The sequence below is a fragment of the Typopeltis vanoorti genome, chromosome 21 (assembly GCF_054136105.1).
Source record: "Typopeltis vanoorti isolate ZY-2024b chromosome 21, IOZ_Tvanoo_1.0, whole genome shotgun sequence".
Classification (NCBI taxonomy): domain Eukaryota; kingdom Metazoa; phylum Arthropoda; class Arachnida; order Uropygi; family Thelyphonidae; genus Typopeltis; species Typopeltis vanoorti.
In genome coordinates, this window is record NC_143569.1 from 144,266 (window position 1) to 216,354 (window position 72,089).

Here is a 72,089-nt window from a genome sequence, read left to right on the forward strand (position 1 = left end):
TTGGTATTCTATTTGTTGGCATTCCTGGTTAGAGTATTTTTGCTTGTCTCTTCTGGCTTGTCGTTGAAACTCTGCTTTCAAATGCCGTACTGCAAATTTCCTGTGGCCTTCATTTCCCTCCTTTCCTGAGCAGTTTTGATGGCATCTTCTGACAGCCATTTAAACTTATTTTTCTTACCAACTGTTGGGATATTCGTCTTTGCTTCTGTTTTAATTATATCTTTAATCTCCTCCCATATGGTTCATCTGGTTCTCTTCCACACAAATTTAGTGTGTGGAATCTGTTCTGTATGCTAATATTGTATTCAGCTGGTATGTTTCCAAGAGCATATCTGATTGACATTTGTGCTGTTTTCAGTTTCCGTAATTTCACATGTATCTTAGCCACTAATAACTCATGATCTGTTCCACAATCTGCACATGAAAAAGTCTTGACAGACTGAATTGCACTTCTCCATCTTCTTTGTCCAAGTACATAGCCAAGTTGATTTCTATATAAGGGTATAAAAAGCGTTAGCAGATTTTATTTTATTTTTATATCTATGACAAAAAATTAGAGTTATACATCAGATGATATCCATGTGTACAATCTTGTTTTTTTAAAGAGCAGGTGTTAGCAACAAACAAGCAACGCCTTTGGGGAATAAAATTGTTATCGGATTTATTTCATTGTAATTTTATCTATTTTTACATAGTCCCAAAACTATGCTAAGAAGGATCTTTTTCAAGCCGCTTTAGGCCTCTAGTAAACTAGGAAGGTATGTCAAACTTGAATATGAAATTCATCCCACTCCAAAACACATGTACAAACAACCATTCCTATTGCTAAATTCGAACACGCATTAAAAAAAAAAAGTTAGTAGGGAATGTTATTGTTTCATGAAATAGAAATGATTATATATTTACTTATTTGCTTTTGTTATTATTATTCATCTGAAGGGTAAAAAAAAAAGGCGTTAGCAGATATTTTTTTTCATTTCATTTTTATTTATTTTATAAAGGCCTGTGTAGCTCAGTGGAAGTGGCACTGGCTTCCCTGCGCTTGATCTCTCGAAGTCGGACTTAAGTTTACGTCCAGTCGCCGACTGGAGGAACTTTTCCTAAGCCTTTCTTCGACCGATTCTCGAGTTAATCGATCTCTGTCACGGACAAGCGGGTTTTTCTTCCCGGAAACTCGGGTTTTTTATCCCGTAAACTCAAGAAAATCGACGTAGTACCTGCATTATTTCAGATAGTAACATATCTTATTAGGGTTAGGTACTAAGAGATGGCAGCACATGTTTGCCAGCCTCTTCATCGGCGGCGACATGGGGGGCTATCTCTGATGGGCTACCGGTGGAGATTGAACTGCCCATTCAGTCTCTAAAAGCTAAATACGGTATAAAGGCTTCGCCTACTCCTTATAAGGGTATAAAAGGCGTTAATAGATTTTATTATATTTTTATATCTATGACAAAAAATTAGAGTTACAATTAAGCATGAGCAAGAGTCATTAAAGCACGTTTTCCAGGGTCAAAGAGTAGGGATATAACTGAGAGTGTAAAGTTGTAGAGGGATAGTATGAGTAAGATTATTGTACTTGTGGGAATGAATGATCTAAGTAGCAAAAGATTTCTGAGACAGGATTTGAAAGACTTGATGATAGCAATGAATGTAGAGTGAGAGTGAAGGATCCTTGAGTGCATGCTACCAAGATTCGAGAGTGTGAATTAAACAGATGAGCGATTATAGAAAATAGAATGATGTCAAGATTGTGTAAAAACGTTTGTAAAGAAATGAAACTGAATATGCATTTTATGAATGTCTGGGATGAGTTTAATAAAAGGCAGAAATTTTTTAAGCGTGATGGTTTCTACTTAAATGGTTTTCCGGAACCCCTTTTGTGACTTCTGTTGGAGTCCAGACACTGTACAGCACGTCTACTACGACATCACCTATCCAATGTCATCTGGAGGAGGTTAAGTGACATGCTCTGCATCCCTTCCTATTGCAGGAACACGTCATCTACCTGCAGTTCTCCCCATCATTCAACAGACAGAAGTTACTGGTAATTATTCCCAATGAATTGAAATACCACATTTCGAAGGTAAGGAAAAATTTTTCTACTCATACTAATCATCCCAGTCTGTTGGAATTCTCTCGAATAGTCATCTACGTGTTTTACAGCTCCTTAAGGCGATTTTTTACATTTAGAGAGAGAAGCTTTTGGTGTACACCTAGTGGTGTACACCTCCCATCATATGTACTAACAGAAATAACACCACTAAATTCTGTTTGCTACTGCTTTAGCATCTCCATCTGCAGCAGTCTCTCCGCTTCTGGCCTGATTTCTGGTCTTTGCGTCCTTCATGAGTTCATATTGGTCTATACAGTTCTATGGTCATCCACAGTGGTAACCTGGATGAAGAACCCAGACTGAGCAGGCCTAATCGAGGCGGTCTGCCATGAGGGGAAGATCACCTGGGCACCGGTTACCTTTGTGGTCATTTCCACCAGAGACGAACCCACGCTTGCAGTAAAAAGAGTTTATCATCGATAGCATTGAGCTAGTAAGATGAGTATTATGAGCTGAGGCCTATTTTCTTCTTCTTCTTCCCAACTCCCATCTCCCCACTTGCCCTTCCCATTCCATTCCTTACTTCTCTTATTCCTCTACCTCTCCCTCCCCCGATACCTTACCTCAACCTCACTGTCACATCCCATCCTACCTTTCTTTGATTTGTGGGGCACCGTGTTCCCTTTTTATTTTTTCAATAGGCCGATGATGGGCTTGCATTACTCTTTCACTGCATTGTTTAAATGTTCCAAGTTTCTAGTTCCAACGTGCGAAGCCGTGTAGTGTATCAGGATTTGCCTTGCTCTACCAGTGTTTGCCTTCTTTGTATTTAGTGACTAACATTATTATATTAACTTTGTTGTTGTTGTTTATTTTTTTTATAGTAAACGCACAACTGGATATTCAACTCAGAAGACTCATTAATTCTTTTTCCATTTTTTTTTGAGATGCAGAGAGAAGGAAGTTGAGTAAAATGATTCCCCCCCCCAGGACCAGGACATTAGGTGTGGAGATTCCAGGGCTGGAAAACCTCAGAACACTCACCAAGACAATCAAGGAGATAATAGGAGTTAATAATAATAATTCCTTCATCCCTACAGTGGAGGACAATTTCTAATTGTGGTAAAAAATATGGCATTTCGAGACAAACCTTTAGAGGATTTTCTTGTCCAGTGGAAGCAGGTGATCCCTACCATGGTGGGATCAGAAGTGTGACAACTTAAAATCGAGCGCTTCCCCATGGAATATCTTGAGGCCGGAAACGACGTGCTAATACAAACATTTAGCATGTGGGGAAAAGTGAGTAACATCAAGAGCGTCTCCAAGGAGGACCTCTCTTAGTACTCTAGTGAAGTGACCTTCATGATGGACATGCGATAACTAGTGCCCAACTTCTTCACCATCTGCATGTCGCGTGTCGTGGTCAATTATCCCAGAGTGCAGAGACAGTGTATGTGATGTGGCTCGATCAAATATCTGGGGAGCGACTGCCCCCGAGCCAATTGTGTCGGCATTGGGCACATCTCCAGCCAGTGCCCACACTCCTCCCGAATGTGCTCCAGCACGGAGCGTAAAATAACATCATGTCCTTTGCGCACATTTCTAGAGTAAACAAAGGCGCCAGTAGAGCCTCTTAACCTGCAGCCTGCAAAAGATACCGGTGAATTTCCTGAACTACCCAACACCAGCGGGGAGAAGACGTTTTCCCAAATAATCCTGGGCAAAATTCAAAAATGGCCAACATCAGAAGAAACCGCCTCCCCCAGTAACAACATCCGCTATGGAAGCCGTTTTGTCCCTCAGCCACTTCCAATCTACCATCATAACTACTTATGGAAGAACAGCTTACAGCTGAGGCTGCAGATGAAGTAAAGTCGCCATAATACCTGCAACCAACCTCTCTACAACATCAGAGGAAACTTCATCTGTAGATGTGAGCAAGACCTCCCCCGCAGCAGCCAGCATCCCCTGCACAAGACGAGATGCAAGTTGAGGAGGGCGGAAAAGCAACTGCCACCTCCAAAAGAAACACCAAAGAAAAGGAGGGAGGAGGCTTCACCAAAAAAAAAAGAAAAAAACCATCGAAACCACTCCCGACGAACGGCAGATACAACATCATAATCGGAAACCCCTTCCCAAAGAAGAGAAAGTGTCAACTCCAAAATAAGTAAATACACTGGCTCCCAGTTTGACGGTTATGAATACCAAATAACCGACAACAGATCACCAGCTTCACGATAAAGAATAGAACAGCCGACACGATTTCGAGGTCCTCTCGAGCTCGCTTTCGAAACTGGAAGACAGTTTGCTGGAGGATGGTTATTCTGTCACCCCTCTACGGACGGAATCTAAAATAAAGTATATAAAACAGCTGCAAATTAAGGACTTGGGCCGGATATAACATCCTGAAACATCATAAAGCCGCCAACCCCCCTTCTGTGTTGTTTCACGTAACATCAGAGGGGCTCTTCTCACCATCTAAACAAGAGGAGGTGTGGAAACTAATGCTGGCGTTTAACATTCGGCTTTTGTTCCTGCAGGACACACATTTCTTCCACTACATGCACTACAAGGACATCCAGGAACTGAGCCAAAATTACCCCGTTACATCATTTTGTTGCTTCGGCAATAGAAACAGCGCTGGGTTCAAGGTACTTATGCTAGCCCCCTTCCTCGGAGCTTTCCATAACATCCACAGGGATGCTGAAGGGAGTGTTCTCGAGACTGGAAGTACCGGGGCTTAACCACCAGGTTCATCTACATCTAAGCCCCAGCAGATCAAACAACAACACCAAGGTTCTTCCAGTTGCTTTTTATCTATTTGTATGGCGCGATTCATGTCATCCTGATGGTAGACTTCAACTGCGTGGCCGATCCAGACTATGATAAAGTAAGGGGAAATTGCAACTTAGGCACTACTAGGCAACTACAGGTAACTGGAAGTTCACCTCAGGAATCTCCAGTTCACAGATCTGGAGGGCTCACAACCCCTAGCAGACAGGCCAAGGATTCGGCACACCGTTTGACCGCTTCCATCTGTTACCATTCCTTGTTTACAGAGTCGAGGCAATAAAGCAAATTGAAATCAGTTCTATGTTAAACGACTTCCTTATCTAGGACCACAATTGATTATACTCACATACCATCCTTTAGAAGCAGTAGACGTTGGTCCGGGCCCCTGTAAGTTACCATCAGACTTCCCGTTCCTGTTCTTGGCCAAGCTATACCAACTGTCCTCCACCTGGAGCACTGCAGGCTGGGACTGGGACATGTAGGCACAAATGAAATACAACATCAATGAAAATATGGCCAAATGGGGCCAAGAACGTGCCTTCCTCAGAAGATCTCGGCCCCGTGATCTATACAAGTAAAGAAGCTGGTTTGTGAATAGGCAACGCCAAGGCTCTCGATGTCACAATGCCATCCGTGACATTAATCTCGATATTGGAATGGATAGACAGAAATAGGCCGAAGAAAAGAGCATGAAGATCCGACTCCATCTGCGCACCAAAGACAGGCAATCGGCTGCATGTTATATCAGTTGCTACATCAATTTTCCACAGGAGCGAACTATCAACACCATCACTGAAGGTGGATGTACATACACCACAACACTAGACATCCTGAAGGCTTTCTAGAGGTACTCATCATCTCGATCAGGAAAACACTACTTCCAGGATTACTCCTGTTGGAACATTGACTCCTTTCCTGCAAACATCCATGCGGGGTTAGATGCATCAATTACAGTGGCTGAAGTAACATCAGCCTTCAAACAATGCTGAACAAAGAAAGCACTTGGGTCAGACAGACTAGACACAGAACTCTATCGGCAGGTCTGGGATTTCATACTTCTCATTCTCGTTGCAGTCTACAATGACTTCGTTAACACCAGAACACATGCCATGAGAATTTCTGGAATGCAATACTGCCTTCATCCCAAAACCCAACAAGGATCCAGCCAACATCTTCATCAGAGAATTCCTACATCTGGTCAACATCAAGTAGTACTTAATAGCATTGTTGAGTACTCAGTTGAGGCTGTCGACCTCAACCGAGTATTTGACAGCGTTTGGTACTCCTTTCTGTTCAACATCCTGCAGAAAGTCAGGGTCAGCAGTTGACTACTTTCCATGATTAGAGGAAGCTACAACAACAGCTACACTCTCCTCCTCACAACAGACACTTATCCTACCCCATGAACATCCAGAATCGGATCAAGCAATGTTGGCCCCTCAGTCCTCTGCTTTTCGCACTAGCCGTTGAGCCATCCATTCCTATGGCCAGTTAACAACTCACGTGCTGTCAGAGGAATTTCATTACTTTGGAATCACCACGGATGATTCCAAAGTGATAGCTTACTTGGATGACGTGGTGGGCACTCTCAGGGAAAATGGCTCCATATGGAACTTCTTCAGCATCCTGGAGGAGTTCAAAGTGTGAGAGTTAACATCGAACACCGACAAAACCAAGATCAAAACGTATGGAGTCTGGAACCTGCACAATATCCCTATGAGTCTCCCTACAGAAGACCCCGTCACCATCTTGGGGGGGTCACATTTGCAGCGTAGCCTGCCCTCGATGTCGAACATCTCATAAACACTAGATTCAAGAGAGAGTTTCAAGAACTGCACAAATGGACTGCTGTCTCTCACTCCTGCAGGGAGAGAGAGACAGCAGTCCATTTGTGCAGTCATTTGTCCAGCAGTCCATTTGTGATCAAGACCCTCTTATGCTCTATGCACAAGCATGGATTACAAGAGTAAGGATTAGGAAATGCCCGAAGTTGTTCTTGGGAAGTCTATTCCAGGAAGTTGATATCAAGTTCCTTCAACATCTGGTGAAGCTGGGACCTCGGCCTCCCTGTCCTGAACATCAGATACCTAAGTAATACCACTTTCCATCTTAGCAGGATGCTGCGAACTGACCATCCCTGTAGCTATTCTCTGTGGTATTTCTTAGGTTTCAAGCTTCCCCTGTTTGGGATCACAGTCCACCACGGTTCAAAGGTAGATATTATTCTGGAAGACTACTACAGACTCACACATCCTGTTAACACCCGATGAGCAGACTTTTCCAGCTTGTACAACAACTCTGCTCATCGGGTGTTAACACGACCATGATCCAGAACACACAAGACCTGATATGACCACTTCTTCAACATCATTTGATGTTCCAAATTTAGGGATTCACAACAACATCCTCTTGGGCCACTTCTCCAAACATCGAGACTACCCGTCGAGAAAGGACCTGGCATGGAGGATAGCCTATGATCACCTTCCAGTCAACATCAACATCTGGTGGTTCCACAACATCTGGAATCCCCTTTGTGACTTCTGTCAGAATCCAGACACCATAAAGCACTTATTTTACAGGTGTCTTGTATCGAACATTTGGAGGAGGTTAAGCAACATGCTTCGCATCCCCCTCTTACTGCAGGACAAAGTCATTTACCTGCAGTTTGCTTCACCATCCACCAACAGGCAGAGGTTACTGGCATTTATTATTAACGAACATATGTACCATAGCCTGTTTAGCTCAGTGGATGTGGTGTTTGCACACCACAGCGCTTGACCGCAAGAAGGACGATTTGCTTTCAAGTCTAGTCAGTGACTAGACTAAATTTTTTAAGCCTTTCTTTGACCGGATCCCGAGTTAGTCGATCTCTGGCATGGGCAAGCAGATTTTTTCGTCCCATAAACTCAAGAAAATCGACCGTAGAACTCACATTATTTCAGACATTAAATATATTTTGTTATGGTTAGGGACTACGAGATGGGGCACTTGTTGAGCCGTCTCTCTTCACTGCATGCAGCTTAATTAGTGATAGCCTTGGGGCAGTTATCTCTGATTTAGTGGAAATTGAAATTGAACTGCCCGCTCAGTCTCCAAAAGTTAGATAAGGCTAAAACGGCCTCGCCTACTCCCCATAGGAATAAAAGTATTCCCGTATTGGTGCCGTTTTTAAGTACCACATCTGAAAGGCAAGGAAAAAGTTTTCAAACTATGCTAATCTTCCCAGTCTGTTGGATATCTCCCAGATCGTCCTGTACAAATTCTACAGCTTTTTGAACAGATTCCTACATCTAGAAAGACAGAGAGAGAGAGAGAGAGAGGCTTTGGGTGACACCATATTTAACAAGTGCTGTGCTCCTCCTATGCTGTGCACTAACAGAAATAACACCATCATGTTTTGTTTGCTGCTGCTTTAATATCTCCACCTGCAGCAGCATATCCACTCCAAGCCATGTTCCTGGTATTTACATTCCCTATAAGGTTTACTATCTTCCGTGGTCTCCCACCAAGGTAACTCGGACGAAGAACCTAGGCAGCGCAGGCTTACTCGAGGCGATATGCCCTGATTGGGTGGATCACGTGGGCACCGATTTCCTCCGTAGTCCTTTCGATCTTATTAGACAGACAGTTGGCCTGAGTGAATGGAGTAATCATCTAATAGCAGTGAGCTAGCAGGATGAGAATTATGAGCTGAGGCCTTTTTTCTTCTTCTTTCCTGCTCCCCACCTCCTCACCCGTCCTTCTCATCCCTTTCATTTTCCTCTCCTTTCCACCTCTCCGTGTGTGCCAGAGAGATTGTAACTCAGGCTATTGTTGATATGAGAGGAATCTAGAGAAATTTCCCTGGATTCTTGAAATAATTGAAAGAAAATTGACAAATTTCTTTCCCGCAGGCACTCAACTACTCCTGAAGATCCCTCTTCCCCAAGAGCCTTCATCTCCTTGCCTTATATCAGCTCTCTTTCACCAAAACTGGCCAAGATTCTCAAGAAATTTAACTTCAAAACTTGCTTCACTACGCTTCCAAAACTTCTTTCATTACTTAGCAAACATAAACAGAAACATCTTCCTACTCAGTTTCCAGGAGTGTACAAGATTTTGTGTGATTGTGGAAAGCCATACTATGGGCAGACTGCCAAATCCATCCTTCTACGTTTGGATGAACACCGTAGAGATATCTCCTATAACAGGACTAGAGCTAGCGCTCTCTCTAGCCACGTTCTCTTTTCAGCTAACTCAGACGAAGGCCGCCAACACATTGTAAACTGGACTCAAACGTCTAACATCCATGTGTGCTACGATGAACTCGAAAGAAAGATTGTCGAATCCAGGGAAATTTCTCTAGATTCCTCTCATATCAACAACAGCCTGAGTTACAATCTCTCTGATGCACACGTTGCTTCTGTTCAGTACTGCCGCACTCGCGATAGCGCGTAGTATACGTTCGTTTGGAACTCATACTCGCATTTGTTTTTCAAACACGATACTGTCTTTTTATACTTGTTCTGTTATTACAATTTTAAGTCTCTGTAATTTTTTATATATTTCTTTGATTGTGATACCTGAGGATGTTGATCTATTCAACGAAACTAGTAAACTAGTAGTATCTTTATAAATATATCTTGTCATCTTTTTATCTCTCGGTATTAGTCGTTAAAGATTTTTCATATATATGACAGAATGATCATTGACTCGGTTAACATACAAACTTTTATGAAGAATTAAATGACTAGAACCGAGATTTAAGTAAAAAGGTTTTAATATAAACGCACTACTAGTTTCGGCCTGTAACAGCCTTCTTCAGGTGACATTATAAAAGAAAAAACACTAAACATTGAGGGTTAAAAGACTATGAACAACACACAGTCTTTATACATAATTAGCATAAAAACGTTGCATAAAAAAAAATATATATATAAAAAAAATATATATATATATATATATATTTTTTTATTTTATTTTTTTATTTTATTATTTTTTTATTTATTTATTATTTTTTTTTTTATATATATATATCTATAGACGGTAGAGGACGTCTGTTAGCTAGGTTTAGAATACCTATAAGGAATGATAGCGATGTCGTCCAATATCCGGTTGGTAAAAGTGTAATTCTTATAATTTTATTTTATCATTTAAATTGTAAAAATGTTTTTTTTTCTTCCCATAATTCTCGCTAGGAAAATTATGAGGAATTGGATTTCAGATTCTGCATATCGTACTCATGTTAAATTCCCATGCCACTCTCTGTTGTCTTTTCTCTCATCAATATATGCAAGTTGATGAAGAAAGAAAGTATTATTCAGAATCATTCTTGTTAATAAACCAGAGGGTATATTTATGCAGGAAATTTAGATTTATGGAATGGTAAAGTTTCTTAATACAGAAAATTTGGAGCGTGAAGATGGAAATATTACTAGTTGATTATTATTATTATTTTGTTTGCACGTTAATAGTTATATAAATAACGATAATTCAATGAAAGAATCAATTCCCGTAAAGAAGCTTTTACTTCGAAAGTATTTCGTAAATCTCATTTTGTTTTGTTATTTTTTTTATAAAAATAAAAAAGTTCCGCAGATCTCATCACGTGGCCAGCATTTCAAGATTTGTTTACTCGTTGAATATTAGCATTGATAAAGGAAACATATGCAAGAATTACTGTAACTTTAATGAGCATAACTGACATAAAAAACTCGTAATACCGAAATGCACACGGACCTTATTTTTCTAAACATTGTATTGCGCAGAATTAGGCTTACTTTTTTTCTTTTTTTTTTTTTAATGAATTATATGGTAAACGGTTATTTCACCTTGACAGTGAGTAAATTCAACCTTATTGCCTTAAAAATAACGTATCACAGAAATAATTAAATAGCAATTACTTAAAAAAAAAAATTAAAGCGCAGTTTTGTGTTCTGTATGTGTATGCTTTTCGGTTTCGACAAGATACTTGAAATCATTGCGTTTTGTAATTGATTTCATTAGTTAATCCATAAATAGAAACCGAATGAAATGTATAGTGTTGATTGCCCCCTCTCTCTTCATTAGTTCACAGAGAATATTCTACCATTGTTTTCCTACAAAATTCAGCCCAATTATAAATTTACATGTATATCACAGTAATGAAATTTTAATAATATGTAGATATTTCGTGTTAAGACATCATCAGTACGGTTATTACAAACCAAAAAAAATACATTCTAGTATTATCGAATGTGATTCCTAGTATTGTTTCTAATCACTGTACTGATGATGTCTTAATATACTTAAGACGAAATATCTACATATTATTAAAATTTCTTTACTGTGATATACATGTAACTTTATAATTCTATTGAATTTTGTCAGAAAACAATGGTAGAACATTCTCTGTGAACTATTGAAGAGGGAGGGGGCAATCACACGATACATTTCATTCGGTTTCTTCTTATGGATTAACTAAAGAAATCAATTACAAAATGATGTCTTAAGATACTTAAGATGAAATATCTACATATTATTAAAACTTAATTACTGTCGTGTGTGAATTTATAGTTATGAACATTTATAGTTATGAATACTCCACACTTTTCATTATATAATAGAATAAAATTCAGCCTGTCTTAATTGTTGCTTGCTTTTTAACTACCATGTAATATATTTTTGACTGCTTTTTCATTATTATGAAATTTCCAGAATTTAGTTCTAATTTTGGAATATTATTATTATTATTATTATTACTATTATTACTCAGGCCTCCAAGGAGTCAAACTTGTAGCCCTGAATCATTGCGAGAGTCTTTCCTAGGAAACACAAGTCTATCACGACTCATTGTGGGAGATCCCGCCTAGTAAACACAAAGTCTATCATACCACTCCTTAAACTCATTGACCGCTCTCACTACTATCAGGCAGTGCATTCCACTGTTCAGCCACCCTACATGCAAAGAAATCCTCTGCATGGAAATGCTCACAGTTTCCTTTTGTAACTTCCAGGGATAGTCCCTTGTCATCACTCCTTCCCACTGTTCAACCAAGCGAAAGAACTCCCCAGTGTCAGCCCTGTAACCACCTCTCAACACTTTAAAAGTCTCAATCATATCACCTCTCCATTTTCTATCCACCAAACTGTGCAGTCCACATTCCCTCAGCCGATCCTCATAACTAACATTGTACAGTCCTGAAACCATCTTTGTTATCTGCCTCTGTACCTTTTCCACTGTTAATTTATCCCCTTCAAATTCTGGGAACCAAATCTGAGAACAATAGTCTAAGTGTGGTCTGATCAAGGTCTTATACAACGGAATGATAACTCTTTTATCTCTGCAGGTCAGCGTCCTTATTATTGCAGCAATCCTCCGTGTTATTTCACCACCTTTGCAACATGTCCCTTGAATTTCAGGTTTCTATCAATCATCAACCCCAGATCTCTTGTCTCAAGAGATCTGGGGTTGATCATATTGCTTTGCAGAAATGATTTATTTCCTATTTGGTTGTTCATTCTGAATAATAATGATAGTGTATCAGTATTTATGTACTCTAAACCATCAGACATAATTGTCTTCTCTTCACTGCAAGTTTTCTGAAATTTTGACTAGGTATTAAATGTAGATGGTTTTATTAAAACATTTACTAGTTCGTGCATGTGTGTGTGTGCGCGCATGCGCACGCACACACACACACACACACACACACACGTAATCCTCGCCACCGATCTATAAAAACCAGTAGAACAACAGTTCTGTATTTACGCAATTTGTTAAGAGAAAAAGAAGCAGCCTGTAAATGTTACTTGAGCAGCTGTTGAATTGTAATACCTCGAAGAAAATAGTTTGAGGAAAGATGGTTCAAAAGAATCATAAGTTGGAATAAAATAGTAGGACTCAAGGTTGCTTTACCATATTTGAGCAGTATATGCATATCCACCGACTACTTATGTTTCTATAGATCCAGAGGAATGAAGATAGTCACTTCAGCAGAACAGTACCCACTCACCATAAATCTTGTCTAGGAACCAAATATGGAACTCTTTTATGCCATTTTGGGCAGCAGTAAGTAGAGTCACAGCTAATGCCAAGTGATGAAATTTATTTGTCCCTGAAGACATTCACAAAGATTCATGCCCATGGTGGTGGGATTCGAACCTAGTCTGTTGGTTATAGAGTGGATGTACTATCATACTTGAATCTTAATATAAATAATGAAATTAATATGATCGTGATCCATAAAAAAAAACATGATCTATGAACTGTGCATGCAAAAATAAATACTCAAAATATTTAACGTTCTATATTGATTTATACTATCTTGATATGAAGATTTTTGCATTTAAGGGATCTGAATTATAAAGCATTGATCCCAGAGGAGTATTTTAAAAAATAAGGATGCATTCCTTTCCATGTTCAAATCCTAACTTTATCGCATATCCCATGACAAACTGATTCATTATCCTAGTGGTTATTGTATGTCTTCTACTAAATCAAAGAGGGAGATAGATATTAGATATCTGTTATTGTTTTATATCAATGATATAAAATATCACTATCAATGATATTTTGAAACTTGAATTACTATTGGTTCTCATCAAAGACTTTGTAGTGTCAAAATTCCTTTTTAAGGTATTACAACAGGAAGTTGTATTTTACATAAATAAACCCATGTTAATTCATGGACACTACATCAATGCATCGCCAACAAACTAAAACTGTATAACTCTATATTCCCCCCCCTCCTAATAATAATACATGGAGGCTTCCAAAAATCCATAAACAAAATATGCCATTATGTCCCATTGCAGATGTCACTGATTCACCAACATACAAATCAGCCAAGGTGCACACAATATACTGGCAACACACCTTCAGTCACCAAAAAAAATTCAGTCACTTTAAAGCCAGTATAGAAAACCTTCACTCCAACACACTGACATAATTGTCAGCATTGAAGTCTCCTCTCTTTCACTAATATCCCACTCAAAGACACATTAGACCTCACTAAGCTATATTTGCCCCGTTTCAGTTCACCATGAACTCTGGCTATTTCGTGTGGTAAGGAAAATTCCACAAACAGATGGGGACAGGCACGGGTTCTCCACTCTTGGCCAACTTTTTCATGGAGATCTTTGAAGAAAAGGCCTTAAATTCTTCCCTGCATAAACCCACTGGCTATGTTATGTAAATGATGCGTTCCCCATTTGGCCACATAGCCTGGATATGTTTAACATTTTCTAAACAATCAAAACCTCAGGATTCAGTTTACCTGAGAAAAGGAAAACAATAACTGTCTCCCATTCCTAGACACTGATTACATGCTGTTTGGTGGATCCCTGCATTCTTGGTTTACAGAAAATCCACCAATACTGGTAGATACATTCACTATCAGTCAACCCCCCTACCCCCAAGTAATATGCAATTATAAAAACCCCTTATAATGACAAAATTAATCAGCTCTGATAGTAGTCCCCTAACTACTAAACTTGACCATATTCTCAACCTTTCTTAGCCATTTGCTGCAACCCACACAAAATCCAAAAAATATTAAAACCCTGTAAGTGCAGTTCACACTCCTCTTCCCTTTCAGAGCAGAGATTACACAAAATCTATCACCATTCTATATATCTGGAGCACATCTGAGAAATTAACAAAAATCATAAAGAAATACAACCTTACAACTGCTTACAGACTACTTAAAAAATTGGCATACCTTATCTGCCAAAGATCATCCACATTCCTTAGTGTTTACCATCTACCAAGTGTTTACCAGGCCCCTTATAGTTGCAAACTGTTGTACTATGTCCAAACAGGTAGGACATCCACTCTGGACTTGCTGGCCATGCTTTGGACAATCACCACAGGATAGGCTGGAAGAAGGCCGCTTTGTTGTATCATAGCAAATACAAATATGAGATTCTATTCTTTGAATTTGCCTTAATTCTGAGAAACTTTCCAAACTTCAACAAATTTGGGTGCATGAAACTGCCCCAAATTTAGGAATCATTCATTCTCAGATCTTCAGACAAATTTAGCCTGATGTTGGCTCCATATAGGACTCAGTTAGTGCCTACATGCACATTATAATTCTTTTGTAATCCCTGATAATGGCAGTATAATATTGCTGAAATGTAGGAAAGTATTAACCTCCCTACTGGCCAAGGTGGATGAAATAGCAAGACCAAAGCACTTCTTAACGGGTGTTACAGAATCGTATACAGATTTAGCTTGACATCTATACATGTCATGGCCAGTTGGGGGGTTAATCAGAGTTATTATAATTAATATTTAGTATGTGTTGTTATTTCCTGAAAAATAATAGTTACAATGTTAAGGCATTATGGAATCACCCAATACTCAGGATGTTTGCCTACCAAAAGATTTCTCAAATGTAAAAGAGGAATAATTGAGTGCACTTTCCTTAGCAAAACTATCGATGTGATTATTATTATTATTATCATTTTTTTTTTTATGATAATCCCATATAAAGAGGTTGAGTAACCTATAGCACTTTAGCACCATGGGAGGTATGAAGGAATGTGTTCATATTTAGTTTGGAGAGCTGTGGATTGTGTTTCTTGTGATAAACATAAGATTGGAGACTTCCAGAGGGCAGCAGTTGAGATAAATTAGGAGGAGAAATTTGTTCTGCAAGTTTGGAGTTGCATTGTGAAGGAGGTGTTGAGTGATAACTACACATCTCAACTGATTTAAGAGGATAGAAGAATTATTGATGCCAGTTCAAATGAACAGTGGCTGTGATAGTATTTATAGAAGATTCAACTAGTAGAAACTGCATGCATGTATGAAAGTGGATGGAGTGAATTGGTGAGAGGTGAGTTGTTAATCAGTCTATGTCACACTTCTAAAATTTTTTTTTTTTCACTTTCCTTCTCATCTTTAAATTTTGTTTCATCTGTTAATAAATTTATTTCTTCATTTAAAGCAGCAAAACTATTTCATATATCTAAAATAAAACTAACTAAATACTGTAACAAATTATTCATCATCATGAATGATGAGTGGATGAATAATGAACCATGCACTCACTGCCTGTTGGTGTTTGTTGCTTCCTTCACTATCTTCTTCCACCTTTCTTTGTTGTACGATCAACAAATTATTTGCTAACAACAAATCCATATCAGGATCTTGTAGAGAGTTACTAGTAGCATTTATTTGTTGTAAAATTTTGTCCTATACAACTGTTAAAATTGCTGTTTTAGAATTGTCAAATATTCAGCCAATGATGAGCTCTCTAATTTAGAAATATGTTTTTCATGAGGAGAAATGGATAGTTCAAGTAATGCCTCTTTAATTTGTTTATATCCACATTTGAAAGATATATAGCATCAGCTCTTGCAGACCACCTTGCTTCACTTAGTCTTTTAACCCCCCAACCGGCCAGGATGTCTATAGAAGTCCAGCTAAATCTAGGTACGATGCATGCTATCTGTTGAAGGAACATGGATAAGAAGTGCAATTTGCCCATGTCCATTAGAAGGTGTGATAATCCCTCACGCTGAAGAGAACACTTAATCAGATTATCTCACGCTCATAACTGCGTCTCAGTTGCCAATAACAAGAAATGCAGTTCCTTGTTCTATGCTGGGTAACTGAATCATAGTTATATTGGATAAACTAAAATATAGAAATTATTTTTATTTTCTCTTTTTATTGTACAAAGCAATTTTTAATGCCTGGACAAAATAAAGATCCTTGCATAGTTTCTTCACTTAAATATTGCCTTACCTTGGAGAACCAATTTCATTTTTTTTTTTTTTTTTTTGCTAATTTTTTCTAATCGCTTACTCCACAAAACATTTTCTTTGTTCTCAAAGAAATTAATTCACGATAATTATTTGAAATATTATTTAAAAAAAAAACTGCTGCCAACATTCGAGATCATGTTATATTTTTGTTCAAAATCATGTTTCGATGAATACTTCACAGATTTCTTGAATATATTGTAATCTACTGTTCTTTGCACTTTTACCTTCTTGGTTTCCCATATAATTGGTCATTACAAAATGAAATTAACGGTTATGATTTAAATTGATATGTATATATTTTCTGCTAGTTCAGATATTCTCCAATTTTATAATTAATATATGTTATTATTATTATTATTATTCAGGCCTCCAAGGAGTCAAAAGACTCATCGAGGGAGGTCCTTCCTAAGACATAAAGTCTGTCAAGACTCATCGAGGGGAGGTCCCCCCCTGAGAAACACAAAGTCTATCATACCACTCTTTAAACTCACTGACCGTTCTCGCTCCCACCAATCCATCAGGCAATGCATTCCACGGCTCAACCACCCTCCACACAAAGAAACCACTCCTTACCCTCTTGCTCACAGTTTTCTTTCGTAACTTCCAGGGATGGCCTCTTGTCATCACTCCTTCCCGCTGTTCAACCAAGCGAAAGAACTCCCCAGTGTCAACCCTGTAACCACCTCTCAACAGTTTAAAAGTCTCAATCATATCATCTCTCCTTCTTCTATCCACCAAACTCTGCAGTCCACATTCTCTCAGCCGATCCTCATAACTATCCTTGTACAGTCCTGAAACCATCTTTGTCATCCGTCTTTGTATCCTTTCCACAGTTAATTTATCCCCTTCAAATCCTGGGGACCAAATCTGAGAACAATAGTCCAAGTGTGGTCTGATCAGAGACTTATACAATGGAATGATAACCCTCTTATCTCTGCAGGTCAGTGTCCTTCTCATAATAGCAGCAATCCTCTGTGTTACCTTCACCACCTTTGCAATATGTCCCCTAAACTTCAGGTTTCTATCAATCATCAGCCCCAGATCTCTTGTCTCCCCTACTTCCTCCAGTATAACTCCTCCCATAGAGTATGCAGCATCCCATCGATGTTTCCCAAACCTCAAGACCTTACATTTTGCTGCATTAAACTGATACCCCCATTCATTTGCCCATCTATCTAGCTTATTTAAATCCTCTTGCAGGGCTACCACATCTGCACTATTACTAATAATCCTTCCCAGCTTCGCATCTTCGCATCGAATAATTAATTAATATATATATTAATTTAAACATATATTAATTAATATATATATATGTGTGTGTGTGTGTGTGTGTTTAAATTATGAAGTTTTGTATTAAAAATTTCCGCTACAGAAGTTCGATGAATCAAAAATAATATTGTCATATTTCTTTTTCTTGTGTGGGAGAAAAACGGTAAAATGTCATGCTTATAATTGTATCAGATGTTATAATGGCAAAAATAGTAAGAAAAAAAATTATTTTTACTTTCTTTTCAAAACACAAAGAAAGAACATTGTAAATTCACCCAATGAAAAAGAAAATACTTCATATTTTTCTTGTGTTATCTGTACTTTGTACTACAAGAAAAAAGAAGAAATCACTGCCCATAAGATGTAGAATACAAGAGGGCAAAAATCTGTAGATTGATTACATTATAACTAATAGAGAAATCATGTCAGAAAAAATTATTTATGTAAGAGTTCTAATCCTTTCTTTTAGAGTTACACGGTGATCAGCATTCATTTTAAAAATTTATGGAATTTACAACTGTGTTAGAAAAACTTTTTAATATCCTGACATTTTGATCTTCACATCAAGATCAGCATCTGGAGCATACATCAATATACAAGAGAAGCTGAATTACATTATTAACTATAAGCTAAAGAAACAATGATTTGATCACATGTTATTCTACTGACATGACCTCTGTTGGGAAAAAAAGATACATCAAGCTAAATTCTGTTTACATTGACAGGAATAAACATTCTTTCAGATGGTTTTCTTTCAGAAACAATGATGTCCTATTTTTAGTAATATAATTCTTATTTTTGCTTTTAAGATACTGGATTTTCTACAGTCCTATTTATAGTTGTTCTTAGTGAGGAACGTTCTGTCAGTCGAATATATACCTTCCATATGGTTGGGATTTTTAGACCATCATTATTCTTCAGATTGGGTTGTTGATAATAATCTCACTTGCTTCCTTAAATTTCCGTTCATGCCATGTTTTAGTGCGATGTAGACAGCTAGTGCTTTTCCAGTCAACTCTGTAAGGAATTCAGGGCATGATCAGAAAGGCCTGCTTCACCATAATTATTATATTTAATATGTCGTTTATGTTCTTTTTGTATGATAGGAATTGTGCATCCTGTTTCTCCTATATATGGTGTGTTGCAAGGTAAATGTGGCTATGTGTTTGTATCAGCTACTTCTCTGTCTGCATAAGGTTTTTATTCGTTAATTCTTGTGAATGGGACTCTATTAAATCAATGACATCATTTTCATTGATGTCCAATTGCAGTGCATTGCCACTATCCACCACAGCTTTTCTGGCTTCTGCAGTATCTTCTTCTACTGTGAAGCCATGAAAATCATCACAGAATTGAGGGCACAGTTTGTTCCACACCCCTTTCATTGTTGATTGCTTTACTTCCTCCCAAGAATCACCAATGTTTTTGATGCTATCATAGATGTTATAATTCTTCCAGAACTCTCTCAAGGTCATCACATCATCTTCCGTAGCTCTGACTGCTTGCGGGAATGTATTCCTTAAGTAATAAGTATTAAATTCAGAAATGACTCCTTGATCTATTGGCTGTAGTAATGATGTAGTGTTGGATGGTAAAAATATGACCTTTACATTAGGGTGAAGGTCATCTAAAGATGTTGAATGTCCTGGAGGTCCAGCACAAGCAGAATTTTAAAAAGGATTTTCTTTTCCAAACAACTTGCAGTGGACTTACACTTTGGAGGCATGGTCATAAGGGTAATCACAGACTCACAAAATTGAATAAAAAAGTTACACTGAAAGTGATGCTGTGCGTAAGCGACCATATAAACAATGACACTAGCCACTAGTGTAAAGATGCTGTGCCAATGAACTGTTTACTCCATGTGGGTTTGTTTGCATGTGCTGATGAAACATCATCATCATCAAATTCCTGCCATGTACTCTCAAGGGGTGTACATGATATGATAGTACTACATGAAAAAATTACATCATTACTAACTTCCTATCTACAATTTTCCTCCAAATCAGTCTGTTAATTGTCAAGACTCCAACATTATCAGATCTTATATTTCTGTCGTCTAAAGCACTTTGTACCATATCAATCCACCTATATCTTGGTCTTCCTCTGGGTTGTTTTCCTGCCAACCTGGCAGAGAACACTTGTTTTGCATTCATATTCAATTTCTGCTTCATCTGATCCATTTTTAGAAAACCCACTCACACGGACAGATACCTTCATGCTTCTTCCCATCACTACCCTCCATAAAAGTTTGGTATTATTTCAACCCTGGCACATCGTGCCAGATCTTTATTAACAGATGAAGCAGAAATTGAACATGAACTCAATTTTCTTAAAAAGTCTTTCATTAACAATGGATTCTCTCTTAAAAAGATTAATAAATTTCTCTCTGTCCATCACTCAACTGCTCTTGAAGATTCTTCTCCACAAAGAGGTTTTATTTCGTTACTATACATCAGCTCTCTCTCCCCGAAACTGGCAAAAATGTTTCAGAAATTCAGCATTAGAACTTGCTTCACTACATTCCCTAAACTTCGCTCCATACTAAATAGACCTAAAATGAAACATCTTCCTACTCAGTATCCAGGAGTCTATAAAATTTTGTGTGATTGTCGCAAGCCATATTACAGCCAAACAGCTAAATCCATCCTTTTACGCATGGAGGAACATCAAAGAGACATTTCTTACAACAGAACCAGAGCCATCTCTCTCTCTCTCTCTCTCTCTCTCTCTCTCTCGCCACGTTCTCTTCTCCATCAATGCAGATGATGGCCACCAACACTTCGTTGATTGGCAAAAAATCTCTAATATCCATGTGTGCTATGATGAACTGGAAAGAAGAATAATTGAATCTAAAGAAATATCACTTGATTCATCTCATATTAATAATAACAGCCTTAGCTATAATATTTCTGATGTGCACATTGCCACTGTCCAATACTGGCGCATTAATGCCAGCTCACGCACGTAGTCAACTTCATTTGGAACTCTAGCATGCATTCCTTTTAAATGTACTTGTTTCATACTAAATCTGTTAATGTATTTTTTCATGTGTCTGTTATTCTTTATTTTATTCTTTGCCAATGATACCTGAAGAAGTTGTATTTCAACGAAACTAGTTGTATCTTAACAATAAATTTGTCATTCTCGGTATAAAGTGTCATTTAATTTCCTTTTTTATATGCAGTTCTGCCGAGTAAATAATGAACATTAATATATATATATATATATGTGAAAATTGATAAAAATAGAAAGGAAAAAATATCACCTTAGCCGACTCATCGTGCATCATGAAAAACATAGGTTTGAAAATAACTTTTTGTGGGTGGGAGCAGCATAAATCCTGCATGTATCCTTTCCTCACAAAGTCTTCATGTGGTTGGCTGCTACCCAGATGATCACTTCATATCATACTTATAAACTGGAGGAAAATGCAACACCTCATTCACAGTTACATCTTCTGATATGATCTAAGACTAAGATCCATTTCTCGTATGCCTTCTGTTCAGTGGTGAGCTATAAGGGGCTTGCACGAGCCGTTTGTTAAATTTTTCTCAAATTTGCAAGCCCCTTGTTCATCTTGTTTAATAATCTTGTAGAACTACAAAATACCACCGTGGAATGTATATATGCTACTATAATTGCTACTTTAAATTCATATGGATTTTCTGATAACTATATAAAAAAATTATTTCATTGCATTTTGTTCTGATGGAGCTAGTGTAATGTTAGGAAACAAATCAGGTGTTGCAATCAAACTTCTACAAAAATTTCTCAACTTTGTGATTTGGCATTGTGCTCATCGTTTACACTTAGCATTAGACGATTCGATAAAAAACATTAAAGAAATAAATCATTTTGAAATATTTATGGATAAATTATATGCTGTTTATCATTAATCACCAAAAAATCAACGAGAATTACCATATTTCCTGGTGTATAAGACGGACTTTTTTACCTTAAAAATTCATCTTAAAAATGGGGTGCATCTTATATAATGAAGGTAAAGATTGTTTCCTCTTTTCAAAGTCATACGCACACCCTTTTATGTTCCAAGATCTTTGTAGGCAGTTAATGATGCAATCAAATTGATGCGTGACCTTCACGTGACTTCTAGCGCATCATTGGGTAAGAACGGAGAGTCCCTATTCAAGTTTCATAATATTTTATCTGAGTAATCAGTTACCGTTTTTTTAAAAATTATACTTTAAAGTTTAGGTTTTTTCCAGAAAATTGTATTAAATTTCTTGGGTGCGTCTTATACACCGGAAAATACGCTAAATACAATTGCAAAAGACCTTGGTTTCGAAATTTTAAAGATCGGCATGTGTTTGGACCACGATGGGTAGCTTGCAGTTTACGAACGGCTCTTGCTTTGTGGAGAAATTACCCTGTTTTATACAAGCATTTTGCATTGAATGATAAATCTAAGGGTTTTTTAAACTGACTTCTCAATTTGGAATTTTTAAACAATCTAGCATTAATGATTGATATCCTATGGGAATTATCATATCTGCCAGAAGCTCTACAAAGTTGCAATATAAGTAATATAAAGGCTAAGTTAGGTTTTTTTTTTTTTTTTTTTTTTTTTTTTTTGCACGATGCAAGCCCTTTGTTAAAATTTCAATAGCTCACCACTGTTTCTGTTACATACTGCCTAAGGCAGTTATTCATCATGACTAAAGAAATTTATATTCTTTATTCCTACATGCTAACCCTTCATTCCAGTCTATATTACCATACGATCACCCTTCCATTGTTCATTAACTCAGTTGCCTATACATTTCATCACCAACTTCCACATTCTTTGGCCTATAGCAACATCCAGCTAAATATCGTCTTGTCACCTACCACCTCATACTATACTACCGTAAAACCACTACTACTGTTTCTCCCTCTCTTTCGTCTTCACCTTGTGCAGATGTGATTCCCATGCTATTACAACCACTCCGCCTCCCTTCTTGTCCTGTGTTTTCGTGAAAAACATTGTTGCTCACCACTGTTTCTGTTACATACTGCCTAAGGCAGTTATTCATCATGACTAAAGAAATTTATATTCTTTATTCCTACATGCTAACCCTTCATTCCAGTCTATATTACCATACGATCACCCTTCCATTGTTCATTAACTCAGTTGCCTATACATTTCATCACCAACTTCCACATTCTTTGGCCTATAGCAACATCCAGCTAAATATCGTCTTGTCACCTACCACCTCATACTATACTACCGTAAAACCACTACTACTGTTTCTCCCTCTCTTTCGTCTTCACCTTGTGCAGATGTGATTCCCATGCTATTACAACCACTCCGCCTCCCTTCTTGTCCTGTGTTTTCGTGAAAAACATTGTGCCCATCCATTTCAATTCCTGTCATCCAACTTAGTCAATGAAATATTGTCTCCCTCATTTCTGGATGCTCTTGGAATTTATTAACATATATTCATTTTTTGGTATATAATCAGTCATGATCATGCCACCTCTCAGATGTGAGTTCTCTACATCTGTCCACCTCCATTCACCCTTATCAATACTTATCCCATATCTTCTCACAGTTGACCAGCTGACTTACCAAATCCATTTTAATGCACCAATGAACAACTTGATCCTTTCCTCGAATTTATTTCACACATTTACAGTTAAACTGTACCCCTTTCTTCTCACAGCTCTGCCTACATACCATTCAATGATGCTTGCCTGCCATCTCATCTGTCATACCTTAGCAACATACTGACAACTTTTCCTACCATTTATCCTTCACTCTCCTTAATAACTTCCAAATATCTCTTTTCACATTCTTCTGTCCAACCAAATCATTTGTGCTCTTGTTTTTCACATCCAAAGTATCAGTCTCCTTTCTCATCCTCCCTCCTTTAAATAGGTCTTATTAACTCTCAACTCACCATACATTTAATAATGGAGAAATGGTGGCTGTGTTTGTTGCAAAATAAATTTCATTTAGCTCTCAGAGAGAAAAAAAAAAGATAACGTTCTAGATCACTGATTCGCCTCCTACTCTCGAGTCATTCATGACCTTTTTTTTTACTTATTTTTTTCATTCAGTTCTTTAACACTCTCATTCTGCAAAACATGCAGTCCCAGTGTGCATATATATTCTCATTTCCCATCATGATCAACACATTATTCAAATCCTGCAGTCTTGGTTGCATTTGTTCTATCATTCAGTCTCTTTCATTGTCTTGCAAGAATGAGAGGTACCAAAGAAACAGTGGTACTAAACAAACAGCAAATAGTACAGGAATCATTAGTCCAGTGTTGATTTGGTGGAACCTATTAAAAGCTATGAGCAGTGTTTGGAAGTGATTTTCAAGCACCTGGATGCAGTTGATGATAAAGATCTTGTCACAGAAACTCCTGTGATGGAAGCAAATCATGTTAACCTGTTTAAAAGAAAAGAAAAAGAGGCCTTAATTCAGTTTTCCCGATTTCTGAAAAAGCCTCTGTTTCATCTAAACCATCATCCAGTTGTAACTTCCAGTTGAATTTTCTTTTTTATTATGAGATTTTATTATTATTACAACCACTGTCGGTGCCAGGTTATTTTGCGCCCTAGGCAAAGTTTACAAGTGCCCCTTATTTCATAAACTAAAATCCCATATTGTTTCTTAGCCGAATAAGAAACTCGAGAGTTTCAGTAGAAACTATATAAAGTTTGGCGATTCCAAGCATAAGCAAATACCTGGATAGTGTAGCAACTGACCCGGTAGTGCAAACTGAGGCAACTCATAGCAAAGGTGGAGCAAGTTCCGATCACTATTCTTGATATTTACCCATAATGTGAACTTAACTCCTAGGAGCTGTATTACTGTATTACAGCTCCTAGGAGCTAAGTTCACATTATGGGCAGACACTACTCAGCTGCACACATCTGACCATCTCTCCTACTACTTAATTCTCTGACTACATACAACACTATAAATGTCATCTACCATCCACCACCAATAGTATTTTTGTCTGTAAATTGCATGTGTTCTCATGAATCATTTGCCTGTGCACAGGATGAAAAAACTATGTTTCCAAGAGAAAAAATCCTGCTACCTTCATTTAAGATTGGCTAATACATCTTCAGTTAAAAAAGATTTCTCTTATTATGAAGAGAATCGAATAGAAAAGACTGCCAGTCTTTTCTATTTGAAGGGTGCAGTGTTCTTCTGTTCTTCCAGTTGTGCTGATTAGAGGTGATTATTTTATTTTATAATGAACTACATTATATTTTAAAAAATTTTACATGTTGCAGGCACACGAACAGTATAAAGCGCAGGCCAGAAGGGTAACAAGTGTGGTAAGAAAAGCAAAAATGGATTATGAAAGGAAACTAGCTATGCAAGCTAAAGGGAATCCCAAACAGTTCTTTCAATATGCTGCAAGTAAAAGAAAAACTGTACACAGCAGAATGATTTTAAGGAATGCCGATGGCAAGGAGGTTACTGAATCAGTCGATATAGTGGAATTACTGAGTGAGCACTTTGCAAGAGTATATCATCCAGGTGGTGACATTGAAAGAATGAAGGAACCATTAGTTTATACGGGAATTGTGGTGAATGAAGTGGACTTGAATAGTCTATTACAGAACCTTAATGTGAATACATCTGTGGGATTGGATGGTATATCGGCACGGGTCTTACGTGAAGCAGCTAAAGAATTATCAGTGCCCTTGACCATGTTGTTTAATCTGAGTCTCGGGTCTGGTTTAGTCCCGAAGGTGTGGAAAGAGGGGAAAATAGTTCCACTGCATAAAGGAGGATCCGAGACTACTGTTGCAAATTGCCGACCGATCAGCATATCAAGAGTTGTTGTCAAGGTCTTGGAGAAAGTAGTCAAGGGAAAAATACAGGAATGGATTGATGAAAATGAGATACTGTATGGGGGACAGCATGGCTTTGTGAAGGGTAGATCATGCTTCAGTAACTTGCTCAAGTTTTATAACACAGTGACGGCTGAACTGAATAAGGGTAATGGGTTTACAGTGATACTGCTGGACCTGGCTAAGGCCTTTGACAGGATACCACATGGAATTCTAATCCGTGAACTGCAACATATGGGAATGGATAAAGGGTTGGTGAGATAGATGGGTGGGTGGTTGATGGAGAGATATCAGAGAGTAGAGTCCAAAAGACGGCCTGTGACTTGTGGTGTGCCACAGGGTTCTGTTCTTGGGCCACTGCTGTTTAATTTGTTCATTAACAATATAGGGAAGGATCTAAGAGGAATGGTTCATTTGTTCGCTGATGATGCGAAGTTGGGTAGGGCAATAGTGAATGCAGAAGATGTCAAATTCTTGCAGGATGATTTGGATAGATTGGAGGTCTGGGCTAAGGAGAATGGATGTCAATTTAATGTAACGAAATGTAAGGCTATGCATTTTGTGGTGAAAAGATTAGCAGCAGTATACCACATTGGTGGAACTGTACTCCACAAGATTAATGAGGCCAGGGACTTGGGAGTGTTGGTGGATAGGGAGATGAAGTTTAGGGAGCACATTGCAAAAGTGGCTAAATCAGCTCATCAAATCACTTGGTTGCTGAAGAATACTTTGACGAGCAGAGACAAGCAAGTTATTCCTCTGTACTGAGGCTTGATAAGACCTCATCTTGACTACTGTGCCCAGATTTGGTCACCTAGGTTTCTTCCTGATGGGGAGGAGGTTGAGAGGATCCAGAGGCAAGTGACCAATATGATAGCAAGTCTATGGAATGAACCTTATGAGAACAGGTTGAAGATTTGTGGGTTGCAGAAATTGGTTGATAGGCAGAAAAGAGGAGATATGATTGAGACATTCAAATTGCTGAATGGTTTCTATAGGATTAATTTAGAGGATATTTTTGAGATCAGGACTGGTGGTGGGAGAACTAGGTGACATCAATGGAAGCTGGGCAAGAGTGTGGTTAGTAAGGGTGTTAGAGTTGGGTTCTTTACTTTTAGAGTGGTAAATGAGTGGAATAAGCTGCCAGAGTCTGTTGTGGGTGCTATGACAGTGAATGAGTTCAATTCAAGGTATGATAGATACTGTGAGAATGTTGAATAGTTGTGTGGACATGATGTTTAGGGCCTCTGTCGATGAGTCTAAGGACTCCTTGGAGTCACCCTTAGTAATAATAATAATAATGTTACTTGCAAAAATTAGTTATATATTTTCTCATGAACTTAAAGCATAGAAAAGTGCATTAAGATTTGATTCACTCATGGAAAGTGCTACAGTATACGTTTCTGTTATGACATATTTGAAGTGAAAAAAAAAAACTACTGAGACCAGTGATTGTTCTATGCTCTGGATATAAAATCTGAACCTCTGAATTTGACAGTGGAAAACATTGTTAAGCAGTTGTCCATGTCCTGCACTAATGTACTGTGTAGTGTTGTTATGTTAGATACAAGTACTGTGTTTTAATAAGCTTTTGGCATATTAATATACTGATATATTAGTATATTAAGCATGCAGTTTTTCTTAAAATTCTAATGAAACCATACTGGTGCTCACATGAATTAGAATATATGATCTAACAGATAAGCTTAGGCGTTGATGGTTATTCATGACTTATTTTTCATGGTATTAACAACACCACAAACACTTTTATCAACAAGGATGTTTTATATAAAACGTAATAAAACATCCTTGTTGATAAAAGTGTTTGTGGTGTTGTTAATACAGTGAAAAATAAGTCATGAATAGAATATATGAAATGGAAGACTGCTATAAGTGTACTGATTGTCTTGTACAAGAAAATATTGAAAAGTTACAGTAAAGAAAATACCTGAGGTATTTTTTGTTGCCTCTTCTGGCAACATTAAACTAAAGTAGGCTGTCAGCAGTAAGTTTAAAATTTGTGGTTATCTTATACATAGTATTGCACAAAATGAACATTCTGAAAAGAGATTTCATTGATGTTGTCTTATACACCAAGTTGCCTTGTACACTGGTATATATGGTAATTTATTTTGATTATCTCTGATGCATATCAAGGAAAATTATATTTGGAGTACTGTAGGGCTTGGTACTTGATCATTACTATTTGTCCTTTGTCAGTATTATTGTCGGCTTGTGGGTGAGTAGTAATGTAATGGCTATTCAGAATTTAAATAGGCTGGTAAGGTGAATAGTTAAACAGGGGAGAAGTTTAACATACGTAATAAGTTTAAGATTTTGAACTGAGGTTACAGATGAGGGTTGCATATTGTTTTTGGTGGGACTGTATACTGTGGGTATACAGTCTGGGATTGTGGGGTAATAGTAGATAGAGAAATGAAGTTCAGAGGATACATTGTAAAGCTGGTGAAGACAACCCACTTAATTGCAACAGTAGTGAGATAAACAGTGACCAACAGAGATAAGGACATGAGGATTTTATTCAGGGTCAAAACTAGATAACTGAGAGGAGACCTACACATAGCCTGTAATAGGATGACGATTTATAAAACAAAAGAAAGAAACAGTACATTCATGGCAAGTTGACACGAATCAACTGTCATATTAATTAAGATGATCCCCTGTATTTGTTTCATTCCAGCTAGCTATAATCATTTATCTTGATTAAAATCAACATAGATTACTTGCATATTTATTGCCATCTTGTCAAATTACACAAATCTTTGTTGAGCAAATGGTCCAGGACATACACTACTAATATCTTTGTCATCTTTTTTAGATAATGGAATTTCTTCCAATTGCTTTGGCTGTTCCTTTATGAAATTGTAAAGTTCCATGCAACAATTGTCTTTAAAACGTTTTGAAGTCAGGACAGCAGATGTATAAAAAAAAGTTATTTTCTGTGTAATATTTGTTTTGTCAGAGCAGGAGGCTTCACTGCCTCTATTATTCCATGTATTTCTGTCCTTTGGAACAGTCTTCTCCACTCTTCCTTCTCCAAAGATTACAACCCTCAGCTGTTCAAGTAAAATGTGAACAGGCTCCTTTCTTCTATTCCTCTTGCCCATGGACAGCACTAGTTTGCTATATGTCTTATGGCCTTTTGTGTGTGAACCAGATATAAAAAAAAAAGTTCTTGTGCCATTTAACTGCTGCTAATCTCCTTTAATTCACTCTTTTTTTATAGTATTATTACACATTTTAAGTTGGCTGTGAATGAACTTGAATCGGAGAAAGAACTGTGGATTATTTTAATCTCTCAAGAGTTTGGAGTTTTATCTTGTGATAGAAAAGATGATTGAGGTCATCTATTATTCCTCCACTCTTCTGCAAAATCATTAAAACAAGAGCCACTGCTACCCAACACCCATTTACATTCCATCTTAAAACTCACCAAACCATCTTCACTGCCTCCTCTATTATTCCATGTATTTTTGTCCTTTGGAACAGTCTTCTCCCACTCTGCCTTCTTCAATGATTACAACCCTCAGCTGGTCAAGTAAAATGTGAACAGGCTCCTTTCTTCTATTCCTCTTGCTCATGGACAACACTAGTGTGCTATATGTCTTATGGCCTTTTGTGTGTGAATCAGATATAAAAAAAAAAAAAAGAAAATCTAACATTTTGATCATTCTTACCACAGTAACATGAGAAGCCATCTTGTCTTCACAATTCCTAAAACTTGATTCTGAATAAAATTGCAGAAGAATTTGAGTGCCTCAGCCTTAATAATGAAAACATAAAAATATTGAAATACTTTGTTAATAATTGATCCTACATCAATTGGCAACATTTCTGCACTTGTTTGAAAAGCAATATGTATGGCATAGCCTACTCACAAGATTTTCATGTTGTTGTTTAACTTACGGAAGACATTATTGTTGCCTTTTATTGCAGTGCCACCAAAGTTGTGTTATAGTTGCCACTGCAAAATGCTATTATTCTATCTGTGTTAAATTATATTTCTCCAATATGGGCACAATGTGATCTGCATATGAGATATTAATCTGACATTTCTCATATGGGATTTTGGAATACCAGAAATTTCACTTGTGTTCCTTTTGCAGGTATAAAATTCCTCACCAAAATGAACCAGCTTCAGACTTGAGTGATTTGATGAATCTGCCATAAGAGATATCTGTTTTGCCTCACATAAGTTGCTTAACAAAACAAAATGCAAAAGGAGCCAGTACATTGAAAACTGTACTTTCACATTTTTATCTTCTACATGAATCGTTTAGAGAATAAGTTTCATATGATGATAAATGTGTAATCCAAACGTCTAAATGAATGGTTATGTGTGATACAATAGAAAGGTAGCAATCCTTATCCTTCTAGTATCTTGATGTAGTGGTGAAAAATCCACCTTTTCACCATTACATCAAGATGTAATGGTGAAAAATTTTTTATCTATTTTAAAATCATTACATCAAGATGTAATTATATATAAAACCTATGTGCATAGGTTTTATGTATACAGTGAACGAAAGTGTACCTTTAGAAAGGAATGTAACCAAGGTTTCTAGGAAGGGTAAACAATTGTTCTTTTCCTTTTCCATCATAAACTTTGGATTTAGGTTGTTGAGGTGATTGAGGAAGGAGTCTAATGTGTCTGGACTCTGATGTCTCTGCCTGTAGATTTTGTTCACCGGAATTGATGACAAAGGAAAAGAGATCTAAGATGTCAGAAGCAGAAACGTTTTCGAAGAGTGTTAAGGTATCAATTAAGAAAATATTGGTAAACAGTGAGGAGATGTCAAAGCTTACCAATATGTCTGTGTTATTTAAGGTTACATTTTCTATTAAGGTTTTAAAATGGGTAGAGTTTTTTTATATAGGATGTGGAAAGTCCAGTTGGTGGGGGAGGCAGAGAGTTGGTCAGCCCAACTGCATTAAGCTAAAGATAGACTTTCATTTCAAAAAATCCCTCAGCATCTATAACTACTACTGCGGGCACAAATCTCTGCTGCTCGTGCCACCCACACTGAGACGCTGCTGTTGGCTCCTTACAATCAGAGCTCTCTGCTGTACTTAACCCTGAGCTTTGGTCCATTATCTCTGGCATCTCAGAAGCTTCCACACAAAAAGAATTTCAAAAAATAAAAAATAAACATATCAAAAAGTATAACAATCAGTGTAAATCCAAGCAACCGCAAATTCAACCACTCCAGACAGTAGTTAATCTATCTTCAAAGGCTCAATGACGATGCCGTCAGTGCCCGAATCCTCGGCCACAATTTTGCGGTCGCACCGAAAGAAGTACCAGTGCTAGATGTAATGTATAATATCGAACACGGGATCTGTCGCTTAGCACTGGAGATTGCAAATAACATCAGACTTGACATCGCCAACATCCTTGCCCACTCTTTGCCTCCAAAAAGTAATTTATTGTCCAGCCAACACACTTCTCTCAGGAAATTACGGAAAGAAAAAGTATCATCATCACCATACTTGATGATGCAACGGTGAAAAATAGAGATTATCCTCTGAGATTGCTCTATCTACATCCCACTGGAACACAACTCCACAAAAACACAAGTTAAAAAATTAAAATACTTACTTCAAAAAGTATCTTCCTTGCCTCCGGACATTATGAAAAAACTCAGACCGTTTTGTTCCCAAAAATCCACAAACTGAATTCCCCACTGTGACCTATAATAGATGCCCCTAACGCACCTTGCTACAAACCGTTAAAACAGCTAGCCAACTCTCTGACTCCCTTCACTGGACTTTCCACATCCTATATAAAAAACTACCCATTTTAAAACCCTAATAGAAAATCTAACCTTAAATAACGCAGACATATTGGTAAGCTTTGACATCTCCTCACTGTTTACTAATATTCCCTTAATTGATACCTTAACACTCTTAGAAAACGTTTTTCCTTCTGACATCTTAGATCTCTTTTCCTTTGCAATTAATTCTGGTTATGTTTCTTGGAAGAACAAAATCTACAAGCAGATAGAGGTAACTGCCATGTGTTTCCCCCCCCCCCCCCTCGCCGATTTTTATATGGAAAATTCTGAAAAATGAGCCATAGACTCAAATCTTTTATCTGGCTAAGATATGTAGATGATGTGTTCTCTATTTTTTCTCATGACCCAAACACATTAGACTCCTTCCTTGGTCACCTCAACAGCCTACATCCAAGAATCCAGTTTACAATGGAAAAGAACAATTGTTTACTCTTCCTAGACACCTTAGTTACACTCCTTCCTAACGGTACACTTTCCTTCACTGTATATATAAAACCTATGCACACAGATACATTCACGAACTCTCCCACCACCACCACCCAGCTCAACAATATGGCATTATTAAAACTCTAACCAAGAGAGCCCACAATCTTTGTTCCAGGTGGAACCGCTGTTACAACTGAGCTCAACCACATACACAACACTTGCCTCCCCATTCCCCGGTCTTCTCTTCAGAAAGAGTTTAGAAATGCCATCACCATACCCTACATCCATGGCACATCTGAAAAAATAACCAAGATTTTAAACAAGTACAACCTACACACAGCATTTAAGCTCCACCACAAACTTGCTACCCTTATCTGTTCTACAACAGATCAGCTCCCTCCTCTCTCTCTCTCAGTGGCTGGAGTTTATAAAATACCCTGTTCCTTTAAGCTGGCATACTTTGTACAGATAGGCAGATCAGCAACCATCTGCCTAGAGGAACACAAGTCATACATCTGCAAATACGACTATGGTTAGTCAGGCCTAGCTGACCATGTCTTGGATAGACCTCACAGGATCTCATGGAAAAAAACCACCATGCTCCACCACAGCAAATTCAAAAAAGAGAGACTATTTTTAGAATCAGCAGCAGCTCTCAGAAATCAACCAAATCTTAATAAATACGGTTGCATTAAGGTTCCTAAGATTTGGAAAACACTTATCATTAGAGATATCACCTTACATTCCAGACCACCTACAACTGCCCTTAGAGGATGCTCCACCTAGATAGGACTAGAGTCACCCATGTGATTGGGCTTAGTATTGTGTGGTATTTGTGTATATGTTACCTTAGGTTTTTTGTAATCCCTGAAGATGTCTCAGTGACTGAGGTAAAATATAGGAAGTGTTAAATTCTGTTTTAATCCTTTCTGAGTGCTGTATACAATCCACTAAGCCACCTACATGAAGACTTTAGTCAGTAATACAATAAAACTACTTATTTTTCTTCCATCTGCAGTATAGTGTCTGTTGGAGAGGGCGTGTTGTTTACTGAGGGGAGCAAGTTACTATTGCCCTGACGTGAATGTGCTTAAGCTTCTTTTTCATGTGTGAGGTATATGGAAAACTTTTTAATTTCTTTTTTCGTAAAGTAAAATCAGGGGTGCGTGTTATAAATGACGGTGAGTAATATTCGAATAAATACAGTACTTCATCTCCTTTAAATCCCTTTGACCAGATATGAGCACAGAAATTCAGATGTAGTCTGATGAAAGTTTTATTTGGACCACCACACTTTCTCTTGTGGTCAATGTCCATATTCAATGAAAAATTAAGCTCTAGATGTAGTGCATAAAATTTTAACATTATGAATACTTTTAAAAAACACCAAAGATCTAGTAGAACATTTGCACATGTCTATTGTGTGGGCTACACTAGACACACAAAAGTTGACTCGTGTGCATTATTATGCCACCTGTAGAAACTATGTAAAAATCATCTGAATCGATCATAGTGTCATTCATCTATTGGAAATAGGTTAAACCTCTCTAAACTGATTTGCAATAGCAAGTTAGGTTGGAGTTTGCAAAGAGGGGAAGCCAGGATAAATTTAAAAAAAATGGCATATATTTGCATTTTCTTGGGATGTTGGATCAATAGCTGAAAAAGTAGACAATCCGGTTAAAAATGAGATGTCTGGTTTACCCAGCCTATAAGAAATATGAAATGCTGAACAGAGCTTCTGATCCCCATTTCTTAGTGTTCATCTTTTCATTGTAAGTCCAGTTGTTAGGTAACTGTCTGGGATGATTGGCTGGCAGTTTGAAACTTAGCTGACCAAACTGTGTTGGCCTAAGCCACAAACAAAATTGATGATGAAGAATTAAAGAGCTTCATGCTAGCTGGGATGTTGTTCACTTAAACACAGTAGAATTGATGATAGATACTTCTGATGACATTACATCATCATCATAATGCTGATTACGGGTATAGACCATATTGGTCTGCTCCAGTCTCATTATCCATCCAGTATCCATTTTGGAGGTCGTCTATCTGGCCTTCTCTTTCCAATTGGTTTATATTTTGCTATTTGTTTAGGATGTCAGGTGTTAGCCATTCAGTTCACATGCTCTATCCATTTTTGTTTATAATTGTTTAGTTTTTATTTTATTGATTTTGTTTTTAGTTCTTTTAAAATATCTTTGTTCCTTTTTTTGGTCTAATAATGTGTATTTTGCAATTTTTCTCATAAATCTGATTTCTCTTGTTTATTTTGTTTATTGCCCAAATTTCACTGTCATATAATAACATGGGTACTGCTGAAGTATTGTATATTTTCAAATGTGTTTCTTTTTGTACTGTATTTGGATTGAGTGTTCTATTTATCAGGCCTATAGTCTAAAAATTTTGAAGATTTTAATTTTATGTCGTTTTCTCCTTCATGTGACATTTCACATCTAAGATAACTGCTATTTCATGGTCAGGAATGTCTCCAACTCTCAGTAAGTCTTTGGGAGATAAAGTGAATTGTGATCTGGCAATGAAAGTATCTTCAGGACTGGGGTAATGTGGTACTATACCGAGCAACTTGTTGCAAAGGTGGAGCAAGCTAACATCACTCCTATCTCAGTATCTCCCGTAATGCAAAACCCATCTCCTTGCGGATATGTATTATGGTATGCATTAAGGGAAGGACCACTACCCAGACAAGTTTCGACCTTTACTGAGGTCTCTTCATTGAGAGCCCAAGTGCTGAATACTTTCAGGCGCAAACTTTGTTTGCTCACACTTGGATAAAGGATTAAACTAAATTTATTATAGTCTAACGAAGTGAAAAATAAACTTTCAACATCTTTCTCTAAATCCAAAGTAATTTAATAAAAAGGTGGCACACCGTTTGGCAACTCCTATAGGTAGGGATGCCCTTGCTAATGCTTCTGCCTGGTATCTCCACTTGGGCCTGGCTCCCACTGAAGAGACCTCAATAAAGGTCTAAACTAGTCTTGGTAGTGGCCCTTCCCATAACATTATACATATCCGCAAGGAGATGTGTTTTGCATTATGGGAAATACTGAGATAGGAGTGATGTTAGCTTGCTCTACCTTTGCAACAAGTTTGGATAGACTGGAAATCGTCTTGATTTCCAGTCTATCCAAAGCCTTGGTGGAACCCAGAGTGTCAGGCAGCCAAAAAAGATCAACACAGCGCATGAAGCATATTTCGTAGATACCCCACCACGTCAAATTTAATAACTTTCAAGTGTGCTCAAGCCAAAGCATCTTTTGTAAGACGTCAGAGTCAAAAACAATCATGGATCCAATTTACTACATCAATTAATCAAATGACCAGTCCAAAAATTGTATGGGATAAAATCTGGAAAATGAAAGGCAGATATAGTACACATTGTTTGTCCACCTTAGACTATAATGGAAGCGTTCTTGCTGTTCCCAAAGCTATTGCAGATACTTTGGGAGAAACTTTTACTAAAATCTCAGCAACATCTTCATATTCTCTGGAATTTTTAATACTGAAAAAGCAGCAAGAGAAACGAAGGCTTAATTTTTCTACCAACATTCTTCAGCCATTTGTCAACAGGAACTATAAAGAGCTCCTACAATCTCACCCCAGTGGAGTAGGACCTGATGACATCCATTATGAAATGATAAAATCTACCATCATCTTCTATGGATCTTCTTCTCTTATTATACAGTAGAATACTTGCAGAGGAAGAGTTTCCAAATTCTTGGCATAAGTCAATTGTCATTGCTATCCCAAAACCAGGAAAAGATCCAACATAAGCAAATAATTATTGACCCATTGCTCTGACCAGCTGTCTTTGTAAGATGCTAGAGAAAATGGTTAATGCCAAACTTCTCTGGTATTTAGAAAGCAACAGTCTTCTTTCCATATGCAATGTGGTTTCCATAGACATCGATTAACTTTAGACCATTTAGTTCGGTTAGAAACTTGTATAAGAGATGCATTTCTGAAACGAAAACATCTTGTCTCTGTTTTTTTTGACATGGAAAAAGCTTATGACACAATCCTGGAGATATGGCATATTAAAAGACCTCTGTAACCTAGGTCTCAAAGGACACCACCCTATATTTATTAAAAACTTTCTGGCCAGGCAAACTTTCCATTTCAGATTGGGAAGTATGGTCAAGATTGGGAATATGGTCAAGATTGGGAATCTTGACCATATCTTCAAGAACACAGTGTTTCCCAAGGCTCTGTCTTAAGTGTAACCCTTTTTGCTATTAAAATCAACTCAATCATTGAACAGCTTCCTTCCACTGTAGACAATGCTCTATATGTTAATGACTTCACAATTTACTGTCACTCACATAACATGAGGGTAATTGAAAGACAACTTCAGCAAGCAATTGATCATGTCTCTCTGTGGGCTCTTAATAATGGGTTTAGGTTTTCAACAGAAAAAAGTGTCTGTGTACACTTCTGTCGAAAACGCACTCATCACGCAGATCCTGAACTAAGAATGGGATCTACTGTTATTCCAATAACTACAGAAACCAAGTACTTGGGACTCATTTTTGAACTCGCATTTTTAGCACACATTCGTCAACTAAGAAAAAAGTGCAAAAGAACTTTGAGCCTCCTTCGCACTCTACTGGGTGGGGTGCTGATCAAACTTCATTGCTTCATCTTTATCGTGCACTTAATTCCTTCAAAGCTGGATTATGGGTCCCAAGTTTATGGTTCGGCAAGACAGAGTAACCTATGATGGTTGGATTCCATCCATCATCAGGGTATAAGGGTAGTCACTGGTGCCTTTCGAACCTCACCCATTACAAGTCTCTATGTAGAAGCAAATGAACTGGCTCTATCACTTTGACAGAAACAGTTGTCTCTTAATTATGCCTAAAAATAAAATCTCTCCCAGATCACCCTACATGGAATAGTATCTTCTCTCTGCATTGGGAAGTTCAATATCACACTCATCAAACTGCTATACATCCTTTTGGTATGTGTATTAAAGAAACTGTTCAAGCTGTTAGTATAAATGTTGACAACATTAGCTACACTAAACATAACAGCATTCCTCCATGGCAGGTTTGCACACCATCCTGCAGCCTCTCACACTGTCAGCTACAGAAATCTTATACCCCATCATCCATTACCTGCAATTGTTTAATGCACACATAGCAGCACATTTCTTATTGCTGATTTCTTACCCATCTATACTAATGGTTCAAGAGCTAACACCTCTGTTGGCTGTGCTGCTGTTTCCTGACATTATTATCTGAAATCAGATCCCACCTGACTGCAGTAATTATACAGCAGAGTTACATGCCATTCAGCTTGCACTTGTGCATATAAAAGAAAACTGCTACCAAAAGTGTATAATTTATACAGACTCATTGAGTTCTTTACAGGCTATCTCCTTTCCTATGTATAATCCTCATCCAGTACTTTATGAAGTGCTACACCTGCTTTACAAAATGAAAATCCTTAATTTCGATGTTCATTTCCCAGCCATATCGGAATCAGAGGAAATGAGGCTGCAGATGCAGCTGCTAAATTAGCCCATGCCTTCTCCACATACTATTTGACAGTTCCATATACAGACTACAGACAATTTATAAGATCAAAGCTAATTGCTCAGTGGGCAAGAAACATCAACAAACAAATTATATGACATTAAACCTGAAATTAAACACTGGGATTCTAGTCAATGTACAAAGAGAAGGGAGGAGGTTTTCCTTGCTAGGCTGTGCATAGGTCACAGTCACCTTAACTATTCTCATTTACTGAGAGCTGATGACCTTCCCATATGTGAAAAATGCAACACACATCTCACTATTCATCATATTCTGGTAGATTGTCAAAAATTTACACGAGAGAGAAATGAAATTTAAAGCTATCTAACCAAGCCATATATACTCAGGGAAATGCTAGCAGACTCAGGCAAATTGCATGATGTTTTTAATTTTTTAGAAAGAATTAATTTGTACAAACACATTTGACCATAAATTTGTTTATATGTAAATACTTTTTTTTGCTTAACTTAACTTTTATACATATATATTATTAATTAGGTTAAATCTGACCAATTATGTATTGTATATTTGTATTATAATTTTACATATATGTAGATACTGCATTTCTTGGTTTAGTGTTTCATATATTATGTATTAACTTATATTGTTAACTATTTTTTCACTACTGTAATAACCTCTGACCTTGTGTGTTGCTGTGCCCTCTACAGCAGTTCTGTTTACCTAGAGATGCTGCTTTATGAAACTAGATTCTTGTACAGACATATTGTTTACGATTTTTTGTAAATGCGAATGTTGTAACCTTTAGTATGGCAGAGTATGACCTTTGTAGTTTTTGTGCCAAATAAACTATAAACCAACCAACCAACTCATAACAACTGCCAGCAGATTGCATGAGTCACCCCGTCCCTTGTCGACGTCAGGGATAGGAACTCGTACAGTGGCCCCAAAGGTGCAGGAGGAAATTTATTGTTGGAATCCATTTTCATTTTTTCAGCCTGTATTTCCAGATTCAATTTAGATCGAATTTTACCTTCGACAGCATTCTCAATATTGAAGCAAAGAGTACACAAAATATTAACATCCTAACCTTCTATTTTCTCATTTCCATCGTCTTTACTCTCATGTCCACAGGTGGCATGAACTTAACCTAACCTAACCTAAACATAACCTAACGATTTCTGGTTAGGTTTAGGTTAGGTTAGGAAGTGCTCTGGCTCTCTATTTGAGGCGAGCGTCAAAAGTCACGTCACTTGCCTTGTGACATTAAAAGTCACTGCTGGGAGTATTTTGTACTTTGCCAATTTGCCTTTTGGCATTCTATAGAATGCCTAGGAAATGTGTGACAATCTAAATGTTTCATACTTTGACGTCCCACTTTCGGCATTCTATAGAATGCCGGTAACATATATACTGATATGTTATTGTATTAGCATATTTTAAGTTATTTATTAGCATTAATTGTATTAACATATATATATATATAAGTTACTGTCAAAGTAGTTTTCTTAAAAAGAAAAAGAAAAAAAAAACATTAGGAATATCCTATTACCATTTGGCTTATACCATGAAATGCACTGTCATGTACTAATATTTGAAATTTTCATGCCACTGATGGATGTTTCTTGCCATTTTTAGATCAAAAGAAGATGTATATTTTGATAATTATCATTATGCTTTATTTGGTTACATGTATTGATTATTGGATGGTTGTAAGAATATAGGAGAACGGGACAATGGCAAAATGAAGGAGACTATCAAAAAACTTAGGAATTGCGATCATCACTGGAGATAAGTGACGTAATGCTGAAAATAGAGGTTTTGAAAGTCTGGATCAGTTGTTACTTTGAAGATGATTACATGAAACAAACCATAGTAAAACAGTTGAAGAATGGGGGTGTCAGTTTAATGCAGCAAAATGTAAGGTCTTGAGGTTTGGGAAACATCGATGGGATGCTGCATACTCTATGGGAGGAGTGAGAGTGATACTGGAGGAAATTGGGGAGACAAGAGATCTGGGGCTGATGATTGATAGAAACCTGGAGTTTAGAGGACATATTGCAAAGGTGGTGAAGGTAACACAGAGGATTGCTGCAATTATGAGAAGGACACTGACCTGCAGAGATTATCATTGCAGAAGGTTATCATTCTGTTGTATAAGTCTCTGATCAGACCACACTTGGATTATTGTTCTCAGATTTGGTCCCCAGGATTTGAAGGGGATAAATTAACTCTGGAAAGGATACAAAGACGGATGACAAAGATGGTTTCAGGACTGTACAAGGATAGTTATGAGAATCGGCTGAGGGAATGTGGACTGCAGAGTTTGGCGGATAGAAGAAGGAGAGGTGATATGATTGAGACTTTTAAACTGCTGAGAGGTGGTTACAGGGTTGACACTGTGGTGTTCTTTCACTTGGTTGAACAGCGGGAAGGAGTGATGACAAGAGGCCATCCCTGGAAGTTACGAAAGGAAACTGTGAGCAAGAGGGTGAGGAGTGGTTTCTTTGTATGGAGGGTGGTTGAGTTGTGGAATGCATTGCCTGACAGAGTGGTGAGGGTGAGAACGGTCAATGAGTTTAAGGAGTTGTATGATAGACTTTGTGTTTCTTAGGGGGGACCTCCCCTCGATGAGTCTTAACAGACTTTATGTTCTTAGGCAGGACCTCCCACACTGAGTCTTTTGACTCCATGGAGGCCTGAATAATAATAATAATAAAATGCACTCAGAAATACCTATACTTCGGGTAGAACAAGCATTCAAATATAGAAAGGCAGCTACTCACGGTAGATGATAAAAAATGAAATGCCTTGAATATAGATGTGTAAAGCTTTATAGTAGCTCTATCTCATAATTCAGAAGACTTGGTCAGAAATTTGAATTTCGGATGATTGGACTACTACTATCACAAAAGACATGGAACAATATGAGAATATTTTACAGAGGAATTGGGAACAGAGGATATGCCGCCCATTGTTGCAATCAGCTTGCAGGCAGTTTTTATGATCGGCCATAAACAGCGGTATTCCCTTTTTCAAATGTTGAAAGGTTTCGATGTGTGAAAATTAACAATAATTCATGAATACTTCCATGTTTAAAAATATGCCGCTTGGTCACTGACATTTGCTACACAAATGTCATTTCTTTCAGTTTTGAGAACAGAGTATATGCTGCCCATTGTTATAATCTGCTTGCAAGCAATTTTTATGACTGGTCATAAACAGCGGTATTCCCTTTCCCAAATGTGGAAAGGTTTCGATGTGGAAAATTAATGATAATTCATGAATACTTCCATGTTTAAAAATACACGGCTTGGTCACTAACATTTGCTACACAGATGTTATTAGACGTTCTGGGTCTGAGCTTTTCGACATATTCACGAATATTATTCTCCTCAGGATATTTCCGCTACAAAATATTTATTCATGAAAAATGCTTAGAAAAGTAAAATGACAAATTCCAGGAGAACTTCTCGTGGAACACTTATTCACCTTCCACGAGACACCAGTGTTTCGCAGAACACAGTTTGGGAAACCCTGGTATAGACAACCATTGCTTACAATATGTTAATGACAAGGTAAGCAAAAGTTAATGCTGTAATTCATGTTATGTTAATAATCAAATGAAATTACCTCAGTGCATAAAAGATTGAAATGAAGAACTGTTATAAATTCTAGCTGTGTTCATTGTGAAATTATAATTAAACTTTTCTTCACTGCGAAGAAATGTCGTTTCAAGCCAACACTGGAAAACAGTAACAGCGGTGTAATGGTGGAATTGAGCGGAAGTTTCCCAGTTGCATTTTCAAGCATGTGCAAAAGAAAAAAATATTACTGAATTCTACTAAGTATTCAGCTGTTCGGGAAGTAGAAAAGGAACACAGCAGGACAAAAACTGGAGTTTCTGTCTTCTGAAGATTGGACAGAAATGGAAATCTGAGAGAGGATAACTTTGTATAAAGAGTTGTTTGAAGTTTTGTAGTCATTAATCCATATAGAATTTATTTCAGTTGAAGCTGAATGGAGCATTATTGAATTTCAGTTCATATAGAAATGTGCCCCAATAATGTTTGTTTTATTTAGGATTCTCAGTCTGATAAATGATTTCTAACAGTCATAAGTTTTTAATTATTTCTTCAGAAGCTTTCATATAGAAGGCAAGGTTGTTCTGAAGTTACAAAACTGTTGTAAGGTTTTAGAAAGAATGTTGAGATTTTCATATAGAAAGTTAATTCATTCTAAAGTGATAAAGTTTTAATAGGTTATTCAATGGCTCTTGCTACTACTTTCGTGTAGAAATTGAAGTTATATGGTATGGTGGAAAAAAGAAAACTACTGAACTTCGATACCCTTTTTAGTACACATACCATGAGATATGCCATTCAACTGCATGCACATTAATAGAAGAGCATGCGTAGAGTCTACGACATTACATTTAGCTCTAGCAATGGTGTTGATGTTGGAAGAAAAGACGTTTATTGTTGAGCATTATTTTCATTCATACAGAGTTGTAGAGCAAAATGGTCTAAGCCTACAACATGTTTGTGAGCAATTTGTCATTTCCGTAATTGTGCCCCAAGCAATAGTGTCATCGTTGCCTTAGTTTACAGGTTCCGACATACTGGGAGTGTTCTGCTACAATACAAACGGCATTCGTGGAGACCATGAACTGTTAACACAAATCAGAATTATGGACGTGTGCTGGAGCAAGTGTTATAGTCTCCAAAACACAGTCATCGTGGAAAACAGCAGTAAAACTTGGGATACCAAGGTGATCACTACAGAGAATCCTTAAGGAGCTGGTGCCTTTTTGTATGTCATTCAGGTGGGTCAGTGTTTAACAGCAACAGATTATGCTGCATTGCAGGAATACTGTGCATGCTTGCTTGCCAGTCTATGAAAATCTGTCCTTCCTCCATAATGACTGGTTCTCAAATGAAATACATGACTGCTTAGATGGAAATGTAAACGGATGAAACTACAGGTTTCTTGCTTTCTCGAGACCTCAATTTGTCCAAGAGAATCCTCTTCACGGCGAGAAGATCACCGCATGGTGTGTGTGTGTATGTATGTGCAATTTCCAGCAATAGCATAATTAGGCCCTACTTCATTGAAGAGGATCGTGTAATCTTGACCTTGAATAGCGAAGACTACATCGAAAATGTGTTGGTTCTATTCACGCAGGATTTGCACATAGGATGTGTTGTGCAAAAAAAAAAAAAAAAACATTCCATTCCATGCACAGCTGCTCAGGAACAGCTCTAACTGGACAGACCAACCTGTCACACATCACATAGTTCTAGAGTCTATTTATCAGAACACTTCCCTTGGAGGCTCATTTTGAGCTTCCCAGAATTCCTGTACCCTTTATGTTCTCTTGATCTTGCATCACTTGATGTATTCCACCATGATCCACCTTCAAATCTTTATGAAGTAAGGAATAAAATTACAAGATATGTCCAGCAGATGTTCCCCTTGTTCTCCAAGATGACAGAGAACTTTCACATGTGCTACGAAACCTGTCTTGAAAGACCTCTTTTGATCACGTAATCTCTCGTCAATAATTTTTATCCGACCAAGATTCCGGCAGTAGCTGTGGATGTACATATCATGTGTAAACATGTATTTCTTTGTTAATAAACCTATTTACTCCATAACATATATTGTTGTAGTTCTTCAGTACTGTTTTCTTTTTTGTGCCACACTATAGAAGTGTCTTGGATGAAGATGATTTTTGGATGCAAGAAGAATTTGACTTATTTTGCTGTCATATAGAGATTGTTAGTCTTATTCTTGTATGAATTCAAGAAGGAATATAAGTTTTTCTGTAAGAAGCAAGAGGTTGAAATTCCAGAAGTTTTGTTCATATAGGGCAGGGGTCGGCAGCCAGCAGCTCTTTTCGCTGTTAAACAATCTATTTTTGAATAATGCAAAACGAATGTTATTTATTAAATTAGAAACTAAAAACCCTAAATTTAGCATTTACAATAAATTAAGGACATTTTACATTTAATCAAGGATATTTTACAATTGAAAATAGTACATGCGATGCTGAAAAATTTAATACTTTCATGTTTGAACTCTTTGAAATCATACGCAATAATCCTTCTTTACATTTTATTTACATTTTACAAAAATTCTACTTTATGGCGGATATGACTTTCCATTTAAATGCACTAAATAAGAAACTACAGGGAAAGGGAAATGCAGCAGTTTTGCTTTTAGAAGTGATTTCGTTTGAACAAAAATTATATTTGTTTGCAACAGACTTAGAGAAAGGCACATTATTACATTTTCCTATGTTGAAGAAATATCAACAATAACAAGCTGATAATAATTCCATAAATTTAACCTTTTTCAAAGAAATTGTGGTAAATATGCGATCTACATTTAATTGGAGATTTGAGGAATTTAGACAGAACGAGGCAACTATGTCATTTTTATTGCAACCACTTGAAATTAATCCTGCCAAATTAAATTTTTTGCCCTTTGCTGGAATTGATGAGGCTGCATTTCAACTTCAGTTAGAGGACCTGAAAACCCAGGATTTGTGGAATTCAAAATTTAGAAATCTTAAAGCTGACCTGGAGGAGTTGGAAAGAAAAAAATCTATCCATGCAATACAAAAAATGGTCTGAAATAGAAGATCTTAAAAAGCAAGATCAGATTGTATTTGACACTTGGAATTGTTTACTGGACACTTACATTCAGTGATTTCAAACATACGCATTTGGACTTCTATCGATTTTCGGATCGGCATATTGCTGTGAGCAGATATTTTCTAATATGAATTTTATTAAAAGTAAGTTGAGAACCTACTAAACAACATGAGTCTTTCGTCATGTTTGAAAATGAAAATTACGGCGTATTCACTGCATATTGAGAAACTATCCCAAGAAGTTCAACAGAAAAAGTCGCAATAAGAAGATATTTTAAATAAAATAAAAAAAATTAAAGAAATAGGTTTGTTATTGGATTTTATATGTTTTTGTAAGGAGGAGCAAATCTTTGTTTTATTATTTAATATTTAAAAATATCATATAATTTCGTGTGACATGCCACCCCTGTGTTTTACAAGTATGATAACATGTTACTGTAAAAAAAAAAAAAAAAAAAAAAAAAACTGAATAAATAATTTAATTATAATATTTTTCAATGTAGTTTCTAAATTTAAAGCAGTGATGAGCAATTAAATAGTAAATGAAATACTCAGTTCAATCAGCATAGAGAACATTTTCCTTTTCTTTGATAAGAAAGTATTAGCAGGCGTAGATTTCTGTGGCTAATTGGTTCAAAAGATATATTTCGGTGATTACACCACATTTTTTTTTTTTTTTTTTCCATTATTCAGTATATAAAACACTGAAATAATAGTTCCCAACAAGTTTCATAAATCATAGGATTTACATCTTCAGGGGATAAATAGTATAACTTAAAGTTTAAACAAGAGAATTAATAGAATTAATAAATACAAATTATAACTGCCTGGCTATTCATAAAACTCAAATAACAGAATGCAGATATATAATGTTATTGACGTTGAACAATACTGGATGATGTCACATGTTCTTGTTCTTGTTCATACAGTCCGAGCTCAGATTGAGGTAGATTTTTTATTAGAGCTGACCACACTTGATGGAGAATTAAACCTTGATTTTTATTGCATTGGGTTGGGTTTTTTAGCATATTAGCAGCCGCTTTACATTTTCTTATATAACTGTTGTTTTCTATGTATGACATCGTCGTTTTTTGCCAGAGTACATAGTGTCCAGTGGTATGGATAGCAAGACCCGGTTTTTGTTCTCCTTTGTATTGTATGTCTTTTTGGTGTTCAGCCATGCGTATTTCTCCAGATCTTCCTGTCTGTCCTACGTATTTGAGTTTTATGAATAGCCAGACGGTTATGATTTGTATTTATTAATTCTCTTGTTTAAACTTTAAGTTATACTATTTACCCCCTGAAGATGTAAATCCTACGATTTATGAAACTTGTCGGGAACTATTATTTCAGTGTTTTATATAACTGAATAATAAAAAAATTTTAAAAAATTAAAAACATAAAAAAAAAATGTGGTGTAATCACCGAAATATATCTTTTGAAGAAAGTATTAATTTATTTTCCATTATTTAGCTATATTTTAATTTTTTGACCTGCACAAATAAATCCACATGTAAAAGTCAATATTCATAAAATAGATTTTTAATGAATATATACTAATTCTGCCGTACAAAACAAACACCGTGGACCACACGAAAACCTAAGAGGGCCGCATGCAACCGCGGCCCATTGGTTGCTCATCTCTGCATCCAGCTCCCTAAATTTTTTTTTAACAGATATAATTTTAAAAATGGCTCTTCACTCCAAAAAGGTTGCCGACCCCTGATATAGGGTGATAACTGATTGAAAGGAAGTTGTGCATTAAAGTGTTGTCGTAATCTGAAGAATGCACTGGCACTTGCATATATGAGTTTTGTTGATTTCATGTTGTATATATTTGTGTTATTTGTAGGTTGTGTTAAAAATTGTTATTTTGATTAAAAAGAATAAAGACTCAATTTCTTAATGGGTTTGTAGTTGAATGGTTAATTTAAAAGGTTAGAGGTTACATATGAGATATCCAGATAAACATTTGTGCAAGTTAATTGGTAGTTCATTTTCATGTGTTTTCTTTTTATTTTGAATTTTAAGAGTTTTATCCACTTGGAGTATGTAAGCGGAATAAGTAAAAATACACACGCGCATGCACGCTCTCTCTCATATCAAGAGAGAGCGTGCATGCATTATAACAAGATGATCAATGCACTGATCATCTTGTTATAATAAGCAAGTAAATGGCTATATCACAATCATCCTTTAGCAAACTCATGCTGTCCATCAAAGAAAATGTTTTTGTTTTCAACCCACTTCTAAATCCCAGGTTCTCACTAACCTGTTTAACACTGATTAAGCAGACTGGCCTATAATCGAAGCCTTAGTCTTATCACTCCCCTTATAAAGCAGAACAATTTTGCTCTCTTTTCACTCCATTGGAAATTGGCCTATTCTAAGACTTGTGTTAAAAAGGATATAGAAGCTGTTGTTAAATCCTAGGAACATTTCCTTCAAGAATGATATACCATCAGTTACTTCAGACTCAATGACATCAACTTTGCTCAGTTCCTCATATCTCCTGCTAACTCATCATCAGTAGCACCCCCCCTCCACACACACACACACTCTCAACTTCTGCATGTTATATACGTAAAGATGAAATACCTGTATAAATCGTTCATTTAATTTCTCACCTATATTGTCCTCAGTGTTTATCATTTTACCATTTTCATTAATCAGTATCATCCTTCAAATCATTTTTCTGCTGGCCACATATTTAAAAAAGCTCCCTTATATATATTTTGCCTGATTAGCTAATTGTGGCACAACACAACACTTTTAATACCTTTACAAAGCAAGTAAAGTACAAACACCCATGTTTGTTCATTTTCATTAGTTTGTCATTGGATTTGTTGTATCGGATCATCTGTCATTCCCACAGATTTCTGTGTCTGCGCGTTTAGCCTAGTGGCTTTGCACTTCGCAACCATATGCCTGGGGAGGAGTGTCCTCAGATCGATTCCCGTTGCCGATATGAGGAGTTTGAGGATCTTCCTCAGCCATAGCCAAGTTAGCCAGTTTTTATGTTATAAGTAGACAGCAAGAGCTAGATTTCGCATTTTCATGCTGAGATCGCTATGGCCAGGTACGTGGAGTTAACACCTCACAGAAAAAGTGTGACTCAAGCTTTGAAAAGAGATGGCTGTTCCTCTCTTGAAATTGCTGAAAGGGTGTCCTATAGTATGGTTACTTTTGAAAGTGAAGGAAACCAGATCTGCTAAAAGAAGAAAGGGACAAGAACGAAGCCACTGTCTACACCATACCATGATTGACTTCTAAAGCAGTTCTGCCTCAAAAATCACCATGCATTGTCCTGAGAACTGAAACAGCACTGGAAAGAACAAATGGGAGTTGTAGCAACTCTGTAACTGTCAGGAGAAAACTCATTTGACAGGGACTGATAGCCAGGCATCTTAAAAAGAAGCCCTTCTTAACCAAAAAAAAAATGAGATTGACTTGGTTAAATTAGTGCAAAGAGCATGCCAAATAGACCCCCTGATCAGTGGAAAGAGTAATTTTTTTCTGGCAAGAAAAATTAATTACTAAAGAAAGAGCCATATGGCTTCATTTTGGCAATGTAAAATTACATGGGCAAAGTGGATATTAGATCCAACATAATTTAAAAGCTGAACATTTGTAGAAACTATGAAAGTTTTGTAAAATTGACCTGAGTCCTTATGAGAATACAGTCTTCAGCATTGGTTGCTGAGGATTGTATTCTAAAAAGCTAGTTGCCTTAACTTGCACTACTTAAAAGACATGAGTGCTGCCCAAGCATCCATATATTCACTTTTTATTAGTGCATTTTTTTTAAGGTTTCTGTGGCCTAACACCTGTTTCGAATTTGTGTTCTCTTTAGAGACCAGACAGAAACCTTAAGAGAGCAAAATCTTGCATACAGTACTAAGGAAATCAAATGTCAGAGAAATATATTTTTCTTAAGTGAACTCTCACTTTGTATTCAAGATACCAAGTAATTTTATATAAACTTGGTTTTTAATCCTATTTCCCAAGTAGGCAAACAGACAATAATTCAAGTTTGTGCCTGCAGTGCAAGTCTGAGGCAACCCATGGTAGCTAATATAGCTACCATGAAATAAAAAACTTTTTAACTTTTGAGATGAGAGGTTGGGTTAGTTTGGATATCCAGTTTTTTTTTTTTTTTTTTTTTTTTTTTTTAATTAACAAAATTCATTATATAGTATAATACCAGAAAATTTATAATATTAAATACTAAATTTTTGCAGAAACAGTTTAACACGACCATCCTTGATCATACTGAAGTATTTTAAAGTGATTTTACTTGCATTGTTACAGGTTACCATGTTTTGCTTTCATTTGTCATATTTATTTATTTAATATATTTAATTAAATAGAATAACAATAGTATTCACTTTTTTGCAGGGCGCATGGGCTTGGAAATTTTTGATTTTATTTGTAATTGTGTTTTGATGATCGAAGTTACCTGGAGCTATATGCACCTTTTTCTGCTGATATGGTGTTATTTCTAAATTTTCTTTTGAGCTTCCAGTTATTTAAAAATGAATCAAAGCAACCATGAATCTATCAGCAGAATTGCAAAGCCTTGCAGAATTGCTCACCCAGCTACATTATCAGCAGCATCATCCACCACAAGCTTATCCAGTAAACCTGGAGTATCAGATGCTGCACTGGAAGAGTTGGAAAATTTTGCTATTGGTGATAGAGTTTGGATCAATGGTGTAAACCCAGGTTATATTCAGTATGTTGGTGAGACACAGTTTGCACCAGGAAAATGGGCTGGCATCAAACTAGATAATCCTGTTGGAAAGAATGATGGAAGTGTTGCAGGTGTTAGATATTTTCATTGTGATTCAAAGTATGGCCTCTTCACACGTCCTCACAAACTTACAAGACAGCCTCAAAATCAGGCTACATGCAGTGGTGCTGCAAGTGATGGCATGAAAATTACCCAACCAAAAGGTGTTTCTTCTCCTTCAGGAAGCATCAAGTCTATACCTTGTGCAGGGACTACATCTAATTCAAAGCTAAATGTAGGTGATCATGTAATTGTAAATTCAACTGCTGGAGTGAAAACAGGTACAGTGAGATATCTAGGAACAACAGAATTTGCTTCAGGTGAATGGGCAGGTGTAGAACTAGATGAACCTGTGGGCAAAAATGATGGTTCTGTTGCCGGAAAAAGATATTTTGAATGCAAGATGAAGTATGGGCTTTTTGCTCCTTCCTATAAAGTGGCAAAAGGACAAAAATCTGAAATTCCATCACCAGGAATGTTATCCTCTTCCAGACGTAAAACTGGTAGCCATGAATCTCTTCTAAGTTCAGTTAGTTCAACATCTAGCATGGCACGCTCTAGAGTTAAACTAGGTGTTACAGCCTTAACTGCCAGTCAGAAGTCAAGATCAGCAGCTACAACAGTTACAGCTACAAATGTTGCTCTGCATGAAGCCTTAAAAGAAAAAGAGGAACATATTGAACAGCTTTTGAAAGAACGAGATACTGAAAGAGCTGAAATGGCTCGAGCTGCAGCTCATGGAGAAGAAAGGGAACAGCAGTTAAGAGAGTTACAAGCAGTCTATTATAAACTGGTAGAAGAGAATGAACAAACTGTAATGCGTTTCAGGCAGCTTTTGGAAGTTTCCCACAAAGAAAGGCAAGACATGACATTGCAGCTAAAAGAAATGCAAAGCACAGTTGAAGATTTACAGTTTAGAGTAGAAGAAGAACATGTATATAGAACTGATCTTGAAGCTCAACTTGAACAACAGAAGCATCATGCACAAGAATTGGAGAACCGTGTTAAAATAAGTACTGCTGGAACTAATGATCGTGTATCTATGGAAAATAAAATATTGAATCTTAAGGAAGAGGTGATGGAAACCGATGATAATTTAGATTCCAGTAATTCTCTAGAAAAATGTCATGAGAAGTGTGATAGCCTTAATTTAAAACATGCTTCAGGAATAAAAAATGAAGAATATTTAAACTTAGAAAGAAATTTCAAAGGAAAACATTGTGACTTTGATGTTTTAGAAAAACAGGCTTCTACTTTAGAGAATGATTTAAAGCATAACCTTGAGCAAAACAAACTTCTTTTTGATGAAAACATGGAACTTGAGAAGAAGCTGAAAGATGCCCAAAAAATTTGTAAGAGCCTTTCTGATGAAAAAGCTTCACTGGAAAAGCAGTTGTCAGAAATCACAGTTATTTCAGAAGATAGTTCTCAGCAAATGACATTGCTTTCTCATAAACTGGAAGAATATGAGACACAGCTTCATTGCATTCAGATTAAAAATGCAGAAGTTATTGAACAAAATCAACAGTTGAAAGAGAGTTTAGAAAAACTACAACTTAATCACAGAGAAACAATGGAAAAGCTAACTGAATCATGTTCACACGTACAATTGCAGCTGCAAGATAAAGATAGTGAACTAGCTGATGCTCGGCTGACTATATCTAGTCTTGACCAGAAGTTTAAACAGAGTGATGAAAATGCAAAACATCTAAATGACAAAAATGAGCATATTTCAAAAAAATTACAAGATATTCAAATATCTCTGGAAAATCTTTCTCAGCAGAAGGTGAACCTTGAACAGGAACTAATTCAAGCAGCACAGTCATCAAGTAATACATCCCAGCATGTTTCAGGTTTATTAGAGCAGTTGGAAGAAAGAGACAAGAAATTATCCACCATGAAGTCAGAACTTGATATAGCAAATGAATTGTCTTACAAGCTTAAAGAAGAGGTTGAAAAACAAAAAGTTCATTATGATATTCAGCTCTTGGAGAAAAGTGAACATTGCCAAACTTTGGAGAAAACAGTCAATGAAAAGGTAAGTGAAATTTGCAGTCTTCAGCAAAAGATGTGCAATCTTGAAAAAGAAGTTAATCAAGATAAAGAAGATATAAGTAAAATCAGTGAAAAAAATGAGCAACTAACTAGTGAATTAAAACAGTTGGAGATATCTTACAATAGTGCTTCTCGGCAAAAGTCTTTGCTGGAGGCACAGTTAGCAGAGGTGGTAGAATCATCTGGAGACACATCAAAGCATATTACTTATCTCTCAGAACAACTGGAAGACAGAGATAAACAGCTGAATTCCATGCAGTTTCAGATGAGAGCTCTTACTGGAACTTCAGAAAAACTTAAAGCACAATTAGAAAAAGAATTAGTTGAATGTGCACATAAATTAACTCAGAAAGATAAAGAAATTGACAATTTAAAAAAGGGTTTTGAGGAAAAGTGCAGCGAAACTGTAAATTTTCAAGAAAAATGTTCTCATCTTGAGCAGAGTCTTCATCAGAATCAAGAAGACATAAGGATACTTACTGAAGAAAAAATTATTCTTGCAGAAACACTGAAAGATAATGAAAAATGCTTAGAAAATATTTCTACAGAAAAAAATTTCTTCAGTGATCAATTAAAACAGTCCTCAGAAAATAGCTCTAAACATTTAGCAATTTTATCTCAACAACTAGAAGAAAAACAGACCAAGTTAACTCAAATGCAATATCAAATTAAGTCTTTAAATAAAGAATTAGAAGTAGTAAAAGATGAATTTGATAAGAAAGAAAATGAGCACAATGCAATTTTGTTCAAGAAGAATGAGGACCATGAAATTTTGAGAAAAACATTAAATGATAAAAATAATGATTTTGAAATTTTACAAAACCAAGCATTGTGTCTTGAACATAGCTTACATGAAAGCAAAAGCCATGTGATAAAACTGACTGAAGAATATGATATTCTTAAAAAGGAATTGGAAGGCAAAAGTAAAGATTGTGTTGATCTGATGAACAGAAACACTAATTTAGAAGAGACACTGGCTCAACTGCAAGAGTCATCAGAAGATGTTAACCAGCAGTTGGTCCATGTATCTGAGCAGTTAAAAATAAAAGAGAAAGAACTTTCAAATGTTCATTCTGAGATGAAAGCAGTTTATCAAGCTGCAGAAGAACTAAAAGAAAAATTGAAAAAATTACAAGTCCAGTACAAAGAAGAGATTGAAACTTCATTTGCCCAGCACTCAGATGAATTGAAATCCTGGCAAGTTAAGGTTGGTGAACTGACAACAGCATACCAGAATGAACTGGAAATCTCAGCTCATCTGAAATTAGAAAGAGATCAGTTAGCTGAAAAGAAACAAGAGTTGCAAAATATAATCTCTGATAGAGATGCTAAATTAGCAGCATTAAGAGAAGAAGTGATTACTTTTAAATCTGAACTCTCAACTCACAAAGAGGAGTTAATGAAAAAACTTGAGAAAACTAAACTTGAAAATCAAGCATTAAGTGAACTGCAGAAAGAATTTATTATTCAGGAAGAAAAATTTGAAGTGTTCAAACAACAACTTCAGGCTACAGAATTAGAAAAAAACAATTTAAAACATCATGTCACTCTTTTGCAAACAGCTAATGATGAAAAATCTCAAAAAATAACATTGTTCTCCAATCTTGAAAAAGAAAACAAAGAACTTAAAGAAAAGGAGACAGAGTTGACATTGAATTTGAAGAATAGTGAAGATATGTTAAGAGATTATAAATCAATTAAGGAATTATTGAAATCAAAACAAGCTGAGATTGCTGATTTGAATCAAAAACTTCTTGAACTGAAAAAAGACAAGGAACAGATACAAAAGCTCGAAATCACAATCCAGCATTTAAAAAAAGAAAAACAGAACCTGGAAGAAAGAATAACAAAAATGTCTGAAAGTGATAATGTGGGAGATTTGGGATATAAAAAAATAAAAGATGAATATGAATCACTTAAGAATCAGATTGAATTTCTGAACTCAATAATTATAGATCTGAAAAAGAAGAATGATGAACTAGTTGCCAGGATAGAGATCTTAGAAACAGGTGTAGATGATTATGATGAAAACATTAATATTAATGGCATAAAGAAAGCACCAAGGTTATTTTGTGATATATGTGATAGATTTGATTTACATGACACTGAAGATTGTCCAAAGCAGGTTTCTGAAGAAGATGTACCATCTAATTCGGTTCACCATGGGAGTAAGAATGAGGAAAGACCATATTGTGACACATGCGAATGCTTTGGGCACTGGACAACTGATCATATGAAGGATGATTTCTGGTAAATCACATATATAGAAAATTTATTATGTATTATAGATATGCTCACTGTTTTATTGAGGCCGCTATCAGAGGAATCATAAATTATTCAACAAATAAATGAAACATAATATATCAACAGAACATGCTTTATTTTATTTTATTCTTCCATTGACTGGAATGCATCAGCAAAGTCATAGACTTAAATATACTTGTAATTTACTGTAAATTATTGATCTTTAAAATCATGTCTTAAGACAAAAGACATTGTATAATGCACTTTATTCTTGCTTTAGTAAACACTGATAATTATTCAGCCATCTAACCAGCTACTAGAACTTCTTTGATCTCTCTCAGTTACTGTATTTGAGGATTGCCTGTGTTTGGCAATCACAAATTTAATTACTTAAAAACCACACCTTATGTATAGTGTATGCAATGAATTGAGCACTCTGAAAGAAATTCATAGTGTTTCAAAAAATAATTTTCTATGATACTCTGAATTTATTCTATTTGTATTTATTTTTGTTATTAACTGATTTAGTTAAGATTCAGTGGTTGTTTTTAGATGTATATGCAGTCAGAAAATATTTTTTTGTTTTGGTTATTTATAATGTTGATATGCTCTAGCAAAAATTTTTTTTAGTAATTTTAACTTGTATCCAGTTCAACTAGCTAATAATCTGAGACGAAACTCTGTGTTGAAATAAAAATTGCAATTTCACTGTATTTCAGAGTGATTAAATTGCACACACACCTGTATGTTATGTAGGTCATCTTGGCCTGATCACTTCTACATAACGTAGAAGTGATCGTGATGACCACTAGTCTATATACTGTTTTTTGATACTTGTTTTTGCCTGCACAAGATGTTTCAGTTTTGTCCCAGAGATGCCAGATGGAAACCTGAATCCTGTGCAGTTTGAATGTTTTTGCATGATTTTCTCAAACTGCAATAATTCCTGCAGTATTACATGGTGCAGTGGTCATATTGAGGGGACTTAAGTCTGTTCTATAAGACTGCAGCAATATTAGCATACACTGCATTATCCAGAAGCATTATATAGCCATCGATATTCATCTATCCAGGCCCTAGCTACACTGTTTCTTTATGATTTAACCTCTTCCCATCACTTTCATAGGTTTTACATAGTTCCTTACTCTTGGAGGCTAACCTGTTATGAACAGGCTGGAAGAACAGTCAGCATTCACTTAAAAACACACAAATAATACAGCATGTTTACTACTAGAGCTATAGATAATCAAACCAGGAAGACCATACTCTGAACACTATCCTTAAAATCAAATGAAAAACTATGTTTTTTGTTTACTACTCTTAAAATTCTAATCCATGTTTGCCTTAACAAAATTAAAAAGAATTAGTGAATCATCCCTACCTCCTCTTAAAAACTTAAACAGCTATCTGAGTATATATAACAAGGATCTGTATTTTAGTTTTGTAGATCTGAAAATGGCATGTGGTGAGAGAGATGCTGTTCAAAACACTACAATTGTATGATGTAAATAAGGGATGTAAACATCTTTTTATATTGAGCAGTACAGAATCTGTATTTGAGTTGTAAGTCAGCAGTTAGGAGGTACAGGAAGATGGTCTGATGTAAAATCATGTGTGATACAAAGGTTCATGTTATCTCTGTGGTTATTCAATATGAATCATGTGAAGGAAAGTAGCATTGTCTGATATCAACCTGGGAAACAGTCAACTGAGCTCTTTACTTTTAAATAAGTCCAGCACAAGTCAATAGGATTCCTTAACTAAACTGAATAATAGTTGTAACAAATATGGTATGATTATCAGCAATAAAAGGATGGTTAAAACAAGCAGGAAGACTGAAAATGTCAGCTGCATTGTGGATGAGAAATTTATGGAACATGGTTTGAGCTATTTATGCAAAAATATGGAAATATTCTTTATTATATGGGTATCACCATAGATCAAAAGATTATGAGGTGAGAGTTGGGGGGGGGGCTGAAAAGTTCTGATAAACACCTAGAACAAAAAATAAAGGAAAAGTACAAATTATTACAATTTAATGAAACATGGGGGGGGGGGGTTAAAGGGTTTTAAGATATGTTCTTTCTTGTGATTATATCAGTTGCTTCAGTATCATTTTTGTTCTAGGCGTTTATCAGACCTTTTCATCCCCCCCCCCCCCCCATAATTACAAGATAGATGAGCTGAAAGAGGAGGATGTGGAATGTTTAGGGAATGAGATGAGAAGGGTGAAAGAAGAGATTAGGCGAATGGAAGAGACGAATGCAAGGCGAATTGGAGTAGGAGGGAGAGAGTCATGGGAATGATAGAAGAGGAGAGAATAGGAACAGTAGAAGAGAGGGAATGAGAGAGAGTTATGGGAATGATAGAAGAGAGGGAATGAGAGAGAGTTATGGGAATGATAGAAGAGAGGGAATGAGAGAGAGTTATGAGAATGGTAGAAGAGGAGAGAATAGGAACAGTAGAAGAGAGGGAATGAGAGAGAGTTATGAGAATGGTAGAAGAGGAGAGAATAGGGACAGTAGAAGAGAGGGAATGAGAGAGAGTTATGAGAATGGTAGAAGAGGAGAGAATAGGAACAGTAGGAGAGAGGGAATGAGAGGAATGCAAGAGAGCACTGGAACCAGGGATACAGTGATGTCAGGAAGGCAGGTAAGTAGGGGAACACAGTGAGAAAGTGTTAGTGGAGAGAGGAAGAGAGAGTGTGCGGGATGCATGTGAGCAATCGAGGAACAGGATGGTGAGAGGTGTAATGTATGGAGACTTAATGATCCGTGGTGTTCAAGATAGGATGCGTGAGGAGTGTTTGCCTGGAGGAACGATAGAAAGTGTGGCTATGGCAATTAAGATGGGTGAAAGGGTGGATGAGATGATTGTGATGGTAGGAACAAATGACATTGACAGGTAATGTAAATTGGGCAGGTAGAGATACACTGTGTGTTACCTAGGTATGATAGTGAAGAGCTGAACAGAAGAGCAGTAATATTAAATAACATAATAGCTAGAATGTGTCAGAAGAGACAATTGGAATATGTGGATGCTTGGAGGATGTTTGAGGATAGAGAGGAATTGTATGTAAGAAAGCGCTTACATTTGAATGAGGATGGACGTAGGCATCTGGAAAGATTGCTGTTCTGAACGAGTCAGTGCGTCCCAGGGTGGATGGTAGCAGGGGGTGGCCTCTTGTGGGAAGGGGGACGACATCAGGTAACGCTAAGCCCAGTAGAGTCTAGAGGGGATAATGCTGGTTGTAGAAACAATGGCATTTTTATGCTTTACACCAATGCCAGGAGTATCCGGAATAAAGGAGAGGAATTGATGGCGCTGATAGCATCAGCCTGGCCAAAGATTATTGGGATCACTAAGACGTGATTGACAGAAGAGGATATAATAACAGGAATAGAAGTAGCAGGGTACAGCATTTTTCAGCAGGATAGGAAGAGAAAGCGTGACGGTGGAAGGCTTTGGAAAGCAGTGACACTTAAGGATTTTGAAAGTATATGGTGTGAGGTAGAGGTGGGCATATTTAGTGGGGTGTTGCTACAGACCAAGGAGCACAGAGGGTGGGGACCAGGAGATGTTTAGGCAGTTGAGCTTGGCAAGTGCAAGAAGAATGATTGTTATGGGAGATTTTAACTACAGCAGTATAAATTGGGGAGAGGAAGATGCATGTAGCAATAAGGGAATGGAATTTCATAAATTCTTGAGGGACAAATTTCTTATGCAGCATGGAATAGAGGGAACAAGAGGTTCAAGAGTTTTGGATTTGGTCATAGCATCAGAACAGTTGATAATAACTGAGATGACATCTCTCCCACCAGTTGGAGAGAGTGACCATGTGGTTTTGACTTGGAAGATGAATAGACATGCAGCAGTATCAAAGAGACAGGAACTTATGTGGAATTATAAGGCAGGTAATTATAATAGTCTTAGATGTCAACTTGGGGAAGTTTCATGGAGGGAGGAATTGGAAGGCTGGGATATCATTAGTGCTTGGGAAATTGTGAAGGAATATTTGTTAACAGCACAAGTGAAGAAGAGGACATAATTTGGAGTAAAGTGGAAAATAATATTAAACAGGAACTGCATGTGAAAAAGAGGCTATGGAAGAGATATAAGGAGACAGGTGAAGAGCAGATGCAAAGAATATAAGACATAGACCAGGAGAGTGACTAGTATGGTAAGGAAGGCAAAACTGGAATATGAGAAAAGATTGGCCCTAAGATTCAAAGAAAATCCTAGGGAATTTTTTAGCTATGTGGCCAGTAGGAGGAGAAATGACTGTGAAAGATTGACGTTGGGGAGGGATAAAAGCAGGAGTAGAGTGATTGATGCAGAGGACATAGCAGAATTGTTCAATGAACACTTTATTGGAGTATTTCATCCTGGAGGAGTAAATTTTAATACTAGAGGGATAGGGCAGGTTCGAGGCTTAGAAGTGCAGGAGGAGAGTGTGTTCCAGAAGCTGAGTACTCTGGATGTCAGTAAAGCTGTGGGACTGGATAGTATTTCACCACGAGTTTTGAGAGAATGTGCTAAAGAACTGACAGCTCCTTTGACCTGGCTTTTCAATGAAAGTCTGGCTATAGGAAAGGTGCCCAGGGAATGGAAGGAAGGTAAGATAGTGCCATTGCATAAGGGTGGTAGCAGACTGGAAGTATCTAATTATAGGCTAGTTTGTGTGTCATCAATAGTTGCTAAGGTCTTGGAGAAATTAGTTAAGGACCGTATACAGCATTGGGCAAATGAGGGTAATGTTATCTGTGCGAGACAACATGGATTTGTGAAGGGGTGCTCTTGTTTTAGTAATATGCTAGCCTTTTATAATAAAGTTACAAGTGCAGTAGATAAGGGAAAGGCTATACTGCCATTTTCTTGGATTTAGCAAAGGTATTTGACAGGGTGCCACATGATAAGCTGATATTTAAGTTGCTGCACATGGGTCTGGATGTCAGGTAGGTAAACTGGATTTAGGATTGGCTGTCCGATAGGTATCAGAGAGTTGTGTATGGTGGAGCAGTTTCAAGGAGGCAGAGGGTTGCAAGTGGTCCCACAGGGCTCAGTACTGGGACTTATACTGTTTAACCTTCATATCAATGACATTGTCAGTGGATTTCAAGGGGATAGTCAGTTGTTTGCAGATGATGTGAAGCTGGGAAGGGTTATTAATAATAGAGCAGATGTGGTAGCCCTGTAAGAGGATTTGAATAAACTACACAGATGGGCAGATGAATGGGGGTTGTCGGTTTAATGGAGCAAAATGTATGATCTTGAGGTTTGGGACACATCGATAGGACTTTGCATACTCTATTGGAGGAGCTATACTGGAGGAAGTAGGGGAGACGAGATCTGGGGTTGATGATTGATAGAAACCTGAAGTTTAGGGGACATATTGCAAAGGTGGTGAAGGTAACACAGAGGATTGCTGCAATAATGAGAAGGACTCTGACCAGCAGAAATAAAAGAGTTATTATTCCTTTGTATAAAACTCTGATCAGACCACACTTAGACTATTGTTCACAGATTTGGTCCCCAGGATTTGAAGGGGATAAATTAACTTTGGAAAGGGTACAAAGGCAGATAACAAAGATGGTTTCAGGACTGTACAATGTTAGTTATGAGGATTGGCTGAGGGAATGTTGACTGCAAAGTTTGGTGGATAGAAGAAGGAGAGGTGATATGATTGAGACTTTTAAGCTGTTGAGAGGTGGTTACAGGGTTGACACTGGGGAGTTCTTTCACTTGGTTGAACAGCGTGGAGTGATGACAAGGGGCCATCCTTCCCTGTAAGTTAAGAAAGGAAACTGTGAGCTAGAGAATGAGGAGTGGTTTCTTTGCTTGGAGGGTGGTTGAACCATGGAATGCATTGCCTGATAGAGTGGTGAGAGTGAGAACGGGCAATGAGTTTAAGAAATGGTATGATAGACATTGTGTTTCCTAAGAGGGACCTTCCACGATGAGTCTTGATAGACTTTTTGTTTCCTAGGAAGGACCTCCCGCGATGAGTCTTTTGACTCCATGGAGGGCTGGATAATAAAAATAATAATAACTTTTAAAACCCTTTTAATAGTTTGTATGCTTTTATCATGTGCCCTCTTTTTTGCCTGTCAGTTTTTAATGTATACAAACCTCGATCTCTTAGTTTAGGGAGCTTTACATAGATAGACCTGCCACAATCTTAATTACTGACATGCGTCCTCTATATTCATCTTGTGGAATCCATGCAATCAAATCTCTGTGCACTAGTCCAGATATGGTTGTATTAATGCCTTATAAAGGGGAAAAATAATATCTGCCTGTTTGTCAGTGTTCATCCACACTATAATTGATGTGTTGTCTTGGCCATGTTTGTGATAATGCCTCTAAGCTTCAGCTCCCTGCCCACAATTACCCCAGTAGCTTTAGTCTCATCAGTTTCCTGAAGTACAGTTTCATTAATATAGTGCACAGCTTGTGATCTCTTCCCAAATTGTATCACCTTACATCCATATTAAATATACAAAAATAAACATACAAAAAAAACCATACCAGTCCATATTAAACTGGTAGCCATTTACCTTTGCCCATACTGCTAGTCTGTTTGTCATTCTGCAGGTTCTCTACATCATCTTCATTGACTATTGCTCTCCTCAGCTGAGTCATCGTCGGTCAACTGAATATTTCCTCAAATGATTTCCTCTATCAATGATGTACAAATTAAACAGTAGAGGACCAATCACTAGTCAGCTGCCTTCTCCTGGACTCAATATCTCTTCATAAACCACTTCAGTATCTATCCATTAGCCACCCTCTAACCCAAATCATCATCTTCATATCCATCCCCCATTTGCTCAAATTTATGCAACAGTTCAATGTGCCATAATGAGCTTTTAAGTTATTTACACTGCCTGCACTCAGGCAATGCTTTCCACTCACTAACAGTTTTGCACATAAAAAAATCTACTCACACCCTTCTTCAGCGCATCTTTATGCAACTTCCAAGGATGACTTGTAAGGTTATGCATTTCGGAGTGAAAAGATTAGCAGCAGTATACCACATTGGTGGAACTGTACTCCAAGAGATTGATGAGGCCAGGGACTGGGGAGTGTTGGTGGATAGGGAGATGAAGTTTAGGGGGCACATTGCGAAAGTAGCTAAATCAGCTCATCAACTCACTTGGTTGTTGAAAAATACCTTGACGAGCAGAGAAAAACAAGTTATTGTACCTCTGTACCGAGCCCTGATAAGACCTCATCTCGACTACTGTGCCCAGATTTGGTCACCTCGGTTCCTTCTTGATGGGGAGGAGGTTGAGATGATCCAGAGGTGAGTGACTAAGATGATAGCAGGTCTATGGAATGAACCATATGAGAACAGGTTGAAGATTTGTGGGTTGCAGAAACTAGTTGATAGGCGGAAAAGGGGAGACATGATTGAGACATTCAAATTGCTAAAAGGATTCTATAGGATTAATTCAGATGATATTTTTGAGATCAGGACTGGTGGTGGGAGAACTAGGGGACACCCATGGAAGCTGGGCAAGAGCGTGGTTAGCAGGGGTGTTAGAGCTGGGTTCTTTACTTTTAGAGTGGTAAATGAGTGGAATAAGCTGCCAGAGTCTGTTGTGGGTGCTATGACAGTGAGCGAGTTCAAGGCAAGGTATGATAGATACTGTGAGAATGTTGAACAGCTGCGTGAACATGATGTTTAGGGCCTCCCTCGATGAGTCTAAGGACTCCTGGAGTAGCCCGTGGTAATAATAATAATAATAATAATAATAATAATGACCTCTCAATCTTCCTATCTTAACATCCACTCCTTTTACAATTTCTTTTGTATTAATCTGATAGAATCCCTTAACTAACTTGAAGATCTCTATCATATCTCCTCTTTTCCTCCTATCCACTAACCTCTGTAATCTGCATTCTCTCAAATGCTCTTCATAGTTAACACTCAAGAGTCCTGACATCACTTTGGTTATTCGTCTTTGGACCCTTTCATCAAGTGTTTCCACATCACAATGAAAACTAGGTGACGAAATCTGTGCAAAATAGTCCATATGTGGTCTGACCAGTGCCTTATATAGAGGCACCACCATCACCTCCCTATCCTTCAGTCTACTGTTCACCATCACTCTAAGATCCCAAATTTCATCTACTTCCTGAAGTATAACTTCACCAATAGAGTATGTAGCATTATATTTCTGTATCCAAAAGTGTAACACTTTGCATTTATTAACATTAAAACTGCAACCCCACTCATTTGTCTAAGCTGAAAGTCTACTCAAATCTTCCTGTACAGAATTAACATCAGCACTACTCCTGATAATTCTTCTTAACTTTGCATCATCTGCAAACATTTGAAGATCCCCAGTTAGTCCACATGACTTACCATTAACAAACAAGTTAAACAGTAGGTGCCCAAGAACAGAATCCTGAGTCACACCACTGGTCACCTTCCTTTTCTGAGATATGTCTCCATCATACACAACTTGCTGGTATTGTTCAGAGCCAATCTCCAATCCATATCACCAGTATACTATTTATTCCTATGCTCTGCAGCTTGTACACCAACTTTTCATTGTGGTCATCTATCAAATGCTTTTCATAGTCCAACATAATCCTGTATTCTGTTTCTAATTTTTCTAACACTTTGATCACAACTGCAGATATACATACTGGTCTATAATTGGAAACTTCTGTTCTCGTACCATGCTTGTGGAAATGGTATTATTTTTCTTCTTTCTGCTCCTTAGGAACCTTCTCCAGTGCAAGACTGTCATTAAATAAACCAGGACTGGCATGGCTAACTCTTTTGCACATTCTTTAAAAATATGTTGTGATATATCATCCATTCTTAAAGCCTTATTAACATCTAACCCAAGCAACACTTGATACACCTGATTCTTTCACCTTTAATTCTCCTAATTCTTGCCTCCCTTTTACATGTTTCACAGCATTCACACCAATATGATATACACAGATGAAGTGTTTGTTAAATAATTCCATTATATCATTTGCTATGGTTACTCTGCTACCATAACTATCCACCAGCATTAACCTGGCATAATTATTTTTCCTCTTGATTGCCATATAGCAGAAAAATTCCCATAGATTAGCTTTAGCCTGAATGGCCAATCTCGTCTCATATTCTACTTTTCTTTTTTCACCCTGCTTATCACTTTTCTGGCCTGCACTTTATATTCTTCCTCATGCATCTGTTACTGCAGACTGGCTTGTACTTACTCCAGAACAACTTCTTTTTTGTAACACTGCTTGCTTGATTTCACCGTTCATCCATCTCACTCCTACTCTATTTATTCACTTAACTCTTAGTATGCAGTTATGCATTACCTGTGTTAGATACTGCCGTATCATTTCCCATGCACTGTTAACAACTTTTCTACATAGTTCGTCATCAACCAGTGTATTGATACTAGTTGACTATGGAGATTCTGATAATCACCCACCTTATAGTTCTGCATATAGACCCTCTTGATAACTTTTCCTGTTTGACTACCATCCAAACCAATACTTCATGATCACTTTCACCAGCAGGTGGCAATGTTGATACCTTATTTGTAACCACATCCTGTCAGGATATCACCAAATCTAAACCGATAAACCTTGTGTTGCTACCATCACATGCTGCTTTAGATAATTATCCTGCAGAAACTCAACAAATTCAATTATAATCTCCCATTAGGATCATCTTCCTACTTGCCCAATTAATCTGTCTAAACATTTCACAATCAATACTCTCCACATTCCCTGGTCTATAACAGCATCCAGATATACTCCACAAGGTGATGGATGAGCCCTTGGATTGGCTTTCCTGTCTGGACATTGACCTGTAGTTGGTATGGTGGTGGTTAGGGAGGAAATAGAAGATTCAAGGTCCTGTTCACCACGAAGATGTTATTCTCATAGTCCTGGTCGAAATATCAGAAGAACTCCTCCTCATGCTAGAAGATGATGATGCAAAGTGAAATGGGTTTTCTCTAATGGATCAAAATTTCACAAAAGTCACAATTGCTCTCTAATAAAACCTTGGATACAGCTACATTTGTGTTGTTGATGCGTTGAGAGAACATGCAGTCTTGTCATATTTGGTGCAGTAGAATGATAATTTTCCCTGACTTGATTATAACCCATTATTTTTGCTTTTTAAAAAAAAAAAAAAAAAAAAAAGGAAGACTTGGAATGCAGTTTGTGCCTTTTATGTAGTGAACTTTTACATGTTAAGATTTTCATCATTTGTTTCTGGAGATTGTGATTGTACATTTCTCTTGTCAGTTTCAAAGCCATATGCATAAATAAATTAGATATACAATTCTGCTGATCTCAACTTCACACCAGACAGCTTTAAAATCTTAACGCATAACTACTATTTTCTATTTCGACTCTTGAAGGACACAATTCCTCTGCTAACATTAACAGTACCCCCCCCCTCTCTCTCTCTCTCAATTCCTCTGCTAACATTAACAGTACCCCCCCCCCCTCTCTCTCTCTCTCTCTCTCTTTTCGTCTTCCTATTCTTTCAAAAAAATTCTATATCTCACCATTTCAAGTCCTGACAGTATATCATCTTCAATTGATCAAGTGTCATTTATTCCAGTTATCTTTGGGTGTACTGATTCAATCAATGCTACAAACACAGTTTTATTTCTGATACTGCCTAACAATTCTTGACTCTTTGAGGCCATCCCATCAACACGATTGCTTTTTACTCTCTCTCCTATAGTGCACTTCTCTCTTCATCCTGACCATCCTTGTTTCCCTGATCCTGACTCTGATTGTCATTTACATTCTTATCATTCCCCACTGTTTTGCACTGCATCACTTTGCTATAATCACTTCCTCACCTTTGTATCCATCCACTTCCCATTCTTCTACAACCTGCTTCTCAACCAATCTCTGACTCTTTGTGGTACTGATTTCATATGAATCCCGTGTACTCTTATTAAACAACAATCACTCCAAATGACCAACACCAAACCTATTCAAATGCATTCCATCAGCTTTGAATCATTCTAACTTCTCAAATTCATTCCATACATTCACAAATTGAATACTTGCAGCCTGACACAATTCAGCCATCTTGTTGTTCACTATTATTGCTCTCCTCCTCAGTTCACTTCTGTCATATATTGGCAACAAACCAACCACTTTCCCATTGACACTATTATCCTTCACTTCCTGCAGCAACTTTTTGAAATCCCTTTCCACATTCTTTGTCTCACTATTCAAGTGGGTTTGTGCTCACCACTGCCACTAATTCTGATATCTCTTCCTTTTACAAAGCATCTGATATTCGTTTTATTGTACCACCTATAAAACATGTCTTGTGCACTTTATTTTTTATCATGCCTTTTAATGACTGAGTCATCATATAAAAACAATCCTATCATCTTTAGATACTTGCTTCTTCTTATTTAACTTCCTTCTCATTTAAATTAGTTATACTTTTCTTTAAATGTTTATTTTCCTCCTCCATACGCATAACTTTACTCCTCATGTTCATTAACTTTTGCTTAATCTCTTCCACATAACTTTTATTATTACCATCGCAAGCACTTCCATCCATTTTCTAATTACTACTGGTAACACTGTTCTCATTTTTGGAACGTCCTTGCCTTTCATTGCACTTCTCACATGCTATAATATGTTTTTATCGTTCGATCTAACACTCCATAAATCTTTAACAATTTTGGACGTATACATAAAATAATTGTCACTTCTTATCCACTGTGAAAAGTCCAGGGAAAAACTGGATTTCTGAGTTGAGACCTACCGTGCTGCTGACAATACACTTTTTTTGCTGCCACTGCCAACATTTTTGTAATGTTACTAGCACTTCCATTTTCATCAAGGTAACTACTTAAGCAAACACTTTTAAAACCACAGTATAAGGATTATATCCAGTCTAGCTATCACACAAAAGCACTGTTATACAAATATACACAATATATTTTGGGGGGGGGGGGAACACTTTCATAACACCGTTCAAATACACCCTGATTCTCACCACTTTTTATTCTCTCTCTTATAGTGCACTTCTCTCTTTGTCCTGACCATTCCTGTTTCCCCGATCCTGGCTCTGATGGTCATTTATATTCTTATCATCCCCACTACTACAATACTGAATTCTGTCTACCAACTTCTCCAATATCTTAACCACCACCACTGTTGACATACCGATCAGCCTATGCTACTTCTGTCTTAGAGCCACCTTTATGCATTAGGACTATTTTCCCCTCTTTCCACTCCATTGGCACCTTCCCACAGCTGAGGCTTAAATTAAACAACTCGGTCAGAGCAGGTGTTAGTTCTGTTGTACATTTTCTTATCCTATGGCTATGTTTGTATTAAGGTCTGGCAATATCTCTCATTCATCTATCTCTATTCTTCCATCACTCAGTTACATTTAGCACTGCAATATCACCACCTGGATGTTGTACCTTACTAAAATGATCACTCAGTAACTCAACTGTTTAGTTTGTTTCTGTTACTTCCCTATCGTTGGCACTTGTTAGTCATTCTTCCTTTTAATTGCCATATAACAAAAGAACCCATTAGAATTTCTTTTGACGTCATTAGCATAATTAACTTTGGCCATCTTTACTATACAGGTTACTCTTCTTTCTTGTGCCTTGTACTAGTTATGAGCATGCTGATCCCCTTTTTTTCTTTATATTCCTTCAATTTGTTTCTTGTTCTGCAACTCCTACTTAATGATGCTATTCATTCATATAACTACTACCTGCTTTATCATCCTTTGTATTCAGCATATTATAAATTTTGTTTAATCCTTTATCCAAGTGTGTGCAAACAAAGTTTGCACCTAAAAGTATCTTCAGGACTGGGGTAAAGTGGTACAACACCTGGCAACTCCTTGCAAAGGTGGAGCAAGCTACCAACACTCCTATCAGTATCTCCCATAATGCAAAACACATCTCCTTGTGGATATGTATAATGTTATGCATTAAGGGAAGGGCCACTACCCAGATTAGTTTTGACCTTTATTGAGGTCTCTTCAGTGGGAGCCAGGCCCAAGTGGAGATACCAAGGCAGAAGCATTAGCAAGTTCATCTCCTCCTATAAGAGCTGCCAAACGGTGTGCCACCTTTTTATTAAATTACTCTGGATTTAGAGAAAGATGTTGAAAGTTTATTTTTCATTTGGTCAGACTATACTAAATTTAGTTTAATCCTTTATCCAAGTGTGTGCAAACAAAGTTTGCACCTGAAAGTAACTTCAGGACTGGGGTAAAGTGGTACAACACCGGGCGACTCCTTGCATAGGAGTGTTGGTAGCTTGCTCCACCTTTGCAAGGAGTCGCCCGGTGTTGTACCACTCAGTATCTCCCATGTATAATATATAATAATAATATATATATAATGTATAATAGAAGCATTAGCAAGGTCATCTCCTCCTGTAGGAGCTGCCACTGAAGAGACCTCAATAAAGGTCGAAACTAGTCTGGGTAGTGGCTCTTCCCTTAATGCATAACATTATACATATCTGTAAGGAGATGTGTTTTGCATTATGGAAGATATTGAGATAGGAGTGTTGGTAGCTTGCTCCACCTTTGCAAGGAGTTGCCAGGTGTTGTACCACTTTACCCCAGTCCTGAAGATACTTTCAGGTGCAAACTTTGTTTGCACACACTTGGATAAAGGATTAAACTAAATTTATTATAGTCTGACCAAGTGAAAAATAAACTTTCAACAAAAAAAATTTGTATTCAGCCTGATACTGCTTTCTTCAAACATCCCTTGACCATCTACCACTACCGAAATCTCTACCATCCAAATTCTTCTGCCATGGTTTTATTGCAAGCTGATCATTCAGCTTGTCATAATTACTTACTTTTTTTTTAATTCCACATATACTCCTTAACAGAAATTTTTGCATGTCTGGAATTCTCTCAGGTCAAGACCACATAGTTTCTTTCCTCCAGATTGGTTACTGATAAATTCTCTGCTCTGACCAGATCTGGCACTCTCAGACCGTGTGTCCCCTCCATTGCATGTTGTCTTAGGTGGTTATCTCTTAGCAGCTGTATAAATTCCATTTTCTTCCTCCCTGTGACTGTTCCTCTTTCCAATGTGTCCCCATAGTTGAAACCTTTTCCTCATAATAACTACTTGACTAGCTTATCATGCTAATTTGCCATGCTTGCCATCTACATTCTGTTTACCTTTTCATCCTGTTTATCTCTTGCACATCATATAGCCTCAATTGAAATACCGTTCTGCACCCATGTCACCCTAAGGTGCTTCTGCTCATTTTGGCTTCAATATTTCAATCATTAACAAACCTCTCTTCCCATTCAAGTCAGAAGAGTGAGAAACAGTTTGAAATTGCCCACCATTGTTCAGGTTTTGTCTGTTGAGAACACCACATGTGCACTCTCTCATCTGGTCATTCTCTTCATTTTCCATCATTTCATTCTTACTGTCAGCTTGACTGCATGAACTCGCCTGCTTCCAATGCTGCTTGCAACATCATTGTTCACAACTACATTTTCTTGCTTCTCAGGTTCAATTCACACGGCTATCATTCTTACTTTCCAGTTACTTTCACACTTGCTCTCGAAACACTTCTGACACACCGTCACTGGTTTCATTCACATATTGTGATGTAAATGTTTCACACATGCTGCAGTGAACAAAATTTGAAATTGCCCACCATTGTTCAATAGCTGATCATAGATGACCATGAATATGAGAATTCTGGAAGAAAAAAAAAATTATGTGAGTGAGTCTGTGGCATTTGACGTTAACATTCAAGAGTGTGACCATATCACTCTCAGGTGTTTGTTGGAATTATGGCAAGAAAAAGACCCAGAGGAAGACAAGATGCAGTTTTATTAATGCAGTAAGACTGTTTTCCTGAAAGTTCTTTAGCATGTACAGGGCACTTTTTTTTCTTTCTTTTTTTTTTATTTATTTTTGTCGCAGATAAGTGTTGGTCTATTCTGTAATTAATTTTTTCAGTAATAAAAAAATCTAGAGATTATTATATTATGACCTTTTTCTTGACCACTTGTATTAATAAATTAAAGACTTAATTCTGTATGTTAGTCAAGTAAATAATAGTTTAATATCCGACATTTCACTGACTAATATCTGTCAGCATTTTCAAAGGATACACTGATAAGCAATAGAATGTAACAAAAACTAGGAAACTAAATGATAATTCTAAAAATTATATAAAGTTATCACTGTACATGATACAATACGCATTTTATTTGTTGAGATATTTATTGTAATTTTCATGAAAGTTCATTTCTTTTTGGTTAAATGATCTGATTAGAGTTTTCCATATATCTGGTAGGATTAGGCCTTGATTCTTATATAAGTTACCTGTTGAACGGGTGACTGTAGCAGCTTCTTTGAATGTTCGGGAATGGTAGTTCTCTTCTATGTAGGGCATATGACTCATAGCCCATTCAATATTATGGTTGATAGAGGCAAAGTGGGAAGAAAGGCCTGATGTATCTTGTCTGTTATTCCTTACATAGTCTGTGTTTCAAAACTTCTAGATGTCTGTCTGATGTAATTGATACTGCATGAACAGGGTATGCTATAAACTCCATAGTATTTGTAGAAAGGATGGCTATCTTTTGGTGATCTTATAAACTTTTGAATGGTCTCAATAGGTTTGAAGGTTACTCTGATATTATATGGTTTTAGAAGCAGAGCTAATTTTTTGGATATGGTACTAACAAATGGAATTGTTATAGAGCTGATGTATTGGGTTTCATCTCGTTGTCTTTGCAGTATGTCATTAAAAAGAATCTTGTTGATGATTCTTGTAGGGTAGCCATTTAGAGATAGATCTCTGGATATTTTCATTAATTCTTCTTGTAAGTCGCCAGGATCTGTGGTACACTGTAAAGAGCTCTTTTTTTGAGCATACCCTGGCGACTTACAAGAATTAATGAAAATATCCAGAGATCTATCCCTAAATGGCTACCCTACAAGAATCGTCAACAAGATTCCCTTTAATGACATACCGCAAAGACTACGAGATGAAACCCAATACATCAGCTCTATAACAATTCCATTTGTTAGTACCATATCCAAAAAAATTAGCTCTTCTTCTAAAACCATATAATATCAGAGTAACCTTCAAACCTATTGAGACCATTCAAAAGTTTATAAGATCACCGAAAGATAGCCATCCTTTCTACAAATACTCTGGAGTTTATAGCATACCCTGTTCATTATTATTATTCCAAGCAACTCCAAGGAGTCTACAGACTCATCGAGGGAGGCCCTAATATCATGTCAAGAACAACTATTCGACATTCACACAGTATCTATCATACCTCGCCTTGAACTCATTCACGGTCGTAGCACCCACGACAGACTCTGGCAGCTTATTCCACTCATTCACCACTCTCCAAGTAAAAAATTTAGCTCTAACACCCCCTGCTAACCACATTCTTGCCCAGCTTCCATGTTTGGCCCCTAGTCCTCCCACCACCAGTCCAATTCTCAAAAATATCTTCTGGATTAATCTTATAGAAACCTTTCAGTAATTTGAATGTCTCAATCATATCACCCCTTTTCTGCCTATCGACCAATTTTTGCAACCGACAATCTTCAACCTGTTCTCATAAGGTTCATTCCACAGACCTGCTATCATCTTGGTCACTCGTCTCCGGATCCTATCCACCTCCTCCCCATCAAGAAGAAACCCTGGCACCCATGTCTGAGCACAGTAGTCTAGATGGGGTCTTATCAAGGCTCGATAGAGAGGAACAATAACCTGTTTGTCTCTGCTTGTTAAAGTATTTTTCAGAAGCCAAGTGATTTGATGAGCTGATTTAGCCAGGTTTTTCCAATGTGCCCCTTAAACTTCAATTCCCTATCCACCAACACTCCCAAATCCCTGGCCTCATCAATCTCCTAGAGTACGGTTCCACCAATGTGATAGACTGCTGCTATTCTTTTCACCCCAAAATGCATAACCTTACACTTTGCCACATTAAATTGACATCCATTTTCCCTAGCCCAGTCCTCCAAACTATCCAAATCATCCTGTAAAATTTTGACATCCTGTACACTCACAATTGCTCTACCCAACTTTGCATCATCAGCAAACAAGTGAACACTTCCTCTGAAATCCTTTCCTATATCATTGATGAACAAATTGAAAAGTAGTGGTCCAAGAACAGAGCCCTGTGGCACACCACTAGTCACAAGCAGTCTTTTGGACTCAGCTCCTGAATAAACCACTCTCTGGTATCTCTCCATCAACCACCCTCTTATCCATCTCACCAACCTTATATCCATCCCCATCTGCTCCAGTTGACTGATTAGAGTTCCATGTGGTATCCTGTCAAAGGCCTTTGCAAGGTCCAGTAGAATCACTGTAAACCCATTACCCTTATCCAGTTCAGCCGTCACTGTGTTATAAAACATGAGCAAGTTACTGAGGCATGATCTATCCTTCACAAAACCATGTTGACCCCCATACAATATCCCATTTTCATCTATCCAATCCTGTATTCTTTTCTTGACTAATTTCTCCAAGACCTTGACAACAATTCCTGATATGCTAATCGGTCGGTAATATACAACAGCAGTCTTGGAACGTACTTTATGCAGTGGAACTATTTTCCCCTCTTTTAACCCCCTCAGGACTAACCCAGACCCGAGACTCAAATTAAACAAAATGGTCAAGGGTACTGACAATTCTTTAGCCGCTTCACGTACGACACGAGCTGGTATACCATCCAATTCCACAGGTATATTGACATTGAGGTTATGCAATAGACTACTCACCTTCACTTCATTCACAACAATTCCCGTAATCCATTGGTTCATTCATTTCTGCAATGTCACCACCTGGATGTATTCTTGCAAAGTGCTCACTCAGTAACTCAACTATATCAACTGATTCAGTTACCTCCCTACCATTGGCATTCTTTAAAATCATTCTGCCATATACATTTTTTCTTTTACTTGCAACATGCGGTATCAATTACATCGGATAGACATCTAGAAGCTTTGAAACAAGAAAGAAAGAACACAGACTATGTAAGGAATAACAGAATATATCGGGCCTTTGTTCCCACTATGCCTCTACCAACCATAATATTGAATGGGGTATGAGTCATATGCCCTACATAGAAGAGAACTACCTTTCCAGAACTTTCAAAGAAGCTGCTACATTCGCCCGTTCAACAGGTAACTTAAATAAGAATCAAGGCCTAATCCTACCAGATATATGGAAAACTCTAATCAGATCATTGAACCAAAAAGAAATTAACTTTCATGAAAATTACAATAAATATCTCAACAAATAAAACGATGTACTTGCGACACACGTATTGTATCACGTACAGTGATCGCTTTATATAATTTTTAGAATTGTCGGTTAGTTTCCTAGTTTTTGTTACCTTCTATTGCTTACCAGTGTATCCTTTGAAAATACTGACAGATATTAGTCAGTGAAACATCAAATATTAAACTGTTATTTACTTGACTAACGTACAAAATTAAGTCTTTAATTTACTAAAGAGATTATTTTTTATGACTGTATAGCCTACTTTCGTTTTGTATTTCATAATTAAAAATGTTTCACATGTTGTAACTTATTGTGATGTAAATGTTAACAAATGATACCTTCATAATTTTTTGTGTTTGAATGAAATATCACTGAACTTCTTTCGAACTGTTTTTGCCTAATTGGGGGCGTACTCCAGTGTTACTAAAATTTGAAAAGATCTATGCAGATTCTGAAACATTATACAGTTTGGAAACATCGCAGTAGGAGCTGCATTGGAAAGACCAAAATACTGTATAAGATTTTACAATATTGGAGTCCTGACAGCTAACAGGGTAGTTTTGAGGAAAATTGTAAATAGGAAGTAAATAATGATGTAAACTTTCATATACCACT

The 72,089-nt window shown here is 37.1% G+C and overlaps 1 protein-coding gene across 1 annotated transcript; it reads left to right on the forward strand.

Moving 5' to 3' along the window:
• The first annotated feature begins 9,918 nt into the window (after positions 1-9,918).
• On the forward strand, positions 9,919-53,902 carry LOC150094595 (uncharacterized). The gene is made up of 2 exons (XM_090411695.1): positions 9,919-9,942; positions 48,497-53,902. The coding sequence occupies exon 2, from the start codon at positions 48,634-48,636 to the stop codon at positions 53,197-53,199; it is 4,566 nt and encodes a 1,521-aa protein (XP_090267821.1). The 5' UTR covers positions 9,919-9,942; positions 48,497-48,633; the 3' UTR covers positions 53,200-53,902.
• The last annotated feature ends 18,187 nt before the right edge of the window (positions 53,903-72,089 follow it).

What these genes read in the sequence shown, in the direction of transcription:
- LOC150094595 (XM_090411695.1), top strand. Translation starts at nt 48,634, where the DNA reads ATGAATCAAAGCAACCATGAATCTATCAGCAGAATTGCAAAGCCTTGC.